Source organism: Cervus canadensis, chromosome 21 (genome assembly GCF_019320065.1).
Source record: "Cervus canadensis isolate Bull #8, Minnesota chromosome 21, ASM1932006v1, whole genome shotgun sequence".
NCBI lineage: Eukaryota > Metazoa > Chordata > Mammalia > Artiodactyla > Cervidae > Cervus > Cervus canadensis.
This window is the reverse complement of record NC_057406.1, coordinates 14,220,750-14,292,838: the sequence shown is the minus strand read 5'-3', so window position 1 is coordinate 14,292,838 and position 72,089 is coordinate 14,220,750. Positions and strand designations below refer to the sequence as shown.

Sequence of the window (72,089 nt, the reverse complement as noted above, 5' to 3'; positions counted from 1 at the left end):
TTCTATTTTAAAATAATATACCAACAGTACATAAGGGTTAGGAAAGAGAGAGAAACACCCAGAATCCCACCTCCATCTAAACAAAGCACTGGAGGGTGTCCCCCCTCTGTAGCGGATGAGCGTTTTTAACCAGAGGCTCAGCGGATGAAGGATGCTAATCCAATCAGGATTGTAGGAGGAGGGTGGAGTGCTTAGGTTGCCCGAGAAAAATCAAAGCACAAAATAGCCTAGTTGGGAAGAAGCACATTGAAGGAGGTTTGGAAAAACCCACTATCGTCCCATCTGTTTAGGATGTAACACGATAAGAAGTCTCTCCCGCCTCTCATACACACTCTTGTTGGCCTCCTCCCTCTTCTCTAACGCAAGTCCTTCCTCCTTTTTCTCCACCCTGCCCTGTCAAGGTTGTATGTTGCCTGGCCCAGAGCATGCATTTGTGTACACCCTGGGGAAGCCAGTCCCCCCACTGCCGCTGCTGCCAAGAAAGCAGAAACCCCAGTGAAGACCACTTTACAGAACAGCCCTGGTGAGAGTTGAGCCTTCCCTCGGGCAGGACGCAGGAGAACACCTTACAGAAGTCTCTTCCACCCAAGATGAAGATTTGGCCACCATTGGTCTATTTAGGTCATTATAAACAACTTTTCAGAGTAACCAAACCAACTGTAATCATAACCCGAAGGGAAGTCGAGAGATCTATGCTCATTAAATCCACCAAGACAACCACATCCGATACTTGAATCCAAAAACATGTTTCACACAGTATCAAGTCGGGTGTTTCCCAAGTCTTTCCTCCAGTTCTGAATGCAGATATGAATGGGCTGAGCTTAGATCCATGAAGGAAAATCCACTGAACTTAGATCAGTGGAGGAAAAGATGCCCCGCCCCCTCCTTGCCCACAGGTCCGACCATCCTCAGCCTGAACAAAACCCCAGACTCACACGTGCACATTTTCTTCCTTCTTCCCGCCTCCATCCCAGTCTCTTCTGCCCACCAGACTGGTTCCACAAACTCTGAAGGACAACAAGCCAGGAAGGAAATTCAGAACACTCGCGCCCACCCAGGAGGTGTGTCCGATGCCTGGTGTGTGGTGTCACACAGACAGGGACCCGGTGCCCCAGCCCCCACCTGGAACAAAGCCAGTCGCCCCCAATACGTGGGGATGGCTATTTCAGACAGGTGCCAACACGGAGCAAGTGCACTTTATCCTCTCTTTCTCCCTCAGCCTTCCTCTCTCCCTCTAAACCAAAATGCCATCTGACTTTTTACTCTGACAACAGAGACTGCCAGTGTGTGAGTACAACATATGCTCAAAAATCCCTGTGGACGTAGAGAAGGATTAAGGAACCTGGTAAGATTTCAATAAATAAAATCCCACAATGGAGCTCTCCAGAGCTGAAAAGGGGATATCATATTTGATTCAGCTTTCCATGGATTCGTGTCTTCAAACACTGCTCTCATACATACCGCCCCTATCTCCCATCGGCACCTCTGAGTCTATTTGTATCTGCATGTTCCCGCTCAGAGAACATCACAGCTCTCACGCTCTCCAAGATGCTCAAGAGACACCGGTCAGTCATCTCGGCTGATTCCTGACTCATTCAGTCACAGTGTTTTTCATGGGACCAGGAAAAAGGGATGGAAGAAAGGGAGTGAGGAAGGAGGAAGGGAAGGAAGGAAGGAAGAGGAAGGGAAGAAGGGAGGGAGGGAAGGAAGGGAAGGAAGGTTCTTTCTTCTCCTCCTCCCCCAATCCACCTATAAACTGTCTTGACTTTAAACCACTTTCTAGTATTGGTCCTTTTCAGTTCAGTTCAGTTGCTCAGTCGTGTTGACTCTTTATGACCCCATAGATTGCAACACACCAGGCTTCCCTGTCCATCACCAGCTGCCGGAGCTTGCTCAAACTCATGTCTCCATCGAGTTGGTGATGCCATCCAACCATCCCCTCCTCTGTCGTCCCCCTCTTCTCCTGCCTTCAGTCTTTCCCAGCATCATTTGTCTTTTTAGGCTGTGGCTTCTTAGAGGCAGTGATTGTGGATCTAGGGTTGTTGTTGTTTACTCAGTCATGTTCGACGCTTTGCAATCCCATAGACTGTAGCCCACCAGGCTCCTCTGTCCATGGGATTTCCCAGGCAAGAATACTGGAGTGGGTTGCCATTTCCCTCTCCAGGGGATCTTCCCAACCCAGGGATCGAACCTGAGCCTCCTGCATTGGCAGACAGATTCTTTACCACTGAGCCACCAGGGAAACCTGTGGGACTAGAGACTCTGGTCTAAACCCCCACTTTCCAGGTGAGGAAAAATCTTACAGGGCAGAGCCCGACCACCCAAGGTCACTGCTAATGTGTCCCCCTGCCAGCGCCGATATTCCTCCCACATCACCCCTTAACTCCCACTTTCCCCATCACCTCAGTGCATCCTCATCTTGGTTAATGAATTCACAGCTAACTGCAGAAGGGCGGACACTACCTGACCAGCACTGCAGTGAGAACTGGAGGCCCCAGGGAAGGAGCTGCATCTCCATGACGTGTCTTAAATGCTCCTGAACATCTGGGCTGCGAGGCTCAAAAGACAAGATTGCAAAACTTCTCGCTTATGCGCAGGCACCGCAGTAAATAGGAAACCTGGGTTAATCCACTTTTTGAAAGTTTCCTGAAGGCATATTTGGTATTTTGATCAAGGAATCAGCTGACTATCAGATAAATATATAAAATATTCTGGAATTAAGGCACCTGGTCACTCTGACAGCTCAGAGATCAGGGGAAGATGAGGTCCCCAGCGGGGGAAGATGGTTTGCCAGGCCGGTCCTCTGCTCCTAGAGGGCCTGACTGATCCGTGATGAGAAAGGCACTCCACAGTCCCAAGTAAAGCCCATGGAGCTGCAGAGGGCGGTACAGCCACATTTCCCTTCACCGTCCTTGCCCTGATCACTGCAAGGTGCTCTCCCAACGACCAGCTTTGTAGGAAGCTCCTGTTATGAAGCGCCGAGGAAATACAATGAGCTGAGTGATGAGCCAGGCTGACAGACTACAAACACGATCAACTGGGAAAAACTCGCTCAGCTGGCCACTTGCTTCCCAATGACCTATCCACGCATCTCTCTCCGGAGATCACTGGATGCAGAGAAGTTCATTAGAAGCCACGACTGTAAAGGCTCACAGCCACGGAGTCCAACCAGGGGGCTGGACTTGCAAGTCACAGTGTTTTTTATCCATCCGTTTACTCCAGCCCTATGCATGCACGCTAAGTGACTTCAGTTGTGCCCAACTTTTTGCCACCCTATGGAGCCCGCCAGGCTCCTCTGTGCATGGGATTCTCCAGGCAAGAATACTGGAGTGGGCTGCCATTCCCTTCTCCAGGGGAACCTGGGTCTCCAGCATTGCAGGTGGGTTCTTTACCCTCTTAGCCACCAGGTGGGGACACAAGATCTTAGTGAAAAAGAAAGACTTCACCTTCTCTTTTCATATGGTAATAAAAACAGTAAATATTCAGAAGCCAGTTGCTATAGGTTTTTGACCTTGACCTTTTGGGTTTTGACGATAAAGTGCAACATAAGCTAAGAGTTGGCTTATGTGTTCTGTCGAGGTTCTCCAGTTGACTTCCACAAGTCAATGTCAACACCCTGTCTGCCTTTCCGTCTCTGCAAAGCCTATTGTGAGAGAAGCAGGACATGAAAGGCCAAGGGTGGACGTGAACGACCAGCATCTAACAAAGTCTCTCCAAAGCTGCCTTGGGAAAAGTTTCCCAGTGTTTCTCTCAATCTCTTCCATTAATACCATTTGGAGAAAAAAATACCTGTGGCAGCTCAGCAGGTAGATGCCCCAACCAGTGTAGGACAACACGTTCATTTCAAAACTGCTGTCAAACACAATAGATCATGTTGTCTTCGGAAAACAAACTCAGATGTTACTCTTTGGCTTACAATCTTCTAGTGGTTTCCTGTATTACTCGAAGTAAAAGCCAAAGTCCTTACAATGACCTACAGTCCCAACATAATCTGGCTTCTTTGCTGTTCTCTGAACAAATCTGCCTCAGGCCCTTTGCACTTGCTGTTACCTCTGTCTGGAATACTCAACCCCAGATACCTACACGGATCACTGCCTCATTGTTAGATCTTCATCTAAATATCACCATCTCAGTGTGATGAGAAGCTTTTCCTGGCTTCTCTACTTAGAATCCCCTGAAGTTCCTTTTTGTCCTCTGCCTTCTTACTGGGGCTTCCTAGGTGGTGCTAGTGGTAATGAACCCACCTGCCAATGTAGGAGACCTAAGAGCCTTGGGTTTGATCCCTGGGTTGAGAAGATCCCTTGGAGGAGGGAATGGCAACCCACTCCAGTATTCTCACCTGGAGAATCCCATGGACAGAGGAGCCTGGAGGGCTAGAGTCCATGGGGTCACAAAGAGTCAGACACAATGGAAGCAACTGAGCACATATGCCTTCTTACTGTTCTTTATAGACTGTCTATATATTTTAGTTATTTGCTGCTAACTGTCCATGTCATCCCACTAAAATAGAAGCTCTCTGATGGCAGAGTTTTTTTTTTTTTTTGCCTGTACCATTCACTGCAGGATCCTCAGCATTTAGAACAGCCACAGAGTAAATACATCTCAGTGGAATGAATGAATGTCTTTTCTCGTCTATGCCTGGCCACAGCAAGTCACGTGTGGTCGTGTTTTTGCCTGGGGTCCAGAGCCTTCTGTGGATTCTTTCTACCAGCCTTTTTAGAATATTCCGCCATCTGCTGTGTCTGCAGCAGGTCTCACGAGTGATTGAAAGTTTGAGAGCTGAATATGCTCCGTCAATCTGATTTCCTGCCCCCACACAAGCTCTAACTCTTCCCAATTTAGCAAGTCCCGTTCTATAGAGAATCTAATTATAGGAGAGTGTAACAAAAGCAGTTTTGTGTTGAAAGAGCATTCACGTGTGCCCTCCAGAGAGGTATTCAAACTTATATGACAGACAGGGATAGTCTAGAATGCGCGAAAGACAGTTGGGTTTCAGCGGAGCATCACTAAATTGAGCAAGGAGCTAATCAAGCCGCTTTAGTTGAGAAGAAGGCAAGCAGTATGTCTTCTTAAAACAAAGAGACATTTTTCAGGATGCATCAGGAAAGTGGGTCCTCATTCATGGATTCATTTATTCATCGAAAGATATCATTTAACATCTTTCATAGCATGGGCATTGTGGAGAGTCTATGGAAAGATAGCTCTTGAGGGACTTCCCTGGCAGTCCAGTGGTTAAACTCTGCATTCCCCATGCAGGGAGTGCAGGTTCAATCACTGGTGGGATAACTAAGGTCACACATGCTGTGTAGCAAAAAAACAAAAAGATAGCTCATGATTTATAAGAAGAGACAGGCTTGTAAACAGATAAATTACCCGTCAAAGTCATAAGGGCTACTGCAGAAATACGAGAAGGAGCTAAGTCTGCTTAGGCGAGTCAAAAAGCTTTCATGAAGGAAGGGACATTGGAGGAGTCTTGAAGGACAACTAAGAATTGTCCAGATGAAGAAGCAGCTCAGAATGGCAAGAACCCACACAGAGACACTGCTCATGATGTAGAAAGACATGAGGCTGCTGAGGACCATGCTGAAGTTGTAGTTTCGGGGTCTGGTGAACTGCACTTCAGAAATGAAGACAGTCAGGAATGGAAGAAGGACAAGAAATGAGTTGCCCTCTGAATTCCTCCATTTTGAAATAAGGGCTTAAGGAAAGAGGTGGATAGAAACGTCCCCTTCTCACCCTAATGTCTAGCTCTGAGAAAAGTGGAGAAACCAGACTGAGTGGGCAAGAGTGGATGAGAAGAAATCATCAACTCATCTCCCAAGAGCTCTTCTCCTCACCTTCTCAAATTAGATTCATTTGAGTTAACAAATGCCTCTTAGTTTGAAAGCATCCTCTAGGAACTTTAAGTCTCGAAGTCATTGTCACCCAAGCCTGATTGAATGACTCGGTCAATCTAGCTTTCCACAGAGTCAATGTCTGCTATAGAAACAGAGCAGAATCCTATTGTCCTTGTTCCACCATGTCCTCTGCCTGCCTTTTGTCTGTGGAAAAACTTTAGCCAAAGAATAAATTTACTCAGAGAAATGAGAACATGCAGAAACAAAGGAAAACAGAGACCAAATGATAATAGTTTATCATTATCTGCCAAAAGAGACCAAATGATAATAGTTTAGTCATTAAGCATGGGCTTCCCTGGTGGCTCAGATGGTGAAGAATCTGCCTCTGGCACAGGATACCTGAGTCCGATCCCTGGGTAAGGAAGATCCCTTCAAGAAGGGAATGGCTACCCGCTCCAGTATTCTTGCCTGGGAAATCCCATGGACAGAGGAGCCTGGTGGGCTACAGTCCTTGGTGTCACAAAGAATCAGACATGATGGAGAGACTAACACTTTCACTTTAGACATTAAGCATAGTCAGGGACCTCTAGTTCCTTCTCAAGGGCTATAGATAACATTCTGAGCCATATCCTGTGAGCTGTCTTATAGAGACTGAAGCCCCGACTAGGTGGGAGAAGTTAGCTACATGATGACCAAACTAGCCATGACGTCAGTTCAGTTCGGTTCAGTGGCTCAGTCATGTCTGACGATTTGCAACCCCATGAACCGCAGGACGCCAGGCCTCCCTGTCCATCACCAACTCCAAGAATTTACCCAAACTCATGTCCATTGATTTGGTGATGCCATCCAACCATCTCATCCTCTGTCATCCTCTTCTCCTCTTGCCCTCAATCTTTCCCAGCATCAGGGTCTTTTCAAATGAGTCAGCTCTTCTCATCAGGTGGCCAAAGTATTGGAGTTTCAGCTTCAATATCAGTCCTTCCAATGAACACCCAGGACTGATCTCCTTTAGGATGGACTGATTGGATCTCCTTGCAGTCCAAGGGACTCTAAAGAGTCTTCTCCAACACCATAGTTCAAAAGAATCAATTCTTCGGCACTCAACTTTCTTTATAGTCCAACTCTCACATCCATACATGACCACTGGAAAAACCATAGCCTTGACTAGACAGACCTTTGTTGACAAAGTAATGTCTCTGCTTTTTAATATGCTATCTAGGTTGGTCATAACTTTCTTTCCAAGGAGTAAGCGTCTTTTAATTTCATGGCTGCAGTCACCATCTGCAGTGATTTTGGAGCCCAAGAAAATAAAGTCAGCCACTGTTTCCCCATCTATTTGCCATGAAGTGGTGGGACCAGATGCCGTGATCTTAGTTTTCTGAATGTTGAGCTTTAAGCCAACTTTTTCACTCACCTCTTCCACTTTCATCAAGAGGCTCTTTAGTTCTTCACTTTCTGCCATAAGGGTGGTGTCATCTGCATATCTGAGATTATTGATATTTTTCCTGGCAATCTTGATTCCAGCTTGTGTTTCTTCCAGCCCATCATTTCTCATGATGTATTCTGCATATAAGTTAAGTAAGCAGGGTGACAATATACAGCCTTGACATACTCCTTTTCCTATTTGGAGCCAGTCTGTTGTTCCATGTCCAGTTCTAACTGTTGCTTCCTGACCTGCATACAGGTTTCTCAAGAGGCAGGTCAGGTGGTCTGGTATTCTCATCTCTTGAAGAATTTTCCACAGTTTATTGTGATCCACACAGTCAAAGGCTTTGTCGTAGTCAATAAAGCAGAAGTAGATGTTTTTCTGGAACTCTCTTGCTTTTTTGATGATCCAGCAGATATTGGCAATTTGATCTCTGGTTCCTCTGCCTTTTCTAAAACCAGCTTGAACATCTGGAAGTTCACGGTTTATGTATTGCTGAAGCCAGGCTTGGAGAATTTTGAGCATTACTTTACTAGCGTGTGAGATGAGTGCAATTGTGCAGTAGTTTGAGCATTCTTTCAGATTGCCTTTCTTAGGGATTGGAATGAAAACTGATCCTTTCCAGTCCTGTGGCCACTGCTGAGTTTTCCAAATTTGCTGGCATATTGAGTGCAGCACTTTCACAGAATCGTCTTCCAGGATTTGAAATAGCTCAACTGGAATTCCATCACCTCCACTAGCTTTGTTCACAGTGATGCTTCCTAAGGCCCACTTGACTTCAGAGTCCAGGATGTCTGGCTCTAGGTGAGTGTGAGTGATCACACCATCATGATTATCTGGGTCATGAACATCTGTTTTGTACAGTTCTTCTGTGTATTCTTGCCACCTCTTCTTAGTATTTTCTGCTTCTGTTAGGTCCAAACCATTTCTGTCCTTTATTGAGCCCATCTTTGCATGAAATGTTTCCTTGGTGTCTCTAATTTTCTTGAAGAGATCTCTAGTCTTTCTCATTCTATTGTTGAATGGACAGTATGAAAAAGCCATGACATAAGCTGCCATAATTCTAAGAATTGGCCTCAAGGAAATGAGAACTGGAGATGACTGTACCTAAAACAATCAGAATGATGCTGGTCAGACCACCAATGACTGATTTCAAGATGACCATCAGAGCTGACTGTCTTGATTCTGCATGTAGCCCCCTCCCTCAGCCTATAAATGCTCTAGCCCACTGACTGTCAGGGGGTTGCATCAGCCTTGGACAGGAGTCCACCTTCCCTACCGATTGCCAGCATCCAAATAAAGCAAACTTTCATTTCCACCAATCTAACCTCTTTAATGGCTTTTGAGTGGTGAATATCTGCACCTCACTTTCAATTACACTGTGACCTTGGGGATATATTATGGAGTAGGACATGGACCCCATCTTCAGAGCGCCAAGAATGAATGAAATGGAGAATTGAGGAAATCAACATCTTGTCAGAGGAAGGAGAGGATGTTCCAAAACCAGGTCAGGGTGGCTGGGGGGATACTATGCTCATCTGCTACAAGTTGCAGACGTGTGACATCTGAACACTGAGGACACAAGGGAAAGAATAACGCCACTTCCGGATGGTTGGTGAAGGCACATGCCTTTCTCCAACCCCACGTGCCCTCCACTCTCTCTACCCGCTTCTCCCCGCCAAGATTATTCTAAACATTGTCAACCCTTCTGCATCTCCTAATCAATCTCCAGCCCACTGCTGTCTGACCGCCCAGCCATTCCACTGACATTGCTCTCAACCCTGTCACTGTCAGCCCCCTAAGGGAAGAAATCGAAGAAACCGAGTTTTTATCTTACAGACGACCACCTTGCCTGGATGGCTATGCGCCAAGGTTTCTCTACCAGTCCTCCTGAGCCCCTCAGTCTGTTTCAACTAGCAATCAGATGAATTGTACATTGTGAAGCTGACTCTATCGAGGCCCCATTTTAAAACCTTCTTTCTGCTTTGACTCTGGGATGAAACACGACACTGAGGCTTGCCTGGCAAAGCATGCCCCAGTCCTGCCAAGGCCAGCCTCCTATTCTCTCCACTGTCTCTGCACTCCATCCACATGGACTCTCTGCTAGTGCCTAAAATTCAGAGCACTCTCTCTCCTCTGGACCTCCGCACACACTGTTCCCGTGGCCTGCAGAGCCCTTCCTCGATCTTTGCTTAGCTAAGCTTAGCTTGTTCTTCAGAGCTCAGCTTAGAAGTCACTTCTTCCAGGAAGACCTCCTGGGTCTTGAGTCTTAGTTAGGTGCCTCCACTCCGCACTTGAGAGGACCTTGTATTTACTCTACCCCAGAGCTTGTGCCTGATGACCTGTTCCCCCAAGGCTATGATCTCCTTAGGAGTGACAAGTGAGGAGCTCAGGCTTGGAACAGAAGAAGCCTCTGTATTTTCATTATTTTGGTGTCTCCATTAGTCCATTACCATGGTCTGCCACTGCCTGATTCTCACATGACACAGGTATCCCTCGAGTAGGAACGTGATCTCATCACATAAAGAGACAATATAGCAAAATATCCAAGTGGAGGCACTAGGCAGTCTGCCTGGCTAACTAGCTCTGTGACTTTGGGCCACTTACCTACATTTCCTTGGCCTCAGTTTTCTCTTAACAGAATAGAGCTGATAAGAGTGTCCTGATAAGAGCTGATAAGCTGTCTAGGAGTCAGTACAGCAGTGCTGGTAAACGTTTATCAACTGGCTCTTCAAGAAATGAAAGTGAATCTGGAACATTAACCCATTTCCATGGTGAAAATATCCCCACCATCACCAGTTTCAAGCTACCAACATGACACCATCATCCATCCACTGATTATGTAGTTCTTCCATCTTATGGTTAGAACAGATGTAAATAATCCCCAAAACATAAACAAAAAGAAATGTGATAACATAATTAGAAAGCGATCAGTTGTGCATATTACCTTTTAAAATATAACTTCCTTACTTTCAAACTTATGATATATTTTTTTTAAAATAATGGCTCTGTTTTACAACTGGCTCAAAAAAGTCCTGAAAACTTAATAGCTGACTCCCTTGAGTCAGCATCCGTAGGCTCCAGAAAACCCCTGGGTGGGGTGTGTGTGGAAAAGATGGAGGGACAGCTCACAGATTCTCTCCCTGGACCTGGGAGGGCAGGTTCGGTTCATCGTGATACAGAAGAGGAAGATGCTCCTTTGGGCTTCAAGTCTAACTGATGCTGGACCTCAGGGAAGAAGCGATGCTGTGACCCCTATTTGGCTCCAGTCTTTGTGTTCACACCATAGCTACCAAAATCCCTCCAGAGAAGCAAGTGCAAAAGTGTTAGTCGCTCAGTTGTGTCTGACTCTTTGCGATCCCATAGACTGTAGCCTGCCAGGCTCCTGTATCCGTGGGATTTCCCAGGCAAGGATACTGGAGTGGGTTGTCATTCCCTCCTCCAGGGGATCTTCCCAACCCAGGGATCGAACCCAGCTCTCCTGCATTGCAAGCAGATTCTTTACCATCTGATCCACCAGGGAAGCTCCTGGAGAAGCAAACGGGACCTCGAACCTTGGCCCTAATGATTGCAAATCAGCAGCAAACAGAACAGCAGCTGTCTGAAGCCTACCAGTCCATGTTATGCATCATGTCTTATTATTTTAACATATCTTTATGGTATTAGTCAATGTTTACTATCTATCAAACATATGAATCCAGTTTGATCATTTCTTACAATGATTAATTCATCGGTGGCTTCACGTTTGTGAGCACATGTGATATTTCATCTATTGAAGTTCTATCCTTATGTGTGTGTTTGCGGTCAGTCGCCCAGGCAAGTCTGACTCTCTGCGTCGCTATGGACCTAGGCTCCTCTGTCCATGGAATTTTCCAGGCAAGAATACTGGAGCAGGTTGCTATTTCCTACTCCAGGGGATCTTCCCCACCCAGGGATCAAACCCAAGTCTCTTACATCTCCTACATGGGCAGGCAGATTCTTTACTACTAGCGCCACCGGGGAAGCCCTATCCTTATACTCTAAGAGAAATAGAATTTCTTGGTTCAGAGAGTTTGGGAAAGAGTTACCTCCTTGGGCTTTAAGAATTAACTTTTTTATTCAAGGCTAACCACCTAACCAGGAACACTACATCTCATGGGGGTTTATCTACCTTTACAGTAGTCTCATTTTATTTTTATTTTTTAACTTATTTTTAAATTAATTTATTTGGAGGCTAATTACTTTACAATATTGTAGTGGTTTTTGCCATACACTGACATGAAACGGCCGTGGGTGTACCTGTGTCCCCCACTGAACCCCCTCCTGCCTCCCTCCCCATCCTGTCCCTCAGGGTTTCAGTGTACTGGCTTTGAGTGCCCTGTCTCATCCATCGAACTTGGACTGGTGATCTATTTCATATGTGGTAATATAAGTGAAGATGAACTAAATGCTTCTTGATGGAAGTGAAAGAGGAGAGTGGAAAAGTTGGCTTAAAGCGCAACATTCAGAAAACTAAGATCATGGCATCTGGTCCCATCACTTCATGGGAAATAGATGGGGAGACAGTGGAAGCAGTGTCAGACTTTAATTTTTTGGGCTCCAAAATCACTGCAGATGGTGACTGCAGCCATGAAATTAAAAGACGCTTACTCCTTGGAAAGAAAGTTATGACCAACCTAGACAGCATATTAAAAAGCAGAGACATTACTTTGTCAACAAAGGTCTGTCTAGTCAGGGCTATGGTTTTTCCAGTGGTCATGTATGGATGTGAGAGTTGGACTGTGAAGAAAGCTGAGCGCCGGAAAATTGATGCGTTTGAACTGTGGTGTTGGAGAAGACTCTTGAGAGTCCCTTGGACTGCAAGGAGATCCAATCAGTCCATCCTAAAGGAGATCAGTCCTGGGTGTTCATTGGAAGGACTGATGCTGAAGCTGAAACTCCAGTACTTTGGCCACCTGATGCGAAGAGCTGACTCATCGGAAAAGACCTCGATGCTGGGAAAGATTTAGGGCAGGAGGAGACAGGGACGACAGAGGATCAGATGGTTGGATGGCATCACCGACTCAATGGACATGAGTTTGAGTAAACTCCGGGAGCTGGTGATGGACAGGGAGGTCTGGCGTGCTGCGATTCATGGGGTCGCAAAGAGTCGGACACGATTGAGCAACTGAACTGAACTGAATATACATGTTTCAATGCTATTCTCTCAAATCATCCCACCCTTGCCTTCTCCCACAGAGTCCAAAAGTCTGTTCTTTATATCTGTGTCTCTTTTGTTGTCTTGCATATAGGGTCATCGTTACTACTTTCTAAATTCCATATATATGCATTAATATACTGTATTGGTGCTTTTCTTTCTGACTTACTTCACTCTGTATAATAGGCTCCAGTTTTATCCACCTCATTAGAACTGATTCAAATGTATTCTTTTTAATGGTTGAGTAATATTCCATGGTGTATATGTACCACAGTTTTCTTATCCATTTGTCTGCTGATGGGCATCTAGGTTGCTTCCATGTCCTGGCTATTATAAACAGTGCTGTGATGAACATTGGGGTACACATGTCTCTTTCAGATCTGGTTTCCTAGATGTGTATGCCCAGCAGTGGGATCGCTGGGTCATATGGCAGTTCTATTTCCAGTTTTTTAAGGAATCTTCACACTGTTCTCCATAGTGGCTGTACTAGTTTGCCTTCCCACCAACAGTGTAAGAGGGTTCCCTTTTCTCCACATCCTCTCCAGCATTTATTGTTTGTAGACTTTTGGATAGCAGCCATTCCTACCGGTGTGAGATGGTACCTCACTGTGGTTTTGATTTGCATTTTTCTGATAATGAGTGATGTTGAGCATTTTTTCATGTGTTTGTTAGCCATCTGTATGTCTTCTTTGGAGAAAAGTCTGTTTAGTTATTTGGCCCATTTTTTTATTGGGTTGTTTATTTTTCTGGTATTGAGCTGCATGAGCTGCTTGTATAGTTTTTAGGTTAATTGTTTGTCAGTTGCTTTGTTTGCTATTATTTTCTCCCATTCTGAAGGCTGTCTTTTCACCTTGCTTATAGTTTCCTTCACTGTGCAAAAGCTTTTAAGTTTAATTAGGTCCCATTTGTTTATTTTTGCTTTTATTTCCATTACTCAGGGAGGGGGGCATAGAGGATCCTACTGTGATTTATGTCAGAGGGTGTTTTGCCTATGTTTTCCTCTAGGAGTTTTATAGTTTCTGGTCTTACATTTAGATCTTTAATCCATTTTGAGTTTATTTTCATGTAGGTGTTAGAAAGTGTTCTAGTTTCACTCTTTTACAGGTGGTTGACCAGTTTCCCCAGCACCACTTGCTTTTTTTAATTGAAGTATAATTGACTTACAATGTTGTATTAATTTCCGCTCTACAGCAGTGATTCAGTTACATATATATATGTATTCTTTTTCATATTATTTTCCATTATAGTTTATCACAAGATATTGATTACAGTTCCCTGTGCTAGATCGTAAGACCTTGTTTTTCCATCCTATGTATAATAGTTTACATCTGCTAATTCCAAATTCCTAATCCCATTCTCCCCTACTCTTTCTTCCCCTTGGCAACCACCAGCCTGTTGTCTGTGATGCTGTTTCTTTTTTATTATTATTATTTTTGTTGGGGTGTAGTTGATTTACAATGTTGTGTTAGTTTCAGCTGTACGGCAAAATGAATCAGTTATACATATACATGTATCCACTCTTTCAGACTCTGTTCCCATACAGGCCATTACAGAGCATTGAGTAGAGTTCCCTGTGCTATACACAAGGTTCTTATCAGCTAGCTCTTTCATATATGGAAGTGTGTATATGTCAACCCCAGTCTCCCAGATTGTCATACTGAGTGAAGTCAGACAGGGAAAGACGAATATCATATGATATCGCCTATATGTGGAATCTTAAAAAATGGTACAAATACTTGTTTACAAAACAGAAATAGAGCCACAGATGTACAAAACCAACTTGTGGTTTACCAGGAAGGGGGTGGCGGTGGAAGAATAAATGGTGAGTCTGTTTCTGTTTCATAGATAAGTTCATTTGTATCATATCTTAGATTCTACATATAGGTGATCTCACAGGGTATGTCTTCACTTTAAATGTTGAAATCTACCCCTGTTTGAAATGGTCCACAGCCCACTTCCCGATCACACAGAATGGACAGCCAGAGAGTCAGACCAAAAGGGGAACTTTTTAAATTGCACAGCAGAATGCTGACCTTGCCAACAATTTGTCTATGGCTGATGCATCTGGTAACCTTTTCTACAAAGAAAGCTGGATTTTCTGTATAGTTGGCACTCAGATAATAAACTATCCAGATCCTATCAAAAACCTGCAGGAGACCATTCATCTTTGAGACAGATAATATCAGGAACACAGTAACAGCTTATCCCCTTTCTCTGAGCTCTATCACTGTATCCAGTTAAACTACCATAATCCCCAAAGAAAAACAAAAATCTATGTTCTCCTTTATTTTGCTAAAATAGAAAGGCCTTCAAAGTTCCAAATGAATGTGTCTTCAGTTTTATCTGAAGGTCAATTAAATGATGGTTTTATGAAATAAAGATTCCACAGTTGTGAAAACACTGATGAAAGATGGGAAAAATGTTGATGGGCATAAAAATCAGAGAGTCAACTGTTCTTAGAGTTTAGCCTAAGAGAAGAGATGAAATCAAAGCAGGGCATTAACTTAGGGCTTAGTTTAGTAGATGATGAAAGCCACATGACTCATTACATTTTCTTTCTCTCCTCGGCTCTCAGGGATCTCAAAGGTAAGGTTTGTGCTCATCTGAAATACAGACCTTCACCTCTGACTTTCTTATACAACTCTCTTAGTTACATGGCTTTTTCACCTGTGGTTTTATGGTCCTGTTGTTGCAAATGTAATTTTTGTTGTATACGTCTCCATATTATTTTTGGAAGAAGCCCAAGTATGAGTAAGTAATAAAGTAATAGACGCAGCTCATTAGGTTCGGCTTCCTCACCTCAGTGCGACATCTCAGTGCTCAGAGATCACCGTGTCTGTAAGTACAAGCAAAACTCCTTCTACGAAGCATCGCTAAATGTCCATATCATCACTGTTAAAAGAAGCCGTCAGTTTCTGCTTCTTCAGACTAATGGGAAAAGGAGTACAAAACCTGCACAAGAATTTCAAAAGTTTCATTAAAATACCCGTTTCAAGCTTCCTTCTCCAAACATTGCAAAAAGTGCCCACAAATAACATTTGATCCAATCCCCCCATTTTCCTCCCCTTCCCCCAGTCATAAAGAAGCAGGTGGTCTGAATAATCACAGAGTGAAGAGTCAGCCTTTGGTAACACAACGCCAGTTGTGCTTTGAGACCCTAAGACTGTATTGTTGCTGCAGTTCAGTTGCTAAGTCATGTCCAACTCTTTGTGACCTCATGGACTGCAGCACGCCAAGCTTCCCTGTCCTTCACTGTCTCCTGGAATTTGCTCAAATTCATGTCCATTGAGTCGGTGATGCCGCCAACCATCTCATCCTCTGCCGCTAAGACTCCTCATAAGAAGGATCCTGCTTGGCTTTGTTTCCCCTGCACGGCATCTGCAGAGCTGGAAAACACCTGGAGATCCAGACTGGGAAACTGAAGCCCAGAGAAAGGAAGTACCTGACGCAGGGTCACACCACTGTTGGTGGCAAAGCCAGCAATAGACCCCAGACATGCAGAGTGCCACCTGATTTTTTTCCACTGAACCTGCTCACTCCACAAAGACCAAGTCTCTACACTTTCTCCCTGGTATTTTTATTCTGAAGCAAAAAGAAGAAATAGAATTATATTCACGTTTACATTCTTGTTAACCATTCAGTTCAGTTCAGTCACTCAGTCGTGTCCGATTCTTTGCAACCCCATGGACTGTAGCATGCCAGGCTTCCCCGTCCATTACCAACTCCCAGAGCTTGCTCAAATTCATGTCCATCAAGTTGGTGATACCATCCAACCATCTCATCCTCTGTTGTTCCCCTTCTCCTCCTGCCTTCAATCTTTCCCAGCATCAGGGTCTTTTCAAATGAGTCAGTTCTTTGCATCAAGTGGCCAAAGTATTGGAGTTTCAGCTTCAGCATCAGTTCTTTCTATGAAGTTTCAGGACTGATAATCAGTTGACTGGTTGGATCTCCTTGCAGTCCAAGGGACTCTAAAGAGTCTTCTCCAACACCACAGTTCAAAAGCATCAATTCTTCGGTGCTCAGCTTTCTTTATAGTCCAACTCTCACATCTATATATGACTACTGGAAAAACCATAGCTTTGACTAGATGGACTTTTGTTGGCAAAGTAATATCTCTGCATTTTAATATGCTCTCTAGGTTGGTCATAGCTTTTCTTCCAAGGAGCAAACATCTTTTAATTTCATGGCTGCACTGCATCTTTTAATTTCATCTGCATTGATTTGGAAGCCCCCAAAAATAAAGTCTTTCACTGTTACCATTATTTCCCCATCTATTTACCATGAAGTGATGGGACCAGATGCCATGATCTTAGTTTTCTGAATGTTGAGTTTTAAGCCAACTTTTTCACTCTCCTCTTTCACTTTCATCAAGAGGCTCTTTAGTTCTTCTTCACTTTCTGCCATAAGGGTGGTGTCATCTGCATAGCTGAGGTTATTGATATTTCTCCCAGCAAACTTTATTCCAGCTTGTGCTTCATCCAGCCTGGCATTTTGCATGATGTACTCTGCATATAAGTTAAATAATCAGGGTGACAATATACAGCCTTGACATGCTCCTTTCCCAATTTGGAGCCAGGATTAACCATTATCCTTGGTTTAAATACCAAAACCGTAAAAACAACAGTAAAATGATATAAAACACCAAAATGGGACTTATACAGCTATTATGGAATGTTAAGCACTATGGATATCCCGCAATACTACAATGTAAGAATGAAAGAGAAATGCAGAGAATTAGAGTCCAGTGATTTGAAGAAAGAAGACAAAACTGCCTGTGTGTTTAAAATGCCCTTTCAAGTTTTAGATGGATGCTTTAAGCACTAGGTAAATTTAGAAGCACATGTGCCCAAATCCATTCTAACTCCAGCATCCCCTCTGGCATCTTCCATCAGAGATGCAGGAGCTAGCAGCTCCCAGGAGATGAGGCTGGTGGAAAGATGTGTGGACAGGTCAGGGGGTGTGCATGTGTTAGTCACTCAGTCATGTCCGACTCTTTGCGACCCCCATGGACTGTAGCCTGTCAGGCTCCTCTGTCCAAGGGGATTCTCCAGGCAAGAATACTGGAGTGGGTTGTTATGCCCTGTTCCAGGGGATCTTCCCAACCCAGGGATTGAACCCAGGTCTCCTGCATTGCAGGCAGATTCTTTGCCAACTGAGCCACCAGGAAAGCCTGGTGGTTCAGTTGGGAACAGAGTAAACGTGAAGTAAGAGGACAAAATGTTCTATTTTTTAAAAGTGAAACAGATTGATACTGTTTAGACCCATATTAGTTTTTTTCTTTTTTTAATTGAAGTATAGTTGATTTACAATGTGTTATTTTCAGGTACACTATATACACACTATATATATATATATAGCTTCCCGGGTGGCTCAGTGGTAAAGAATCCACCTGCTAAAGCAAGAGACTACGGTTGGTTCCCTGGATTGGGAAGATCCCCTGGAGAAGGCGATGGCAATACACTCCAGTACTTTTGCCTGGAGAATCCCATGGACAGAGGAGCCTATTGGACTATGGTCCATGGGGTCACAAATAGTCAGACACGACTGGGCATGCACACAAGATGCCTGAAGACAGCGCGCAGTTTGGGTTATTATAACTCACAAGAGGTAGATAACAGATCACAGGTAGGAAAAAGGACGACCTGGCCTGAGAAAACATTGATGTTGCTTCCTGGATTCCTAATTGGCCCTAATCCAGTGACTGGCATCTTTAAAGACAAGGGGAGTTTAGATGCAGACACGCAGAGGGAAGACAAGCAGAGAGACCGGAGTCATGCTGTTTCCAGTCTAGGAACGCCCAGGATTGCCAGAAACTGCCAGAATCTGGAAGAGGCAAAGAGCTTTCTGAGAAGGCACAGCCTGGCCATACCTTGATCTCAGACTTTCAGCCTCCAGAACTGTGACAGAATACATTCCTCTTGTTTAAGCCCCCTGCCCCCTACCCCCAAATAAGGCTGCTTTAAGGCCCAGTTTATGCCTCACCCTCCTGCCCCCAGCAGTCACCCAGACCCTCCCATCAAAGCCTAAGCACACCTCTTGGTCTCCTCTGCCGAGGGTGAGCTCACTCCATCTTATTGTCAGTGGCCGAGTCTATCTCACTACACTGAACTCTGGGCATCCTTATTTTTTTTAATTCTTGGAGTCTGAATATTAAGTCAGATAAAAATCCAGTCCCGAGAAAGGACCTAGAGAATTTGCTCTTCATCCAACATTTGGGAGTCAAGGGCAACTGTGAGCCTATTTTTGAGGCACAAGGAAAGGAGTAAGGGTGTACATTTCTGTAAGTGTCTCTACATATCTTGTGAGTTGACAAAAAAACTGTTGACATGTCTTTGGCAGTTTAACTGGCTACACTCGCCACTTTCTTGGCATCTGGCTCCTATGTCAACGTTCTGCATACTATCTATTTCTTCCCTGGAAATAATCACTAAAAAAAAAAAAAAAATCAGACCCCAAGTTTTTGTACTTTTGCTTCATCAAACCCCTTCCTTCTCACCAAATTCCACTTCCACTGCACAAAGTCTCTCCCACTGTCTCCAGTACAGCTGAAAAGTGCAGGGCTCTGCTGTCCTGGTGAACGGACTGCAAGCTGGCTGGGATGTAAGCGCTGCCACATGGATTAGAAACAGTGGAGAGGATTGTAAACAAAGGGAAATGATAAATGGTTGTGTTGCAAGTGGGTGGGAGGTGTTTAGTGGGGTGTTTTGTGCATTGGTGATGGGCCCAGTTTCCCTGACTCTCTTTATTAATGATGAGGTGGGAGGGGAACCACTAACAGCACGTTCATTAAAGGCAGGAGGATGCTAACTTGGGAGGTGTTGCAAACACCATAGAGGACAAGGCAGCAGCTTACGATGGGGGGTGGGGGTGGTTGGCAATCTCAGCAAAGGAGAGAAGGTCAGGGTTCCACTGATGACCAGGGAACCGGTTCACCTGGGAGAGAGACCACCTGATTCTCAACAGGGCATTCACCTGAGTCATCCACTTAGGAAAAAAAAAAAATATATATATATATATATAACTCCAATGTTTCTATAGTTTTTGGAGTACGGGTGAGCTTTGGGCTGGTTGAGTCCTGGAAGCATGAAAAGAGTTAACCTGCTTTCACAAGCTGTGAAAAATCAAAAGACCTAAATGGAAAAGTCCGTACAACCCCTGGACTTGAGTGAGAGCAGAAAGACGAAAGGCAGTCCCCCCTGCACTATGAATAGTCAGAGAGTCTGACTTCTCAGAAAGAGAATATTTCAACCCTGTCGGGCCTTCTGGTTTCTAGTCTTAAGGCTGCCATTAATTCAGTGTCATTTTTAGAAGGTTCTCTTCCTTTTCTGGGCTTGTCTCGCTATCTTTTCCAGAAAGGACTCCCTGTTTCCTTCTCTCGCCTAGAGATGCTTAAAACAGGGCGGTTACAACCCCCTTATGTCATGTGGAATTTAACGTTATCGAGGCGAAAAATTCATCAGGAAGACCTTGATGGGCCATGTGAAGAAGTCTGCTTCCTGCCCACAGGAATAACAGATGGAGAACTATTTACCCTGTTTTCCAAAGTCAAATGGTAAATCTGGAAGGATAAAATAGAGCTAAAGACTTTGGAACATTAAGCCCCTTGAAGAAAGCTGTTGCATAAATAATATATTATAAGCACTTAAAAATCTTACCTGCTTGCAAAATTTTCTTGCGTTCTCTCAGACACATCCAACATAGCAAAGTACTACTTCCTGTCTCATTCATTCAGTATTTATTGAACACTGACGGTGTACCATACATGAATCCTGCCCCCTGAGGAATTCAGTGTACTAGGGGCAACAGGGGAAAATCAGAATTAAAATGTGTTTTTCAAAGTAGTATGGGGATACGGCAGTGCTAATGTCAAGTGGGAGGGCAAGGCAATATCAAGCATGGGGCAGCCATGCAAAGGTGTAATGACTTAAAAATAAACATAACAGGCTGTCCAGTGGTTGAGAATCCACCTTCCAATCCAAGGGGCGTGGGTTCAATCTCTGGTCAGGGAACTAAGATCCCACACACCTCATGGACAAAAAACCAAAACATAAAACAGAAACAATACTGTAACAAATTCAATAAAGACCTTAAATCAGTCCACATCAAAAAAAATCTTTTAAAAATATATCATTAATGCAATCTCTAGAAATGGCGAGTAGTCCTGTGAGGTTACAAGTCAGGATGCAAAAGTGAAGTGGCATAAAATGATACAAAGAATGAAAATTTCCTGAGTTTCAGTTATTTTGGAGAAAAGAGGGGAAGTTCATTCCTTTCAGGGGAGTTTCCCTGGGTTGGATTTTAAGGTCCTTCATTCCTGTGATAAGGAATTTGTTTTATATAATAGGGAAGCATTAATATTTTTAAATTAGAGAATAAAGATGCCAAACATCTGAAAAAGCAAACCAGTCTTGTATGTTTGCTAAAATTCTTATTTAGTCAAAGCCTGACTTGATTTCCTTTATGCCCAAGTGCTTGGACTGATCAAATGATGCATGATATACTAAAAGAACATTTTGAATTTTTAATATTACAACATACAGGACTGGTAAAATAGACCATCGTGTACATTCTGTACCAGGAAGACCTCAACAAACTTGCTTTTTAAATAAATTTTGGTATGTTACAAAATGTCTCCATTTTTTAAAACAAATGTCTTTCAGATTGTCTTAATTAAATGTTTATCACATCACCCTAAACAATCGCTGTGTCCCTGTAACAGGATGACTTCAAATGGGCACATGGATAAAAGACATTCATTGCTCTTTACACCTTTTTCCTAAGCATGCATCAGATCACTAAGTGATCATCAGATCACTGCTATCTTCATAGCAGTTGAGAACACGACTAAATCCTATGTAGAGAATTGGGATTCCTGAGTCTGAGTCGTCTACCACTCAGCTCTCTGACCTTGAGCAGTTGGACATTACTCTGTTTTCTTCATCAATAGAACTAAGTATGTAATACATTGACATTGGGGTTTCCCTGATGGTTCAGTGGTAAAAAAGAAACCCACCTACCAACACAGGAGATGTGGGTTCAACCCCTGGGTTGGGAAGATCTCCTGGAGAAGAAAGTGGCAACCCACTCCAGTATTCTTGCCTGGGAAATCCCACTGACAGAGGAGCCTGGTGGGCTATATAGTCCATGGGGCCAAAAAGAGTCAGACATGACTGAGTGACTAAGCAATAAACATTAGTGTAACAGTAAAGAACTGGATTTGCAACCCAATAACTACCAAGTTCTTTGAGGCCCACAACACAGAAAAGACAGTGGGCCAGGCAGGGAGGCTGTGGAGGTGAGTCAAACATGAAAGAGGTGAAATAAATAGATGAGTTTAAAGGTTCAGGTGAACGCTGAGATTCTATGATCCCGTGACATGTATCCAGAGCTTTATTACTGCCTGATCTTGTTATCATCAGCTTACAGGCAAGGTCCACATAACAGTGCCAGCTTCTCTTGACCTAAGGTTCTCTATGCTGCAATGGGAATGAAGATTCATCTCTTTATATTTCAAACATACACTCAAAAGGCCAGCTATGAAAGCAATGAGGTACACCAACACAGCAACAAAGTAAATGCTTTCTGAGTCCAGAGTTGACTTCTGAATAAAAAACCCAAACCCAAACAAAACAAAATCCATCTTTCTGACTGTGACAGTAGTTCTGCGATGCCACCTCTGAGATAAGAAATATTGCTCAAGAATTTCCCTGGTGGTCCAGTGGTTAAGATTCTGTGCTTCCAATACAGGGGACTAGGGTTTGATCCCTGGTCAGGAAACTAAGATCCCATGTGTTGTTTGGCACAGCTAAAAATATATATATAGAGAGAGAGAAGGAAGGGAAGAAGGAAGGGAGGGGAATATTATAGCCAAGAAAGAAAAGAAACATTGCCCAAGATGCAACCAGCCCCCAGGGGGCTGCCCCTGTCCTGTGACTGCAGAGTGAGTGTGTGCACGTCAGTTGTCTCCAACCCTGCATGTGTGTGCATGCGTGCTCAGTCGTGTCTGACTCTTTGTGACCCCATGGACTGTAGCCCACAAGGCTCCTCTGTCCATGGGATTCTTCAGGCAAGAATACTGGAGTGGATTGTCATTTCCTTCTCCAGGGGATCGTCCCAAGCCGGGGATCAAACTCACATCTCCTGCATTAGCAGGCAGATTCTTTGCCACTGAGCCACTGGAAAGACCTTAGAAAACCCTACAGCTAGGACCAACTTCCTTTCTTCTCTCTTGAGCAGCTAGCATCCAAGAAACTTTCAATGTATAGTAACTAGAAATATTTTGGGTCTCAGATATTGTCGAGACTTTTTTTTTTGGTCTATTACAGCTCTGCTTTGAAGTTTATTTTCACCAAACTGCCTTAGTCAACATGGATTTCCATGTCTCACACTATTGCACTCAAGATCCTAACAAAATGTAACTTAAATTTGTGCCTGTGTACTAAGTCACTTCAGTTGTGTCCAACTCTTTGCGACCCTATGGACTGTAGCTTGCCAGGGTTCTCTGTCCGTGGGATTCTCCAGGCAAGAATACTGGAGTGGGTTTCCTCTTCTAGAGGATCTTCCCGACCCAGAAATCAAAACAGGTCTCCTGTGTCTCCTGCACTGGCAGGCAGGTTCTTTACTATTAGCACCACCTGGAAAGCCCAACCAACTCCAGCCAATGCAAACCCAGATCCTTCGACATGTTCGGGATCTCCCTTGGAGTTTGTGTTCAAGATCCCAGTTTTTATGTGACCTGAGAAAAATAAAATATATAAGCAACCATGTATATAAGAGCTCCCCTGTTATTCTATCCATAAGTGTGGATGCATGGACATTTTAAGTGGAAGCTGTGCTGTTCAGAATAGTCATCCCGGATAAGCAGGGCTTGGTAATGATGAAGTCCAGGGTAAGGTTTGCTCCCTACAGGAATCTGTGCATTTTGCATAAAGGAAAATGATCATCACCTGTTCCTCTTACACCTCCTTACTCGTATATGGTGTTAGTCACAAGGGAGTTCAGCAAGAGGGCAGGTAACTCAGAGCCTCACAGCCCTGCAAATATCCTTCTGAGCATGGATCAGTAGAGTCTTGGCTGCTCAGTCCCTCAGTTATTTCCAATTCTTTGTGACCTCATGGAATGTAGCCTGCCAGCCTCCTCTGTCCATGGGATTTCCCAGGCAAGAATACTGGAGTGGGCTGCCATTTCCTCCTCCAGGCAATCTTCCCGACCCTGGGACTGAACCCATATCCTCCACACTGCCACTCGGATTCTTTACCACTAAGCCAGTAGAGTCTTAGGGAGGTGCAAATACTGTTATTTGCAAAATCTAATCTATCCCTGGACTTCCCTGGTGACTCAGATGGTAAAAAATCCAAGGGCAATATGGGAGGCCTGAGTTCAATTTCTAGGTTGGGAAGCTCCCCTGGAGGAGGGCATGGCAACCCACTCCAGTATTCCTGCCTGGAGAATCCCATGGACGGAGGAGCCTGGTGGGCTACAGTCCACGGGGTCGCAAAGCAACTAAGCACAATCTATCTCTAAATTCCTTATGTCTATTGAGTTCGCTACTTTCTTCACCAGAGAACACAGAGATGTTAATGACCTCATCATTTACAGTCCTTTAGATTTTGTTATCTTTGAGAGAAAGGAATCCATCTGGGGAGACTTGATCATTTTCCTAGAAGAATGGGATGACAGCTATGATGTTTCTAGTGCCAGAAAAAAATTGACTTTTCTGTTCCAACTCAGCTTTTCCCATTAGGCTACTTTTCTAGAAGAATCTGATCTGAAATATGGTTATACTTTTTTTTTAATTGGTGGCTAGAAATTTTTAATGTAAAAAGTAAGAATAAAAAGTAAGTAAAATAGCAAAGACACTGCAAAAGGGACACCCAGACTCACATAGACAGTATTCAAAATCTAAAATCTAGATTTCTGATGCAATTGTGATTCAATACGACAGAACAACACAGATTTGGAGAGTCATAATTGTTCTCCCAAGAGTTTCAGATCTAGTGTGGACCAGACCTGTTTCTGGTGCAACAAGTTGGCGTACGGGCATGCCAATTTGTTTCAGTCACGTCTGACTCTTTGTGACCCTGTGGACTATAGCCTGCATCCAGTCTCCTCTGTCCATGGGATTCCCCAGGCAAGAATACTGGAGTGGGTCACCATGCCTTCCTCCAGAGCATCTTCCCGACCCAGGGATCGAACCCGGGTCTCATGTCTCCTGCATCGGCAATAGGGTTCTTCAGCATGAGTGCCACCTGGGAAGCCCTGCAACAAGCTGGACTTTTTAGCAAATGTAAATTTCCTGCTAGCAGGTTCGAGACATGGAGTCATAAGAATTACCATTAATCACATAGCCTACAGGTTTTTCTTTTTTTTTAAATTCAGATCCAAGTGCAACGCCGCCCAAACAATTAGTTTCTCTGAGATCCATATTCAGATGAAAAATCTAAGGAATCCTGTTGTTTCTGGACTCAAAGCCAAGCTCCCTCTCTTAACAAGCATGCAGGTGTACGAATTCCATGTCGAGGAGCTCTAAACCGGCCACAAAAACACTTAGGGGCAGGGTGATAGTGCCACAAGGTCTGAGAGTTTCCTTTTAAAAACCCCCTTCCCACCAGCTCCCTTCCAGGCACATCTTTATCATCTGTGTGACACATCCAGAGGAAGCGCTAATGTCATTCAGATGCATTAAGCTGCACAAGCGGTTTGGTGCATTTCACTGGGACCTCAAAGCATCAACACCCCCGAGGTGTGCAGCCAAAGCAAGGAGCAGTCCACGTCGATACCATCCGACCCTGCGCTCTGAACACACATTACAAAGGCGCGCAATTACCCAGCCCATGCCATTAGGCAGCATCCCCCAGCCCTCCTGATTAATAATTGAACTCGATCCATACAGGAGAGCTCAGGCCAGTCTGGAAGATGCCTGCTAGCATGCATTAGGAAGGAGCATCTCCAGGGGCCTCCGAGCACTCTGTCCATTTAACAAGTCAATCTATCAGCTGCTGTCAACTTGTGATCATTAGAAACTGACGATCCCCCTTAAAATGTTCCTCTGCTCTACTGTTCGTCTTTCTCCCTCTGAGAGCCTCCCTTCTGGCCACAGGCGAGCTGATTACCCCCCACCTCTTGTAGTGATGTAACAACTAAGCCCACTTTGTGCCTGTTGCTGCCGTGCTTCTTCGCTCATTCACGTCCCACTCTTTGCAACCCACGGACTGCAGCCCACCAGGCTCCTGTGTCCATGGGATTGTCCAGGCAAGAATACTGGAGTGTGTTGCCAGGTCCTTCTCCAGGGGATCTTCCCGACTCAGGAATAGAACCCATGTCTCCTGTGTCTCCTGCATTGGCAGGTGGATTCTTTACCTGCTGAGCCATTGGGGAAGTCCCCCCAGCTCTTCATGCCTAGAGCACTCTTTTCCCCAGCTCCCAGGAGAGCACTCAGCCATCAGCCCTCTGGGAATTGCCTCTCTGATGAAGAGAGTCACCTCAGCCAAGGTCACATTCCTTCCCAGGGCAGCCTCATCCACAGATGGGCCCACAAGAACGTGTCAAGCCCTGGTTCCCAGGCTTCAACCCAGGACAGCTCTGAAGGGCCAGCCCAGCCTCAGAGCATCCTGCAGGCATGGCTGGGCTTCTGTCATGCCTTAGATACAGCATGACTTCTCCCCATTCATCCCTGTCTCCCTTTAGGTATAACAGAGATCACACTCCCCAACACCTTCTTGCACATCTTCTCCATCTCAGACATCTCAATGGACTCAACCTACAACTGGAAAGAAATATCTATACCTCACCTGCCACCCCAAGAAGCTGTCGTAAGAGTCAAATAGAATAACATATGACAAAGTTCCTTATAGATTGCAAAGGACATAAAAGAACACTTACTACACTTCCCCTTTAACTAAGACACCATAGAATTGTGTGGTATTTGTACATGGAATAAATAAAAGTGCACATTTAGAGTTTACATAAAGCTAGAAGGTTCAAGCTCACTAAGGCTGGAGTTGAAATAATACTGACACTGTATACACCTTTCATGTGTTACTATATCACTTACAATTTCATTCATTTATGACTAGTCTTCTATCTTCCAAATTTGATAAGTGTTGCCAGGCCTGGTGGGGGGTAAAACACCCCTCTCCAAAAAGTATCAAAATACTTTGGCATTTTCGAGCCAGCTAAATAGCATCACTGAGATAGACCGTCTTGTTGTCACCTGTATTTATAAATCCACACACAAAGACTTAAGTGTAGTGAAGACTCATGCCCTGGGCCCACAAACCCAAATTCTTCAAATCCAAGGCCATAACCTAAAACTTTCAGCCTAGTGTTCCACCGAGGAATGTCACTTCCTCAGCTCACCACTCGACAGAAAATACAGACTTTTTGAATTTAACATAGCAGGAAATGGCCCAGGCAGGAAGAGACCAGTGTCTGGCGATGACCACATCTCTAGCCCTACAGGGGATTTCCTGGTAGCTCAGGTGGTGAGGAATCTGCCTGCAATGTGGGAGACCTGGGTTCGATCCCTAGGTTGGGAAGATTCCCTGGAGAAGGTAACAGCTACCCACTGCAGTATTCTGGCCTGGAGAATTCCATGAACTATACAGTCTAGGGGGTTGCAAAGAGTCGGACACAACTGAGTGCCTTTCACTTTCACTAGCCCTACAGGGAACCACATGTATACTATCCACCCCAGGCCACTGCCCATCCCTGAGCTCCTGAGCTGTGCCCGGAGTGATAGAGTGTAAACCCAGGCAGCAAAGCATCAGGGCCACCCTCCCTGCTCTCACTGGGGTAAACACCCAGAGCCCAAAGGAAAATATCATGGGAACTTCAACTCCCGCTGTTTGTTTTTTGCATTACTTTTTTTCCTTTTATTTAAATGGAAGTTCTTTAACTGCAAAATGGAAAACCTTATTATGATATCTTTATGATTTTTTTTTTTTTGCTTAATTACAAGAGAATGATGACAAATGTTTAGAATCAATTGAAAGGGGCTTCCCTATTTGAACTGAAACATACCTGCCCTATAGCACAGGTGACACCTGCAGATTCATGGACAGGTAGATGAGCAGAGGTCAGAGCATAGAGGTGGCTGTGTACATGTGTGTTTTTGTGTGTGTACACACATATGTGTGAGCTGGGGTCAGGGAAAGGCATCTTATTGGTGATACAGATAGCAGGGCCCCCAAATAATGTACAGACTTTCAATAGCATAAGCAAGAGACAAAATATACCCGACATATGATTTCCAATTCCATAGGTCTTTCCAGCAGCACTTGTTTTTATAGAGTCCTATTTCTCCATCTTCAAGTTAAGTGCCTGGTCCCCTTTCCCCCTTTTAATCTTGAAAGGTGCACACACTGAAGAGCCAATAAAACACCTTTTAATGCTCTCAAAGAAATACCCGAATGTGTCCAATCATCAATCCAAGAGATGACGCTCCATCATATCAAACCCCAGATGGTCCAAGAATATGAACAACAATTTTCCACCTAAATTAACTGCTGACATCTGACCATTCCAGGAAACAGGGATATATGTGGGAAATGTACTAATCTGGTCTCGAGCAGAACAGATGAAAAAAAAAAATGCATTTTCTGGAAGTGTCCAGGCTTCAGGTCTTGGGAGGGAACTCAATTATCAATGAGTTACTCTAACAAAAATCACAATCCCTGTCAGAGGAAACCACAATAAAGATTCTTCCCCAGAGAATGGATCCATGTCTGTGTATGGCTGAGTCCATTCTCTGTTCACCTGAAACCATCACAACATCGTTCATCAGCTATACTCCAATGCAAAATAAAAAGTTAAAAAAATTAAAAACAGAATGTCTACAATTTAAAAAAAAAATTCTTCCCCAAAGGAGAAAGCAACCAGAACAACAATTTTTGTTAAGAATCTCAACTACTATGTCTACCGAACTGGGGGGTTGATGTCTGTACAATGAGAATTAAATGTCAGCCTAGCCAGAGAGTTTGGGAATTGCTATAACAGCCTGAGAAATTTAGAATTTCCATTCACAGAGTGATTGTATTACACATGAATGGTGGAAATGACACCTAAAATAAAATCATCAGGTGTAAAGGAAACACATTTAAATGAAACATGGCTGCCTTTGCTCATTTTACAAGACTTTGTCTTTTAAAAATCATTTTGAATCATTTTCCCTTTAATTTAATATGTAGGTTTGGGACCTACAGACATGCTATTCTTTAGTTTTGAACCCTAGAGTTCTGAGAATTCTCAAGACCCTATCCTAAAGGTATGTAGTGAATTTCTACTCTTCTCTGTAAGACTCTGAATAAACTGTGATAACAAAAACTCTCTCTTACTGAACACCAGCAAACTTCCTGGATAATTTAGTGCAGAGTCCAATGCCATTTCCAACACAGCTTGGCTGAATGTTGAGCTCATTAAATTGACCTATGAGACGATTTATATGGCTTTTTAAAAAGAGCATAATAGTCCATCACATTAACTTATGAGCCATTATTTCAGTTACCATAATAACCATGGTTAATTAATGTGTGACTAAGACACTGTGTATTGTACAGTAGATGAGCCGAGGTCTCTGATCTTTTCACTATCAGCCTGTTTGCTGATCATCCATCTTAAAACTACAGACCTGAAAGTTATCCTAAGCCAGACTTCTCCTTCAGACAGCTAAAACACCTTTGTTCTCTGTTTACCCATTATGCTTTCGCTGCAAACCCTTGAGAATGATAAATTCAAGTAGTTGACTTCTTCATGCTAACCAATCTCCTTTCTCTCATCCCATGGCATCACTGCCTTGAAACACAGCCCTGAGGTACTGCTTGGAATTTCTTGCAGTGGACAAACATTTTTCTTGCCACATGTTATTCATTAGGGCTTCCCTTGTGGCTCAGACAGTAAAGAATCCTCCCACAGTGCAGGAGACCTGGGTTCAATCCCTGGGTCGGGAAGATCTCCTGGAGAAGGGAATGGCAACTCACTCCAGTATTCTTGCCTGGGAAATCTCATGGACAGAGGAGCCTGGTGGGCTACAGTCCAGGGGGTTACAAAGAGTAGGATGCTACTGAGTGATTAAACACACAGCACAAAGTTACATTACTCTGTTTTTTTTAATTACTAGCATTGTGATAAGTGATGTTTAGAGTACTGATCTTTATCCATTGAAGATAAACTGCCAACAAATGTGAACTTCATCCTACAGCAACTATAAGGAAAGCTCTTCCATCTTAACTAGAAACATCTTTCAATGAATAAACCAATCTCCTGTGATCTTTCAAAAACTGAACTGGCTGTCCCTTCTTCCAGGACTAACATATATGCAAAGTTCTCTAAGATTAAAAAGTTTTGCCTGTTAATGAAGAGAAAACACTTAGTAGGGAGAATCTTAGTCCCAGAGAGATTCTCTTGGAAATTCACTTAAAATTACTCCCTTTCTGAAACAGTGAATTAATGATACTGTACACAATGAAAAAAAAATCACTGTAGGGATAATTAAAGTATCTTGGATTTCTGAACACCCTGAACTCAAGAGTTGAAGAATAACCATTTTTAATAGAAGTTGGATTTGGCCCTGAGCTCAAAACTTAAATTATCCTAAGCTTAAGCACCTACTCAACCATCATTCTCTGATTTCAATTCTGAAAAAAAATACATTTGAACTGGAATTAGTTTCTCTAGAAATGTTCCTAAAATGCATTTAATGCTCAGCACTTCAAACAAGGGAGAACACACTGTTACAGCAAATGAGCAAACGTGAACAGGCCATGTCAAATCTATTTTTAAAAAACCATAAGTGGTTAGAGAACTCAACCCAGGTCCTGAATGTTACTCTTTAGAAAAATGTTTCATTAACCAAAGGTTCTCACAGATACTCAACTCCGTTACTAAATTACAATGAAACAGATAAAGTCCTACTGTTATTTAAATCACAGCTCCTTTATGAAATCAGTGTTATGAAGAAAAACTGGATTACTGTAGAGATACTATAACTTATAAACTTTCATAAGCTTCTTCATAGAAGGTGCTAGTCCAGAAAAGTCTGTATTGACTCATTTATGCTCATGAGGGTTATTTCTAGCAAGTGAAGTTAAGAATAAGTTTTAATATTTATATAACGTCTCTGCAACAAGCATATGAGAAAACTCTGCAAACAACATCTTGCTTTATTTCTCAATATTCACAGGTGGAAAGGAAAAAATCAAATGATGCAATATTTTGCACAAGGGGGAAATGAGGCAAATAGGAGAGATGTAAATTATTAAAGATGCCTTCTGGTCCCTCAAGTTATCCATGGTGGTTTACTCCTGATACTTGGAGTCTGAAGAGGTAAAACAGTATTAGGTCACAGGCAGGGAGAAACGAAACTAGAAATAGGGGCTCAGTATTCCATCAGGCTGCTGCCTACCTGGTGTTACATGTAGGATGTACTGAAGTGTGTTAGTCACTCAGTCATGTCTGACTCTTCTCAACCCCATGGACTGTAGTCTGCCAGGCTCCTCTATACATGGGAATCTCCAGGCAAGAATACTGGAGTGGGTAGCCATTCCCTTCTCCAGGTGATCTTCCTGACCCCGGGACTGATCCTGGGTTTCCTGCATTGCAGGCAGATTCTTTACCATCTGAGCGACCAGGGAAGCCGGATGTACTGAAAATGCATACCAAAAACATCTCTGCCTCAAGTCTCCAAATTCCACTATCCTACTGTTTCTTTTAATCGAGCATCTGAGCCCCTGGATTCTTCCTTTAAAGTACACTTCCTCTCCCTGCACCTCCTCTCATCATGTTAATTAATAACATGCCTACTCATTTCTCACATTTATAGAATACATTGAAATTTACCAAATGTGTTAACCTGTATTATCTCATTTAATCCAGCAGTCCTATGTGGTGTTACATTTCCATTTTAGACATGAGCAATTTAAAGACTCAAAGAACTCATGTCCCTATGCATAGTTCACTGCTTGCTCCTTAATGTGCGACATTCCGCATTCCAGCTTTCCTCAGCGAATAACCACTCAGAGTTCCTACTACGTGCCAGACACCAGCCAGCGGGTCATGAGTAAACCTAGGCCCAGTGCTTAGTCACTCAGTCGTGTCTGACTCTGTGACGCCATGGACTGTAGCCCACCAGGCTCCTCTGTCCATGGGATTTCCCAGGCAAGAATACTGGAGTGGGTTGCCATTTCCTTCTTCCCGACCCAGGGATCGAACTAGTGTCTCCAGTGCCTCCTGCATTGCAGGTGGATTCTTTACCCACCGAGCCATCAGGGAAGCCCCATAAAACCTAGGCCATCTCCCTCCATCCTGTGACCCTAGGCATGCCCCTTCTCTGTAAAACATGTGTAGCAATATCATCCCTACCTAATTCACCAAGTCGAGTAAAGCAAGGTGATTAACATGGAAGGGATTGCTAGTAGCTGCTGACTAGGAATGAGAGTATCAGATTGCCTTTAACTTGATGAATGCTGAGGGCTGCTGAAGGTTCTGCAGGGCTCATGATAGAGGGCCTCCTATTAAGGGGCGAGGGAGGACAGAGAAAGAGCAAACCTCCTTCCAGACATAATGAGATCAAAGGCGCCCGCTGGGTACATGATGTCTGGATGCCAAACTGCCTGGGGACAGGGGGCTCCACAGTGTATCAGAACAAAGTCTAAGGTGAGGCAGATGTGGCGCTAGTAGTAAAGAATCCATCTGCCAATGCAGGAGACCTAAGAGACATGGGTTCCATCCCTGGGTTGGGAAGATCCCTGGAGAAAGAAATGGCAACCTGCTCCAGTATTCTTGCCTAGAAAATCCCATGGACAGAGGAGCCTGGTAGGATACAGTCCCTGGAGTCACAAAAAGTCAGGCATGACAGAGCTCACACACACACACACAAAGGTTCTAGCCAGGGTTCAGGAAACTCCCACATTTAATGGGTTTAGAATCCACACCTACAGGAAACAAAGGGTAACACATATTTGAACCCTCATACTTCATCAACTCAAAGATTCCTTTCTTTTTTCAAATTGATTGAAATACAGTTGATATGGTCATCTAAGCCCAAAGGCCTCCCTATCCTGGGAACAATTAAATCATACCAGAGATAACCCACCTAATAACACTAGAAAATTAGGCTGGGTGTCTTAGGAAAACTGCCAATGTACCATTTCTCTTAAAGACAGTGATTGCTATGGAACAGATTGGGTCGGAAGACCAGAAATATACTGGCTGGCACCTAACAGGACTCAATGGCTTTGTGGGTCCAATTTATGGCCCTGGCTTCTGCCAGGATGGCTAGGAAGATGTACTTTAGGATTCCCTCGGGCTCAAGCTCAGTTACATACAAACTTAGACATGACTCCAGCAAATTTACCATCAATATGAGCCCAAAGGACCAAGAGAAAAAAAAAATTTTTTTATTTAAAAAAAGAAATAGTTTACTTACAATATTACATTAGTTTCAAGTGTAGGACATAGTGATTTGATATTGATTCCTTCTGTATTGTTTACATTATTTCATCTCTAAAATTGAGATGCATCAATGCAATGGCAGGTCATAATTGTCAATGTTCCCTCTGGCTTGCAAATATTAATACATCAAACATCTTAAAATCAATGGTGTATTAGATTCAATTAGTTGAATACAATTCTTCAATTATCTGTTTTTTTTTTCCCAACTATCTGTTTTTAAGTTGGTTCAAAGGACTACTTTCCAGTTCTGCATCATGACCATGCCATCTTATCTGCTTTGTTGTTGTTAAGTGGCTAAGTTGTGTCCGACCCTTGCAACTCCATGGACTGTAGCATGCCAGGCTTCCCTGTTCTTCACCATCTCTGGGAGTTTGCTCAAACTCACGTCCATTGAGTCAGTGATGCCATCCAACCACCTCACCCTCTGTTGCCCCCTTCTCTTCCTATTCTCAATCTTGCCCAGCATCGGGATCTTTTCCAGTGAGTTGGCTCTTCCCATCAGGTGGCCAAAGTATTGGAGCTTCAGCTTCAGTATCAGTCTTCTGGTTAGGATTTTGCAATGGGACACACTCTGCCCAGCCCCAGGGGGGCTCACCTTACCTCCAGTCTAGACTGAGGGCAGGAAGCATCAGCCAGCTTCCCTCCCCAGCGCCACAGTGGTTGGGCTCACATTGCATCAGCCCTCTGCTGTTTGGCCTCCCTTAAAACTGACCTGATGCCATTTTGAAGCTCTATAGACAATAAATTTCAGCCACAGCCCTGCCCTTGCAGCTACCTGGATCTGTCTGCCTCTGCTTCAGGAAGACCATTCCAAGGTTTAGCTTTGTGAAACACTTAGAGCTGTGAATGCTCATTCACCCACTGCCACTGATGTGGTTTCAGATCTTTCTTACCTTTCTCTGTCGAGCTCAGCATTGCCTGTTTTCCAACCACAACAGAAAAATGACGGGCAGCTTGTCCAGCCTCATGATCTACTTTCAGTAGCCACCTCTACAGCAAAAGCAAGATCCATCTCTCAGTCTTACAATATGAACCAAGCATGATGCAATGCAGTTCTAAGAAGCTGCAGCAGCCACCCCAGGCATTCGGCACATAGCAGACCCTGTCATAAGGCACACTACGCTGTTTTCTGTGACAGCAAAGAGCTTTGTATAAAATATGATATTCACAAGGAAGAAAAGAGAACTTTTAAATCTCAGGAAGAAAATGTACCAATGAGTCATAAAAAACATACCAAAAATAACCCCCCTGAGGTCTTCTCTGGTGGTCCAGTGGTTGAGAATCCACCTGCCAACGCAGGAAACGGGTTCAATCCCTGGTCTGAGAAGATTCCACATGCCATGGGGCAACTAACCCCATGCACCACAACTACCGAGCCTGTACCCTAGGGCTGGTGAGCTGCAACCACTGAAACGCATGGCCTAGAGTCCGGGCTCCGCAGCAAGAGAAGCCCCACTGCCATAAGAAGCCCTCACACCCCAACTAGAGGGCAGAGCCCCTGCTGTCCACAACTACAGAAAGTCCACACACAGCAACAAAGACCCAGCGCAGCCCCAAATAAATAAACAAACAATAAAACAAGAGGAAGAAAGAGTTATAGAACTATAGGGAAAAGCATATGTAAAGCACAACCAGGAATCACTGTGTCTTCCCCCCATCAAAATCACATCTAACAGCACAGTGCAACTATCAAGGTGTCAAAGACAAATTGAAGCTCGCCAAGGACACTTGCCATCTGTCTCTGCGGAGACGGAACCCTTCGCTACTGCAGCTGTTGACTGCCCTGAAGGGAGGTCAGGATGGAGAGTGAGGCACTCGGTGCTCCGGGGAACCTGGCAGGACAGGTCTTTAGGTAGTTAGATATTTTCAGGAACAGATTTTAGGATCCCAATCCTTGCATCTCCTCACATCTAGAAAAGCACTAAATCCCTTCATGATGACATCAGTTCCCCCCCGTGATTAGCAGAAAAACCTTTTGTGAAGTAAGTGCTTGACTGCAATGAACTCCCTTCACCAAAATCTTATATATTCACCTTCCCCCACTGCCTCTTTGGAGCAGTCTCTCAGAGCTATCTGAGGTGCTGTCTCCCAGGCTGCAGTCCTCATTTTGCCTCAAGTAAAACAACTTGCAACTCTCATGTTGTACATCCTTTTAGTCGACAAAGGTATTGGGTGTCAGACCACAGTGCTATTACACACACACATACACACACTACTATCCTTCCTGAAAAGCTTGGGCTGTGGATGAAGAATACAGTTTCACATCAAAAACAATTTAGGCAAATCTAATCAATTGCTTTAGTCCCTGGGGCCTCATTTTTTTTTTTTTTTCTTTCCGCTGTTTGCACAAATCAAATTCTGACAGCCTCTCCTTGGGATCCTACCTGAGACCCAATGGTGAATTTATTGTCAAAATTCAACTCCAGTGCATTCCCTTGTACAGAAGATAACAATCCATGAATTTCCAAGAAAATGAAAGTGAAAGTCACACAGTCGTGTCTGACACTTTGCAATCCCGTGGACTATAGCCTGCCAGGCTCCTCTGTCCATAGGATTCTCCAGGCAAGAGTACTGGAGTGGGTTGCCATTCCCTTCTCCAAGGGATCTTCCCAACACAGGGATTGAACCCAGGTCTCCTACATTGCAGGCAGATTCCTTACCAACTGAGCTACTTGGGAAGCCCTCCAAGAAAATGAGGTAACTTCAATTGTATGTTGGATTCATCATGTTATTTCAAGAGAACCCCACAAGACAGAGCTCCCGAAACCCAGTTACACAAGAAACAAAGAACCAGCCGAGACATTCCTTGATAAGATCCTTAAAAATTATCTTTAATTGATGCCAAATATGAACAGATCATAAAGTGACAGAAGCAAGTAAAATTGCATAGATGGATACTATGCGCTTCAATTAGGTTCTCGATTCATAACATTCAGTGTCCTCTACCCAACCTATGAGACAATTAGGGCAGGGGAAACGCACAGTAGGTGAAAATGAGACACGTCATTAACTCAAGGTGTCCGCAACTAGCGAACACAAAGAAATGAAATGCGCTTTTTCAAGCTTAAGTGGTTTGTTGTCCTGATGGTGCACTTCAAATTAAGACGACTCTGTTGGGATTTTTAACCTTGGTAAGACTTTAAGATTAGAGGTATGTCATATAGAGCCCATGCTTTCTACTTATAGCTGCTGATGACACGGTTCTAAACAGTGCAGGAAAGAGAAGAAAGGTGTGTTTGTAGGTTTTAGAAAGGAGACAGCTTTAACCTGGAATACCTCACAAGGGGGTTTGTGTTTCATTTTGCTTTCTTTCCTCACACCATTTCTTCTTCTCTGATTTGGATGCAAAATTTTTCTCTCCTCCTTGAAGTCCCATGTCATAAAAAAATTAACTCCTACTTAGCCCCTATGAAAATCACTGCAACTAGGGCTAATCTCCCTAAAGCTAAGAGTCCTGAGGGCTCCCCTCACATACACCTGGACTCCCCAAGAAAGCCCAGGGTCCTTTAGCCTGAGCAGAGAGACCGGCATGTGATCCCCAGACTTCTAAACTTGACATCTCTACCCTGAATGAGTTCGTACAGTGACCCAAGGTAACGGGAACAGTTGTGGGTAACAACTCAGCTCCTGTTCGCGTCTTTACAAAAAGGATAAGTAACGTACATTCTTCTAAGGATTACCTGAGTCGTGCTGGACATAGTCGCGTATACCCTGAAATTCCATGTATAAATACGAGCACTAATACATCACATGGTGATGAGGGGTCACCTCCGGAGGTGCCCCTTCACTTGGGTTGTGTCAGGTTTAAAAATTTGTGTGTGTCTTCTGAAAATGAACAGAAATATCAAAAGACTTCACCCTTTCTTGGAAAAGTGGAAAGATAAAACGGCTGTTTTGCTGTTGGCATTCTAACAATTGTGTCCTCTTGATGGTTATCACTCACCAGTCCTCCCGGCTCCCAGGAGGAAGCTGTGGCTGGGAGAAAATGGGAATTCTTTTTCTCTTTTTGTTCAATCTCATCTGCCAAACAAGGAACTCAGTTTTCAAAAAGCATGTGTTTTGAGGTCTCCTCTATTAAATGGGAGAGTTAGGAAACCATTCCCACTGGCTCTTCAGAGGTTAACTCATTTGAAAGATCGGTAACTATACACAACATGAAGAAGGCCCTTAACGGACTAAGCCAAATTTCTACTTTAAGAAATCTAGGCCTCACTCACCATCCACATGCACTATCTTTTATGTCTTCTCAAGTGAGTCCAGACTCCACTGGGGAATCCGACCAACACAGAATTTCATTTCAGAGAAATGACTACAGTCCATTGGCCATAGTCCAGGAGAAGAATCTGCTATTGGTTGATTTGATTTTGCCAGGCTAACCCACTAACACAGCTCCCAATGAACTGTTTTAACTGATAATTAGAATTCGACTCCTCCAGTGGGTAGGGAGGGAGGGCTGTGGGCACAGACAGGGGCAGGGAAAGAGGAGGTGCAAAAAACACAGCTTTCCAGGCTACTCTCTGTCTTTGAATCTGAGGAAACGGATGTCTTTGGTCTCTCTCATTCAGATCACTCGAGCTGAGTTAATCACTTCGGAGATTCTGGGCTGCCTAACAGCTCCAGGGGTGACCCAACCCTTCCCCGGCTGCCCTATGAAACTAGGGCCTCAATTCACCGGAAGAGCTGAGCTATGGCTATGAGCAGGTCACCAGTCTTCCCCCTTCTGGAGAAAACCAGTATTCAAGACATGAGCCATGAAAGCTCAAGACCTAGGAAGGGGACAAAAAGCTTAAAAAAAAAAAAACCAACCAAACAAACAAACAAAAAAAACCCGATAAGATAAACCTAAGGGAAGAAACTGAAAAGATAGTCACTCCGTAATAGGCAGTTTTGTTAAGTGCACCTTCAGGTCCACAAGAAACACTTCAGCTCATCCCTGTGCAAAGGGGAAGAGCTGGGTCAAACTTTGCATGCTGATGCGACACAGACAAGCCCTGTCCTCCGTCTTACTCACTTGGTTTTGATGAGCTACATACAGATGAAAAAAGCAGCATTCGTTTTCCCCAAACCACCCACACTCCTACCGGCAGCTCCTCCCGTCCCGGGGGGACAGGTCCCCTGCACGCACCACTGTTCTCTGTAACACGTGCAGAAGGACCCAGCCCGGGCAGCGTGTGGCTCTGAGAGGCGGACCCCACGGCCAAAGCGCATCTTTTCAGTCCTGGTCCCATTTTCTCATTTTCTGTCCCATCCCCCACAGTACCGGGCAGATTATTGCTGTTGACAGAGTGTAGCATTTCAAGTTGGGGGTAGGGGAGGTGGGTCCTAGACCTCAAAGTCTAAATAAAAAGATCAAGATAAGCCCCGGGAGATGTGGACGAGGTTGGCATTTTTTTTTCCCAGTGGGAGATTTAGAAGCAGGTAAGAGGAAAAGCCAGGATGAGTCAAGTTTCAAGGAAACACCCCGGGGAGGGTGGGTGCCCTAGGGTCGGATGCCATGCAGTTCTTGGCCTCCATCTTCCTTGCTGCGTGCCACGTCCATCTTACAGATTCACAGAAGCCGCACAGGAGAAGAAAACATCCACGTTCTTTTCTTTCACAGAGTCAGCAGGCCTGGGTGTAACTCCAGTTTCTTGGTTTACTGCCTCACTGCTTGTCCTAGGCGGAGGGGAGGGGTGGAGCCACAGGTAGTATTTCCGGAAGCAGCAGCACAGGAATGAAAGGCGTTGGGCGGCAGGCAGCCACATGCTAAGTGCAAAGTGAGGGCCCCCACATCGGGTCGTTCAAAAAGCCATGAGTGCCTCCCCGTCGATGGACGGCTGCTGTCCTCCAGAGGCCCCGGCGGTGAGGCTTTCTGTCAGCTAAGCACAGGGTCCCCACCGTTCTCAGGATGGAGTGTAGGGGGCAACAGAAGTTAGATGTTCAGCCTGCGAGTTGACCGCCAGGTGGGACTCTCATAGGAGCATCCTTGGGAATAGCTGAAGAGGGATGGGCCAGGAGGGAAGGCCGGCAAAAGGTTGCTCTGAACCGGGTGTGCCTACATCCACAGTGATGCCTGCAAAGCTCAGACCATCAGATATGGCAAAGTGCTGTCGCAGACAGAGGGGAGGACGGAAATATGCCAGGACGCTAGGGTGGACCCGAGGAAGTCTTGTTTGTCCAGAGGGACCCCTGGTGGGAAACAAATTCCCCACGAGTTTATATTGGCTTCTGGTGGAAAAGAGGAAGAAAACCAGTTTACGGTGCATGTCCAGTTGGAAGATGGGTCTTGGGCCCCAGTTTCCATCCCACGTCAGGCTGCCAAGGGGACTGAGTCCAGTGGATGGTCAGAGGGCATCTTCGCAGGTCTGTGCCGTACGAGGTGCAGGATGGCGTGGTGTCCCCACAGTGGGGAGTGAGACAGCCAGAGTGGCAAAAGGAAAAGCAAAATCTCTGTGCCCCCACCCTCCCTCCCTCCCTTTCTGTTACATAACTTCTCAGCTGCGTTAATGGAGGCACTTTCTGCAGTTCGCTGTGGGTACAGGATAAAGGCACTAAGCAACTATTAAATCAATTGGTTGAGTTTCTTCAGGGAGCCTCAGAGGGACGGCCGAAGTCCCTACAGACTTCAAATCAGGACTGCCAAAGGAAATCAGCTCGGCTTTGGGTGCATACAATGGAGAAACTTTTTTTTTTTATTTACATCTCAAGAATGCACCAAAAAAACATGCAGTATTGCACCTTTGTTTGTTGGTTTTGCTTGTGTTTGTCTCTAGCTAGAAAGAATACTTGTCCTTAGGTGTTGCTATATATACCTTGATCACTCTGTTTTTCAACTGGGCTTCCCTTGAAGGGATGGGCATATTGGTCCCCTCTCTGCCTAACTCTGCGCAGAAACCTGACATTTCCCTGAGCAAAGGCAGGAAAATTGACTAAGTGCTCCCCACCCCCACCCCCACCCACTATTTCTTTTGGGCCCTTCATCCCACAAACTTATAATTTTTATTATTTTTTTAACGTTTTTACATTAACTGAATCATGCACTAATTAATTCAAGGTACACCTTAATCAAATCGGCCATAATGCTGAATAAGAGAACATGCTTGGAGCTCTGAAAAGTACTGTTCCCAGCTGACTAACATAGGTACTTAAATACAGTACTTTACTGACTAATAAAAAGAGTTAATAAATGAAGGAGTGCACTTTTGGTGAATGCAAATGAAGAAGAATCTATTTGTAGAAGAATCGATTCCTAAGTAAGCTTATCCCCTATTGTCTGAGTTAACGTTCTCAGCATGCGATTATAAAATAAATTAGGATCAGATTCAAACATGCTTACACTTAGTTCCATTTGTGCTCTCTTGCAACAAGGAGGCTAAGGTTTTACATCCAGTTCTGGAGGATGGGGGTCAGGGTGCAGGACTTGTGAGAAAAGACCCTTTGGGTGTGTCTGCAGTTGAGAATCTTAGCAGCACTGCAGATGGATCAATGAATTGCATTCAGTTAACACTGTTTCTTAGAGAAGAGTTTGAATCAGAAAAGAATGGGGGCAGAGGGAAAAATCCCTACAGAACCAGGACCAGTATCAGATTTCTAAGGTGCTTGGTGAACCAGTCTTAAGTAATTTTTTTTTTTTTTCACCTTGGAATATGCAGTTCGGTGGATCAAAATAAAAACATCTGTTCATTGCCCATTTTGGCTGGTGTATCATGTTACATACAATACATCTGATGCACTGTCTTAAATATGTTGTGCAGTTTGCCAAGATTTCATATTAGAGTCCCATGCAAATTTTCATTTGATATTTCTAAGCGATCCTCTGATTCTCAGTCACATGAAAAAAAAAGTTAAAGAAGCCAGCAAGAATTAAAAAATGGGAAGCACGTGATTCTTATTTTACCTTGCCTAGTTCGTGGACTGAGTGATTTTAAACCAGTTTTAGAAAATACACTTTCTTTTCCCACTTTTTTAATAAAATGAAAATAATTGTTTTTTTCCATGGCTCCTGAAATCTTCGGGTTTTCCACCCCCAACATTGGCAATGCCCAACACTGGCAATGCAACAATGCATCGACAGTTCAATGGAACGTCCAAAGCTTACTTAGTAAAGTATCTACAGAGAGTGACTTTGGTCACTCGGGGTTTGGTTTGATTTTTGGGGTTTGTTTTTTTTTTTTTAAGTCTTTCAAGCTGCTAAGTGGGGGCTTTTTAAAGTTTCTTTGCTTGGCTTTTTAAACATCAGTCAGTAGCTTGCTCTTATTAACACAGTTTTGGTTAGCTGTGGCACAATGGCCAGTCCTGATATTGGTCTGTCTAAAGTGGCCTATGCTATTATTCATATCCTCTTCGATCTCCATGTATTCAGATTTGCTGAGAGTGGACGAGCTGCGCCGACTGAGGTCACTGTCAGAGGCTAAGTTAGGGGCGCTAACATGGAGCAACTGAGCCTGCTCTTCCCCCTCAGTTTCTCGGTGGTAGAAATAGTTGAAATTGGACACAATGACAGGTACGGGCAGGGCAATTGTCAGCACACCAGCGATGGCACACAAGGAGCCCACGATCTTGCCTCCAATTGTCACAGGGTACATGTCACCGTATCCTACGGTGGTCATGGACACCACCGCCCACCAGAAAGCATCAGGGATACTGGAAAAGTGCGACTCAGCTTCTTCCGCCTCGGCAAAGTACACTGCGCTAGAGAACAGTATGACCCCGATGAAGAGGAAAAAGATGAGCAGCCCTAGCTCCCTCATACTAGCCTTGAGGGTCTGGCCCAGGATCTGCAAGCCCTTAGAGTGGCGGGAGAGTTTGAAGATCCTAAATACCCTTACCAACCTGATGACCCTGAGGATGGCCAGCGAGGTGGCCTGCTCACCCTTCTGGTTCCCCTCCTGCTCTGCTATCTCGGTGCCCAGGGTGATGAAATAAGGGATGATGGCCACGATGTCGATGAAGTTCATGATGTTTTTGAAGAAGTCCGTCTTGCTGGGGCAGGCGAAGAAGCGCACCACCAGCTCGAAGGAGAACCAGATGATGCACAGCGTCTCAACGATGAAGAAGGGGTCCGTGAAGATGTTGGCGTTGTAAACCACCGTGGTGTTGTCCAGGCGGTGGACGGCGCCCGGGAAGTCCTTCTCGTCCTTCAGCTCGGGCAGCGTCTCCAGGCAGAAAATGACGATGGAGATGAGGATGACCATGACGGAGACGATGGCGATGACCCGCGCAGGCCCCGAGCTCTCCGGGTACTCGAAGAGCAGCCACACCTGGCGCTGGTACTCCTTCTCTGGCAAGGGCCGTTCCTCCTCCTTGATGAAGCCCTCGTCCTCGCGGAACTTCTCCATGGCCTCCTCGCCCAGCTCGTAAAACTTGATCTCCTCGGAGAACATGTCCAGCGGCACGTTGACTGGCCGGCGCAGCCGGCCCCCAGACTGGTAGTAGTAGAGGATGGCGTCGAAGCTGGGCCGGTTGCGGTCGAAGAAGTACTCGTTCCTGAGCGGGTCAAAGTAGCGCATGCGTTTCTTAGGGTTGCCCAGCAGCGTGTTGGGGAACTGCGCCAGCGTCTTGAGCTGCGTCTCGAAGCGCAGCCCGGAGATGTTGATGACCACGCGCTCGCAGCATTCGTGGTCGTCGTGCTCGGCCGGCCGCGGGTAGCTGCCGTCTTGGGGGTGGCCTGGGGCGGCCGAAGCCTCGTCCACGTTCTCTCCGGACATCACCGTCATGGTGGAGGTGGTGGGGGGCGGAGACGGTGGCGGGAGGCGGGAGGCGGGGGACCAGGCCGGGGCGGGGAGGGGAGGGGCGAGGGAGGTGGAATGGGTGGCGAACCCGCGCGCCCTCCCCACCGGCGCTCCAGGGGCGGGGCTTTCGAGCCGGCAGGTGGAGATTGTCAGCCACTTGGCTCCTGGAGGCCCGCCCCTCCACCCCGCCTGCTCCTCAGTTTGGAATCCCTCTCGCCTGCCGCCCCGGTGCAGCTTTTCCGGGCGGGAAGGGGAGAGTTGGTGTGTCTTCCTGCTCCGAGGTGCCTTAACGCAGCGCCGTCCTAGCGGACCGGGCCATGGCTTCGGGGTCACCCCGGCCTCCCCTCCCCTCCGCGAGCCTTCCTAGGACCCGGTGCGGAGCCGGCTCAGCCGACCCCCTCGCCCGCCACCCCTTCTGCTTCTCCTTGGCTCTTCCCCCCTCCTAGCCCTCTTCGCCCGCCGCCTTCTAAGCTCCCACCGGGGCCATCGATGGACGCTGCAGAAAAATAGAAAGTGATACGGGGCAGAAGATCAGGAAGCGTTCACATGGGACGGACCCACAGACACGGAAGAGCACAGACCTCTAGCTTTTTTTTTTTTTCCAGAAAGCACAAGACTTTGGCTAGGGTTGTCACAGACACGCAGACAGACACACGCAGACACCCGAGATCCAAGTTTGGGGCTCTTCCACCCCACTTTCCCCTATGCAATGCCCGACCGCCAATGTGTTTACAACTCGGTTAAACTAGAGATCAGAAAAGCGCCGAGAGACGCTGCGGGGAGCTCCGGATCCAGGCAGCATCTCCGCACCCCCACCCCCCAGCTTCTCCCACCCGTCGCCCCGAGCCCCGCTTCTGCAGCCCCGAGCTGGGGAGCCCCCCTACCTGGCCGGCCGACTTGGCGCAGGGGAGGTGCTGAGTCGGCGGAGAGCCCGAGTGGGAATGCGGCAGGTCGGCTTTGCGGTACCCGGGCGCGAGCCGCGGCCGCCGCAGCATCCGAGGGGCGCCGGGGCCAGCGCGCCACCCTCGCCCCTGGTCCGGCTTTCTTCAGTCGGCCAGTTGCTTTACTGGGCAGCTACGGCGGAAATGTCCATTCCCTACCCCCATGCTCACCCGTGGCCGGCAGCCTGGAGACGCCACTGTGTCTCTTTCTCTCTGTGTGTGCGGGGAGTTCCGGAGGCTGCGGAGCGGAAGAGCAAAATGCCACCCTCTCCGGAGCTCCGAAGCGAATGACGATACGGAGCGCTTTCGCCCCCTCCCAGCACCGTGGGAGCCCTTGATTCGATCCCGAAGGCGAGTGAGCTAGGGGCTGGATCTACATGGCTCGCGGGTCTCCCCCTCCGCCTCCAGCACACCCCCGCGCGCGGACCTCGGCGAGGCTACGCTGAGCTCTGGGAGCCGTTCGCAGCTCCGAGTGGGGCAGGGTGCGTGCGGCGCGGGTCCCCTCGGTCCATTTCTGGGCGCTGCTAGATCAGCAGAAACCTGAGAAAGCGCCCGGAATGCGGAGCAGCGATTGGCCCACCGGGGCGTGGGCTGGGGAGGGCGGGGGAGGGCGGTAGCGAGGAGGTAGATGGAAAACAGGAGGGGGTGGCTTGGCAGAGGGTGGGGGGTGGCTGTCATTCAGTTCCCACCCTTGCCAGCACTGCTTTTTCCTTCTCCGGCCCCGAAAAGCCGACCACCAGTTCTCCTCCCCTTCTGGTCCACAGCCCCGCACGCGCACATTCCTCGGCCGCGACCTTCCCCGGGAATTTCACATTGGAAATGCTCAGGTCCGACGCAATGCAGACGGTTGTGTTCCTGGCACAACTCCTCGGATGGGCGTGCGTTTGTGCAGCCCCGCGGTGATCCGCGTCTCGCCGCGCTGTCCGGCCCCTCCCGCAGGGGGTGGGGGGTGCTCTCTGCAGGCCCGGCCCGGCCCGTCCCCGCCGGCCTCGGGGGGAAGATGCGGACTTGGGCTCTGCAGTTGGGGAAATCACTCGGGTTTGATCTCGGTCGCGCTGCTGAGAGGCGGTGGTGCTAAGAGCGTGTCCCTCTTTGACCTACGACGGGAGTTGAAGTTTGCTGGCCATCAGACTATTCTGAAATACCGAGAATGTGACTTAGGGGAAACCAAAGGCTTCTTGGGTTTACGGGCTTGTCTGCCAACTTGGTGCTTATTGGAATGAATCCGAGAAGCGAGTCTCTTGCCCACCTCCCACCCACGTCTGCCTTCCCGAAGCCTCTTTTCCCGACCTAGGGCGTTCTCAGGGCCACTTTGCAAGGCTGGCCACTTCTCGGGGAAAGGGTCCGCCCAGAGGCGCTGGGGAAGAGCGGGAGCCGGGGGCGTGCGCGAGGCGCTCGGAGTGCGGCTCCAGCTGCGCCCCCAAAGGCGCTGCTGCGCTTGGGCGCCTGCAGCGCGAGAGGAGGCAGCCAGCAGCTAGAGCACTTCAGTTGCTGCCGGGTCTCCAAGGAGGCTGCGAGCGCCCGGAGTCGCCGCCGATTGGCTCCGCGGCTGCCTAGGGACCACCCGTTCGCACCGCCGCCACCGCGCTGCCTCCAGCCTACACACCTCCCGCCTACACCACCCACCCCTTTAATCAGAGCCAAAGATTGCATTCTCCCCGCTCTATTGTGGCTAGTGAGAGAGGCAGGGGCCTCTGCCGGTTTACCCAGGCGGTGCAGCAATCCTGGGGACCAAACTAGTTAAGCTCCCCACCCACCAACTCCAGCTTTCCTTTCAGAGAAAATAAGTATTGTTCTTTCCACTCCCCCGGAGGAGGGTATCCCAGCTTTTCTTTTACAAACAATGAGGTTCTGTTAAACCCCTCCTTTCCAAATTAAGCGCTGCTCTTTCCCCACCTTCCAAACACTCACTCCTGTATCCGACCAAGTCTGCAGTTCCTTTCCTTTCCACCTTATTGCATAATTATTGAGAAAAAAAAAAAAAAAAACACGAAGCTCTGCATTGAAATATTGTGTGGCTCAGATGGTAAAGAATCTGCCTTCAGTGTGGGAAGACCCTAGTTTGATCCCTGGGTGGGGAAGATCCCCTGGAGAAGGAACTGGCAACGCATTCCAGTATTCTTACCTGGAGAATCCCTTGGACAGAGGAGCCTGGCCGGCTACAGTCCATGGGGTCGCAAAGAGTTGGACAGGACTGAGCGATCAACACACACACACACACACACACACACACACACACACACACCTATTTTAGTTGCAGCAGCTATGGTTGCTAGTACTGTTACAGCCCTATCTGAGAGCAAATACCCTACTACTAGACCTGATAAACATTTTCTGACCATCTCCTAGCAATAAGGGGCTTCCTACCTTGATCCTCTATCTCTCTTAACCTGTAGCACCCCCGCCTTCTCCTTTTAAAGTTTCTAAGACTGTCATCTCCCCAGCTTCCTGTGGATGTACTAGCACTGATTCAACATTGGGAGGTTTACTTATTAGAAGAGATTTACAGACTGGAGGAGGTCCCAGATTTCTAAATCCAGGGTTTATAAGGGGGCGCAATAAGATCAGGAAGTCTTCAATGTCCCTGGCAGATGTCTTTAGAACTGGTCTGGACCTCCAAGGAATTGGAAGAAAGTTGCTGAGCTAGGAACTCACTGGATGCAACCTTGCCATCGGTAAGGGTTTGAAGATGTTAATTTATTCAACAATTTGCTTAGCTCTAGCTTTGTGTCTTCCCTTGTGGCTCAAACAGTGAAAAATCTGCCTGCAGTGCAGGAGAGCTGGGTTCGATCCCTGGGTAGGGAAGATCCCCTGGAGGAGGGCATGGCAACCCACTCCGGTATTCTTGCCTGGAGAATCCCCATGGACAGAGGAGCCTGGTGGGCTACAGTCCACAGGGTCACAAAGAGTAGGGCACAGCTGAGCAATTAAGCAAGCCCAGAACAGCTATGTGTCAGCCAAGTTCTAGCACTGAAGACGTGGTAATAACTAAGACATGAGGTCCCAGACCTCTCAGCGTTCACATTCTTGTGGAAGAGACAATCAACAAACAAACCACTGTATATATGAACGGCATTTTTAACATCCATTCATCCATCCACGGGCACTTAGGCTATTTCCTTGTCTTAACTATTTAAATAGTGCTGCGATGAACATAGAAGTGGTGTATTTTTCAAATTATATATAGTTTTGTCTAGATATATAAGATGGAATACTACTCAGCCAGGTAAAAGAAAGAAATAATGCCATTTACAGGAACATGGACAAACCTAGAGATTATCATACTAACCGAAGTAAGTCAGAAAGAGAAAAACAAATATGATATCACTTATATGCAGAATCTAAAATGTGACAGACAGGAAGTTATCTATGAAACAGAAACAGACACACGGACATAGAGAACAGACTTGTGGTTGCCATGGGGAGGGATGAATTGGGAGTTTGGGATGAGCAGATGCAAACAATTATATATAGGATGGATAAACAACAAGGTCCTACTCCATAGCACAGGGAGCTATATTCAATATCCTGTAATAAACCATAATGGAAAAGAATATGAAAAACTACCTATATGTATATGTATATATAACCGAATCATTTTGCCGTACACCAGAGACTAACACAACATTGTTATAGTTACACAACTATACCTCAATAAAATGAATTTTAAAAAGACAAATAAACCCTGTTAGGTAAAAAAAAAAATTTAAGAGGATAGAAAGTGACAAATATAGGTGTGCATGGATAAGAAGTGTCTCTCTGCAGAGGTAACATTTGAACAAAGAACTTCAAGAACTGAGAGGATAGAGAACAGGAAGATCAGAAGGATGGATGTGAGAGTCAATGCAAAGATTCTAAGGCAAGGACAAGCACAGCATATTTGGGAAACAAAAGAGGACTAGAAAGAAATGACCAAGGAAAAGTGTGGGAGAAACTAGGTCAGAAAAGCAGGCAGGGACCTGCTCATGCAGAGCCTCTTAAGCCACTCTAAGAATATTTCATTTTATTTTGAGCACAATGGGAGGGTATTGGAGGACTTGGATCCATGAAGTAACATAATATGATTTGACTTTTTTTTTTTTTGGCCACACTGCACAACTGTGGGATCTTAGTTCCCTGACCAGCATATGAACCTGGGCCCTTGGTAGTGAAAGCGCAGAATTCACTGGACCACCAGGGAATTCCATTTTTAAAGGTTATTCTGGGGGCTCAGGCGGTAAAGAATCTACCTGCAATGAGGGAGACCCAGGTTCGATCCCTAAGTCAGGAAGATCCCCTGGAGAAGGAAACAGCAACCCACTCCTGTATTCTTGCCTGGGAAATCCCATGGACAGAGGAGCCTGGCGGGCTACAGTCCGTGGGATCACAAAGAGTCAGACACGACTGAATGACTTTCACTTTCAGGAGCAAGGCATAAGGTTGGAGGTTACTGAGCAGCACCAAGCAAGATGGCTTACACAGGGAAAAGAGTGGTAGGAATGGGATTACATTTTGGAAACAGAGATAGCAGGAATCCGGATATGAAGAAACAGTTCAAGAACATCTTCTAGGTCTGTAACCTTAGTAACCAGGTGGATGGTGATGTCATTTCCTGGAGGAGTGAATTGGACAGCACTTGTCCCACCAGAATGAGCACTTGTCCCACCAGAAAACCTGGTGTGTTGTAGTTATGACTGCCTTGGGCCATGGAGGCTTTTCCTCAGAGTCTCCCCGCCTCACCATTCTTCCTTTCCTGTGGCCACTTGCCCTGCCTCAGCGGCTGCTGGGTCAGCCAGATATGTGCCGGCAGCAGAATTCTGCCCAGTGAGGTTGACCACACAACGATGCATGGAATCTGGAGTGCTCAAGATGGCAAAAAGGTCCAGGTGACCAACAAGCCACGTGGAGATACTGACTCGATGGACCAGTCGGAGTTGCCCTGTAGGAGACTTGAGATAGGATGAAGCTGGAGGTAAATGCCCTCTCTCTTTATTCTTTTCAAGGACTAGCTGCATCTCTTCGTGGCTCCTGAAGCAGTGGTGAGCTTGGTAACTTGCCACATTGTACTTGCAGTGTATCCTTCCCTCTTCCCTTACGCTCACTGCTCAGGGACCGTGCCTTTCATTAAAGCCGAGATCCTATCTCTGGTTCTGTTTTCTAGGCAGAGCGAGTCCAGACTTCAGTTTGAGACATGTTAGGTTGGAGCTATCTGTTAAATATCCAGTGCAGATGATGAATGAGAAGTCAGGCATACGAGTGAGTCTAGAGTTCAAAGAAGATTGCCTAGACCTGAATTTCTCAACCTTGGCACTTGGTCTGGCTACTCTGTGGTTGTGGAGGGTGCTTTCGTTTTGTTGTTCTGTGCATTTTTGGAGGTTCAACAGCATTCCCGGCTTTTCCCTGCCAGCTGCCAGCAGCACCTGCTCCCAGTCATGACAACCAATAACGTCTCCAGGCATCGCCACATGTCCCCTGGGGGGCAAAATCACCTCCACTGGGAACCAGGGGTAGATGGTAGTTAAAGTCAGAGCCCTGGACTAGCATCCTTGGACATGAAGGCAGAAAGAAGAGCCAGTGTTCTGAGACAGCATCCCAGGATATTCTAATTCTTAAAGGTCAATCAAAGAAGAAAGTGAGGGAGACAGAGAAACGGTGACTGGTGAGGTAAGCAAACCAGCAGTGTGTGTGGTTCATGAAAGCAAATGAGTACAGTGTCTTTCATGGGAGACAAAAAGAGAGACAGATAAGACAGCAACTCAGCAACAACAGCAACAGTGTTTTTTGGTTTTTAACTTTTTATATTGGAGTATAGCCGATTAACAATGTTGTGACAGTTTCAAGTGGACAGCGAAGGGACTCACCCATATATATATACACACATGTATCCATTCTCCCCCAAACTCCCCTCCCATCCAGGCTGCCACATAACTGAGCAGAGTTCCCTGTGTTATACAGTGGGTCCTTGTTGGTTATCCATTTTAAATAGAGCAGTGTAAGTACAGTGTTTTGAGAAAGAGAGAAAAATTATTTTTTTGAACATTGCTGATAGAATGAGGAAATTAGAATTAACTACCAGATTTAGACAAAACTGAGATAGAAAGAAACTGAGAGAGAAGAACTGATGACAGTGGGTAAAATCAGATCTTGAAATTTTGGGGTCAACAGGGGGGAAATGGAGCTGAAGCTTCCATCAAGCAAGGGTGACAAGACTTTTGTTTTTTTAAGATGAGAGCTATTACAATATGTTTGTATGCTGATGGGGATGATTCAGTAGAAAGGGAAAAATTGTTGATGCAGTAGAAAGAGAAACATTGGAGCAATGTTTGTGAGAAGGCAAAAGGAGAATGGGATGTGAGATCCAAATGAAGAGATTGGCTTTGGAAAAGGACAGCAAATCCATAGACAGTGAGGTGAGAGCAGAGTTCAGACTTAAGTAGTTTAGTGGATGTGGCTGGGGAGTTTGTGGACATTCACTTTATGCAATCAGAAGCAATTTTCTCAGTTAAAAAGGGGCGCAAAGGCATCAGCTGAAAGTGAGGGTAAGAAGGAGGTCTCGGAAGTAGGAGGGGAAAAATGTGAAATAACCACCCAGGGGGAAAAGAAGGTGAAAGGATCAGGAACCATAGCAGGATTGCCTGGCAGTATCATGGGCTCCCTTTTGGTGAGGGACCATCCATTTCAGTGATTGTTTAAGATAAATTTGGAAGTGAGTCAGGATAGAATTAGTTCTGATGACTGTTTATGGGAAATGTGAAACTAGTTCTAAATATAGCCTCCTTCTTAGCATTGGTTTCTTAAGTGTTATGTAGTGGCTAGACAAGATGTGGCAAGAAAAGAACTGGTCTTACCAGGCTAGAAAATATCCATGTGTACTCACCTTAGATCCTGCCGAGGGCAGTGTTACAAGATGGGGAATGAGTGGGGGTCTGAGGTATAATCATAAAAGGTAACATAGAATTACCTGGAGGCACAAAGGGAACTTCAAGCTCCTCCAAGGATGTGAGATGACAGAGCGGTATGGATGACCACATTAGCCAGGGGTCCTCTTGTTGGGACTTGTGATCCAGCTCATCTGTAGATATGGGGCTTCCCTGGTAGCTCAGATGGGGGCTCTGACTGTGATGCCAGAGACTTGGGTTCAATCCCTGGGTCGGGAGGAAAGATCCCCTGGAGGAGGGCATGGCAACCCACTCCAGTATTCTTGCCTGGAGAATCCCATGGACAGAGGAACCTGGAGGGCTACAGTCCATGGGGTCGCAAAGAGTCAGAATGACTGAGTGACTAACACTTTCATTTTATCTGTAGATGGGCTCCAGGGGTCTGTGAACCTCTGAAATTGCTTGCACACTTTTGTGTATGTCAATAATCTTGTTTCTGAGCACCAAGTCTGTAAGTGATCTTTATCAAAATCTCAAAGGAAGATTCCACTGGGACTGTTAAAAGCCTATATTTTTAAATCATGGATAAGTTCTAAATCAATGATTCTGATCATGAACAAGTCACTGCATTGTTTTACATCTTCATCTCCTTATTTGTAAAATCTCTATTATCATAGGCAGTGAGCATAAAAGACAAATTGAGTACTGAACAGGGCCTGACAGAGTTAAACTTCATAAAATGTCAAGGAAAAAAATGACCAGGAAGATTAGGAATCATTGCATTAGATCTCTAAGAAACATTCGCCCAGGATAAAGCAGTCCCTAAATAATTGAGAATCAGAGAAAAGAATGAATGTACTACCTACTGTCAAGAATTCTTACAGCCAGGACTTCCCTGGTGGTCCAGTCATTAAGAATCTGCCTTCCAATGTGGGGGATGCGTGTTCAATCCCTGGTCAGGGAACTAAGATCACACAGGCCAAAGGGCAAGCTAAGCCCTTGCCCTTCAACTAAGAGTCTATGTGCCACAAAGAGAGAGCCTAGCCCACATGTGCCCCAAAAAAGACCCAGCGGAGTCACAGTTTAAAAAAATAATAATGTTAATCCTTTTAGCCAACTTCAGTATTCAACCACAGCAGGGTAATGGGTGCTACACTTTTCTCCCACCATGAACAACTAAAAAACTGGATAGACTACGTGAGGCAGCAATGGGCAAGAGTCAGCGCAGCACTGAGATCTCTTATGCCCAAGTGCATGAGTTCATGCTCAGTCGTGTCCAATTCTTTCCAACTCCAAGGACAGTAGGTTGCCAGGCTCCTCGGTCCGTGGGATTTCCCAGGCAAGGATACTGGAGTGGGTTGCTATTTCCTTCCCCAGGGGATCTTCTCAACCCAGGGATTGAACCCAAATCTCCTGCATTGCAGGCGGATTCTTTGCCACTGAGCCATCATAAAAGGGAAACAAATGAGGTGAGCTCTGTCACAGGCTGGCTTTTTGCCTGGAGGTACTTTCCAGAAGTATGCAGGGAGAAGGGACCCGAGCAGAGCCTGGAAATCTCACTGAGTTGTGGAGACAGAGGCTGGAGTCTGGTGAAGGCGAAGTGGCTGCAAGTTATGAGACAAAGCACTGAAGAGGAAGGAGCAATGCCGTGAAGAAGTACCAGAAGTCTTCACAGGGTTCCCTTGAATCTATGAGTGAACACCAAAGTAGATGTGGGTAGGTAGGGTGAAGGGGCTTCCCAGGTGGCTCAGCTGTAAAGAATTTGCCTGCAATGCAGGAGCTGCAGGAGGCCCGGGTTTGATCCCTGGGTCTGGAAGATCCCCTAGAGGAGGAAATGGCAACCTACCTCATCATTCCTGCCTGGAGAATTCCATGGACAGAGGAACCTGGTGGGCTATGGTCCATAGGGTGGCAAAGGGTCAGCACAGGACTGAGGCTACTTAGCACCTACGCACAGGTGGTGAGGCTCCAGGGGGGCTGGGTTGTTTTAACATCCAAACTTCAGTCAATGCAACTCACTCCACCAGCAGAATCACAGGAGATGCTCAATAGATGCAGAAAAGCTATTTGACAAAAGTCAACACCCAACCATGATGAAAACAAAACAGAAAAACAAAAGTTTGGCCCACTAGAAATAGAAGGAACTTCCTTAAAATAAAAAAGAGCATCTACCAAAAATCTACAACAACCATCACACTCAACGGTAAAAATGTTGAACACTTTCCAGGATTGGAACCAGGCAGCACTGTGTCCTCTAACCACCTCCACTGAACGTGTGTCAGAGGTCCTCGTTGTTGTTTTAGTCATGTCCAACTCTTGTGTGCCATTGACTGTAGCCCACCAGGCTCCTCTGTCCATGGGATTTCCCAGTGAGAATACTGGAGTGGGTTGCCATTCCCTTCTCCAGGGGATCTTCCTGACCCGGGGATTGAACCCACATTTCAGGCTTTGGCAGGCAGAGTCTTTACCACTTAGCCACCTAGTTGGTGAAAAAAAAGCACTAAAATGAAGTAAAAGGCATACAGATTGGAAAGAAAGAAATAAAATTGTTCTCATTCATAGACAACATGATTCTGTATATGGAAAATCCTACAGATTCTACAAGAAAATCTGCTAGAAATAGTAAGTGAATTTGCTGAAGGAAACAAGGTGAATATATAAAAATCAGTACACTCTACCACCTACAACATCAAAAAACATAAAATGCTTAAATATTAACGTAACAGAATGTTACATATAAGAGCTACACTTGGAAAACTATAGAACATTGCTGAGAGAAATGCTGAAAGACCTAAATAAATGGAAAGATATAACATAATCATGGACTGGAAGACACAGTATTGTTATGATGTCAATTCTCCCCAAACACAACCTCAGTCAAAATGCCGGCAGTCCTGTGCACAGAAATGGGTTCTAAAATAAAACTGATTCTAAAACATATGAAAACACAGAGACCTAGAATAAAAGAAGTCTAAAACAGAACTATGATAATAATATTTTTTAAAGTAAAAAACAAAAAAATAAGAACTATGTTGTAGGACTTAAACAACCTTATTTTAAGACCTACTATAAAGCTGCAATTACTAAAGTAGACAGTACAATATTCGTGTAAAAAGGGACATGCAGATCCTTGGAACAGAACAGAGAGTCTAGAAATAGATCCATATTTATATGATCAATTGATTTTCAACAAGATAATTAAGATGCAGAAAAGAGTGTTCTCAACAAGGGGAGCCAGAATAATTGAATATCCATAAACCTTCACACATATCTCACACTTACAGTTTCTACGAAAAAAAGCTATTAGAATGAATACTTTTCATTTTTTACTTTTCAGTAGTTTAAAAACTACTCAAAGTGAATCGAAGACCTAAATATGAAAGCTAAACTATTTAGCTTCTAAAAGAAAATGCAGAATAAAATCTTTAAAATTCAGAACAAAGACATAAACTGCTAAAAAATGTGAGACATTGAATTTCATAAAAATTAAAAATGTCTGTTCTTCAAAAGACACTGTTAGAAAAATGAAAATGCAAGCAGGGAGAAAATGTTCACAGTATAAAGATAGGACACAGGACTTGTATTCAGACATGTCAGTAACTCTTACAACTCACTAACAAGACAACATAATGGAAAATAGACCAAAGATTTGAATGGACACTTCACAGAAAGAACACATTCTTTATCATTCTATTTATATGAACGTCTAGAATGAACAAAGGCAGATCAGTGGTTTCCTGGTACCAGAGAAGTTCAGAGGAACAAAGGTGCATGAGGAAAATTTTAGGTGAAGGGAAAGTTCTATATCTTGATTTTGGTGGTGATTGCATAACGCATGGTCAAAACTGTACACTTAAAATGCGTACACTTTATTATGTGTAAATTATACCAAAATTAAATTTATCTGAAAAAATACCTTGTTGTTGGGACTTCCCAGGTGGTTCAGTGGTGAAGACTCCACACTACCAATGCAAGGGAACGGAGTTCAATCCCTGGTCAGGGAACTAGATCCCACATGCTGTAACTAAGATGCAGTGCAGTCTAATAAAGAAACCAATAAATATTTTTTTAATTGTTGTCAAATAAATCATGTTGATGCACCTTGAGCTGACAGAAGAAGGTTAGAAATGTTAGTTGCTTTTTTTTTTTCCTAGAGCTTAAACCTGTGATGGTTTCTTTCTTTCTTTCTTTCTTTTTTTTAAATAGATTTATTTATTTTGGGCTGTCCTGGGTGTTCGTTGCTGGGAGTGGGCTCTCTCTAGTTGCAGCAAGTGGGGCCACTCTTTGTTGTGGTGCACAGGCTTCTCATTGCAGTGGCCTCCCCCGTTGTAAGCACTTGGACTTCAGTAGCTGCAGAATCCGGGCTCCTTGTTTGTGGCTCATGGGGCCTGGTTGCTCCTCAGCATGGGGGATCTTCCCAGACCAGGGATCAAAGCCATGACCCCTGCACTGGCAGGCAGATTCTCAACCACTAGACCACCAGGGAAGCCCCCGTGACGATTTTTCAAACTACTCTGAGTTATCCTCGAAAGGAGGAATCTCGTCGTAGGAATAAGCAGAGGAATTTCCCATCTTCCTAGGACTATTTGGACGGGTTCACAACTTGGAGAAGAGGATTTAACATTAGAAATTCAGCATTTACAAAGTCACTATTGAGCACCTATTGATGGCCTCAGTCATTGTGTAATGTATCAGAGACCAAGATGGACTCCCTGCCTTCAGTGAGGCCCTATTCTCTTTGTGGAGACAAAGACATAAACAGGCAATTACCATACTAGATGAAAAATGCTTTAATGGGACAGGCAGAGGTACGGGATCTTCCTGACCCAGGGATCGAACCCAGGTCTCCCGCATTGCAGGCAGATGCTTTAACCTCTGAGCCAGCAGGGAAGCCCCTCAGTAGAGAAGAGTGGCCCAAAGCCAGCCTGGGGAGATCAAGAAGAACTCCCAGGAGAAATGACAAGGTAACAAATCAGATGAATCCTAAAAGATGAATAGGAGATGTGGCTATAGAAGTGTCTTCTGGGCCAAAGTCAGCAATATGCTTTACTTGAAGGTTCTAGATGTACAAGGGACTTGACAGCATACCTAGAAACAAAACTTGGGTGAGCAGACCTGGAGGATTGAGTATAGGAAGCTGAGTGGCAAGAAAATAAGGCCAGAGAAGTTGCCAGAAGCCAGGTCAAAAAGCCCCTTGCTGGTCACCATGGTGGACCCTGCTGATTTCCTTCTGAGCTTCCAATCTTCTCTTTTGCTCCCCACTGCCCCTGCCAACAGGACCCCCTTGTTCATAGCCTGAGAGGAAACCCACTGCTCCAGGGTATCTCATCAGGAATCAGCCTGTGACCCATCCTTAACCCAAGGGATGGGAGGGGAAGCCTTCTGGAGGGCTTCAGGGAAAGGTTCCCTCAGTGGTAGGAAGGAGCCACAGAAAGACCTTTTCTTCACCCTCCATATATCATGTCTGATGCTGTTATTGCTGTTTACTCACTAAGCTGCATCTGACTCTTTGTGACCCCATAGACTGCAGAACACCAGGCTCCTCTGTCATCCACTATTTCCCAGAGTTCATTTAAATTCATGTCCATTGAGTCAGTGATGCTATCTAACCATCTCATCCTCTCATGTCTGATGAGTCATCGGTATATGCATCTTGCTACCAGTGTGAATGATGAAGCCAACACTGAAGATGTCACAGCAAATAGGGGGAAAACCTGGATCCTGGTGAGCTGCTGAATCAAGCAGCTGTGAAGCTTTCTGTCATGGAAATTCTTGTTTTAAAATTCAGTAATCTTCTCATGGTTAAGTGAGTTTGAGCTGAGCTTGCTCATTAAATCTTATTAAAGGATTTATCGTTAAGGATTTTAAACAGACTTGTAAATTATCATGGCTAATATTTGGATAAATAATTTAGATGTAGGGGCTTGTATCAGTTAGAACTCTTCGTGATTATAGTAGACACTTGACTCCAAATGACTTAAACAAAAAAGGGGGAGTTCCAAATTGTTGGTTGCTCAGTCATGTCTGACTCTTTGCAACCTCATGGACTATAGCCCACCAGGCTCCTTTGTCCATGGGGATTCTCCAGGCAAGAATACTGGAGTGGTTTGTCATGCCCTGTTTCAGGGGATCTTACCAACCCAAGGATCGAACCCAGGTCTCCCACATTGCAGGCAGATTCTTTAATGTCTAAGCCACAAGGGAAGCCCATGAATGCTGGAGCGGGTAGCCATGCCCTTTTCCAGGGGATCTTCCTGACTCAGGAATCAAACCAGGGTCTCCTGCATTGCAGGTGAATTCTTTACCAGCTGAGCTACCAGGGAAGCCCTCCATTTCTCATAATCAATCATAAATACAATCAAAGTCCAGTGACTGGGATGAGTATTTCTTATTTGTTTACCCCCAAATCACCTTCCAATCTAGCCAGACTCCATCTCAGATGGAAACCAAGAAAGAAGTCCTTTCTCTCCTAGGTGCCCTGTTTCTTCTTTGCTCCTTTCAGGGTCCTGCCTTTCCTCCAGGACAGAGAGGAGAAACCATTTCATCCCTTGTGTCTGAGCCTGGAGGAACCCAGGCTTACGCCTGGCCCAGCAGGGTGATGGTGGATCCTTCTGCAAGGATGCCCCAGAGAACAGCCACGACCTGGCTCATGTTGGTCACCTCTCATTGTCACCCGAATGTGATATTTTTGGGAAAGTCTCCTCCCCATCAGAAATAAGGGTGGGAAAAATGTAGGGATGGAAAGGGCCCTTATAGAAGGACCACAAGAAAGCATCAAAGGCCTGGCTAAGATCAGAAACCAAGAACTGGAAGAAATGCCAGTGTGTCTGCTTGTGTGATATTTTTTCTCCAAAAAGTTTCAGCATCCCAGATGTTGAATAGAAAAGGAGGTTGGCAGTGTTGTGTTGTTGTTGTTTTTTTTAAAAAAGCTGTTAAAATGATGGGTTTGTCTATAAGGTACAAATAGATTAGGGTGTTGGAACACAGATTATAATTCCTAACCCAAAATACATATACTGGAAGTGTTTACATCTCAAAACAGTCTGTGTTGAGTACATCACCCAAAGGCATAGAGTTTCGAGGCTTCTACTACCCAATTTTCTCCATTTTGCGGCAGACCCAGAAATGTTCTGTAAATTTTCCCTGCTCTAAGGATTCACTAAACCCTGTAGCTTAATGTATCTCAGGCACAAGAAATAATATTAAGGAAAGATTGTTGGAAAGACGTACAATGGAGATTCACTGCCTAGCTTGACAGCCACTAGCTACCTGTGGCTGTTCACATCTAAATGAATTAAAGTGAGAGCTAATTTGCAGGCTCCTCCATCCACTCGCCACGTGTTAAGTGAGTAACAGTCACGCATGGCTGGTGATCACTATACTGGGCAGAGCAGAGGCTCTATTGGGCAGAACTGAAGAAGGTCCTATTCGGCAACGCTGCCTTAGTGCTCTGATCTTTGGGTCATTCCAGGCACACAGTAAGGGCAATATGGTTTGGGTCACTTGTATAATTGCTCTTATGCCTTTCGCTTGCAAGGAGGAACATTATCAGAAAAAGTCCCATAATTCACGGTGGTAACTATCGTCGGAACTCTGTGAAAGACACTATCCACCAGGGTACACAGTGTCTTTTATGAAGGTCCCTGGAAGAAATCTGAATCTCAGTGTCAGAGTGATCTCTGCTTCTCTTCAACGTGGATTGTTTTCATCTTGCAGTTATTGGGCTTTGTAAAGCGGGTTCATTGGCCTTATTGTCTTCAGGCAGACTTTACAACCTGTGTGTGTCGTGTGTGTCTCCTGCCTGATTTTTCTTCACGATTGATTTTAAACGTTGGGGTTGAATTCTTTTAAAAACTACCTAAGTCCTTCCTGTCATAGCAGTAGAATATAAATGAACAGACATGATATACATACATATACACGTGTGCGTGTACAATAACTTTCAAGTCACCACTCAGATACGTGTCCTTGGCATCAGAACAGTAGTCAGAACCCAGCCACCAAGTGCTGTAATTCATCACTTCGGGGTCATTCTCAGCCACAGTACCCTGAACTGTCACTTTGGGGTCAGTAACAGATAACCAAGTCATAACTGAGGTGTTAGTGTCGTGTGACAAATATTCAAAGCTAAGTTAGAATCTGAGGCTTCTGAGTGTGTTAGTCATTCAGCTGTGTCCGACTCTTTGTGACCCCATGATCTGTAGCCCACCAGGCCCCTCTGCCCACGGAGTTTTCCAGGCAAGAATCCTGGAGTGGGTTACCATTTCCTCCTCCAGGGAATCTTCCCGACCCAGGGACTGAACCCGGGCCTCCTGCATTGCAAGCAGATTCTTTACCATCTGAGCCATCAGGCTTGTCCTACTCGATATAAAAGTGTTACTACCATTAATAGACTGGGCTAAAGTCTGGCCTGCATCGTGGCAACTCAACTGGTTTCCACTGCAGTTTTATGTGTATATATATATATTTGTATATATTTAAATATTTTCTCACGCACATCTTTTTGCAGAGTTGTGCCGGCTCTTCGTTACTACATGGGCTTTTTCTCTAGTTGTGGCGACTGGGGAATGTTCTCTAGTAGCGGTTCTCAGGCTTCTCACTGTGGTGACTTCTCTTGGTGCAAAGCACAGACTCTAGGGCATGCAGCCTCAGTGGTTTTGACACACAGGCTTAGCTGCTCTGCGGCGTGTAGAATCTTCCTGGGCCAAGGATTGAATCCGTGCCTCCTGCATTGGCAGGAGGATTCTTTACCACTGAGCCACCAGGGAAGCCCTAAATACATATCTTTAATCCTGATCACATAGAAGCCTTTGCTCTGACTTCATACTATGGAGCATCTGACATGCTACTCTCACTGATAACATGACATACATCTCCCTCCCACACCCTACTAAGCCACAAATACATACTCTGCTTAATTGTCCAGCCTACAGATGGGGAGGGATGCATAGAAGAACTGAATTCAGAATTTCCAAGACAATTTTGCTTGTTCTCATAAGAAAAAAGCTTTGGACTTTTTCCCCTTTTATTTTGCATATCAATTAACTCTCTACAAACAGCATACTTACTAGGTTCATGTTATTTCATGGTGGAAAAGGCAGAAATGGCAATCTCCACACCTTTGATACATGTATAATCTTCTTTGTTGACAAGGCAAGATGTTTGTGAGTGTAAAAGGACAGCTTCCAAAGGCAGTCAAGAGAGCAGTGGGAGCTCATGTGTTCTAGAATGGGGCGGAAAGACAGGGGCCCATCCGACAGCCACTGGGCAGTTGGTGGGAGCCGTGATGTTTGGAGGATCAGCAGAGGGGAAGGCAAGGGGGCAGATCACGAAGGAGGCAAGACCAGAGGCAAGACACAGTTATGGCAACGCACAGACCTTTCAGGGGACGAGGCACAGCTGGGTCTGGCAGTAACACACTCAGGAAGAAATGCTCAGAGCTGGTGGAGTGACAAGGCGAGCTGGCACCGGGCAGGGGCAGGCCATGCAGAGGACTGCAAAGCCCCTGCACACGCAGGAGCTCACCCGTGACAACCGAATACCGTCAATACCGTACCAATTATCTGTAGCCTCAGAAGAAAAAACAAAAGCCAGTTTTCAGCCAGTGTTCAGTGATAGAGTGAAAGGAGGTGGGTTCCTGATGGCAATTATTATCCAACATGTGATAATGAATTGTTTTAAATTTTATCTTTAAAATGCCTTTAAAGTTGTTGTTTAGTCGCTAAGTTGTGCCCAAATTCTTTGTAACCTCATGGCCTATAGCCCGCCAGGCTCCTCAGACTATGGAATTTCCCAGCAAGAATACTGGAGTGGGTTGCCATTTCCTTCTCCAGGGGATCTTCCTGATCCAGGGATGTCTCTTTCATTGGCAGGCAGATTATTTACCACTGAGCCACCTGGGAAGCCCACCTTTAAAATATCAAACATTTGAAATAATCTTTAAAGTACCACATTTTATGCTTTTCAAAGTTCTTTCCTGTGCATCATTTTTAAATCCTCAGACAAACCCTCGAAGGTCAGGAGACCAAAGGTTTACTATCCTAATATGATAAAGACACTGAGCAAGAAGAACAGAGGCCTGACTCCTGCATGTCCACATGGGCATCAGTGAACCAAGACAGCAAACACAGGTGCCCACCTCCCAGTTCACTGCCAGCCCCTCCACTCCACACTGCCTGAAACTGATGCTACTTCATTCTCAGACATTTGCAGCTCAGAGTTCATCGTCACTGACGCAGGGAATTTTCTCTTTAAACACCACATTCTAAGCAACACATTAATTACAGGAGGAGGAGCGTGGGCTATTCAGAACTTTCTGCTTTTGAGGGAAACAGGTGACAAACCTAGACAGCAGATTAAAAAGTAGAGACATCACTTTGCCAACAAAGGTCCAGATAGTCAAAGCTATGGATTTTCCAGTAGTCATGTATAGATGTGAGAGTTGGACCATAAAGAAGACTGAGCACTGAAGATTTGATGCTTTTTAATTGTGGTGCTGGAGAAGATTCTTGAGAGTCCCTTGGACTGCAAGGAGATCAAACCAGTCAATCCTAAAGGAAATCAACCTTGAATATTCACTGGAAGGACTGATGCTGAAGCTGAAGCTCCAATACTTTGGCCACCTGATGGGAAGAGCCAACTCATTGGAAAAGACCCTGATGCTGGGAAAGATGCAAAAGGAGAAGGGGGCAGCGAAAGATGAGATGATTAGATAGCATCACTGACTCAATGGACATGAGTTTGAACAAACTCCAGGAGATAGTAACGGACAGGGGAGCCTGGCGTGCTACAGTCCACTGAGCCACAAAGACTTTGCCACAGAACAACAGCAACAGCAAGGTGATAATTAAGAAAGATGGGTCCCTCCACCTTTCTGGAGTTTCCAGGTCCAAGAGACATGTCTCTTTATCAGACTGGTTTGGATACTATCTTGCTCGAAGATGAAAGGATGAACAGCTTGATGGCCTGGGGGCTTTGTAGGCTGCAATGATGCTGTGGTTCTTTCCTCTAACACTTGGCTTGGATGGCATTGACAGGAGTCCAAGTCTTTTATTTAAAGTGCATCCGAGAGAAATACAGCTGGATGTAAGCAACGTGTACGCGCAGGACAACAGTGTAAATATTTTATAGACTGCAGCACAACAGAATTAAATACTTTTGCTTCAACAAATGAATCTCATCCTCAAAGCCACTGCAAAGAAGCTAACATATGGGGCATGATAATCTTGCAAATAACAGAACACACTGCCATATTCATATAACTCTGCATTTTTCAAAATCCTAGCACCTTCTCAGCGCTATTGGCAGCAACCTTACCTATTGTTCTTAGGAAGAAATCTTTTCTCTTGGCAGTCTGATAGATTATGCAACTCTATTTGAGTAATTAACTAATTGAGTCATATGTGATTTTTAGATCTTCCTGTCTTTACTCTCAGAGTAGCATTCAGCTACTTTCCTTCAGAGCAAAGAACCATTTGGCTGACCTGGTTCTCAAAAGTGCCCGCATTAACACTCTCCCTCTAACCCAGTGCCAACATCCCTTAGAGGTCACTCTCCAGCTCTTACTGCAGCCTTTGACCCTGTGGTGCTCTCACACCTCAGATGTCAGATGTGTCTCAGACTCAGGAACTAGCAGCAAGTTAAGACTGGCCACCACCCACATCCACTCTAATCACTCTTGTTCAGCAGAACCTTGGAAATCCTAGCCAGAGCAATCAGGCAAGAAAAAGAAATAAAAGGCATCCAATCAGAAAGGAAGGGCTTCCCTGATGGCTCAGCAGTAAAGACACTGCCAGCAATGCAGAAGACAAAGGAGACACAGGTTCAATCCTTGGGTCAAGAAGGTCTCCTGGAGGAGGAAATGGCAACTCACTTCAATACCCTTGCCTGGAAAATCCTATGGACAGAGTCCATGGGGTCGAAGAGTCAGACATGATTGAGCACACATGCACACAATCAGAAGGGAAGAAATAAAATGGTCTGTTTGCAGATGACATGATCTTATATATATAAACCCTAGAGACCCCACCAAAGGGAAAAAACTGTTAAACAAATTCAATGTAGTTGTAGGATACAAAATCAACATACAAAAATCAGTTACATTTCCATACATTAACAGCAAACTACCTGAAAAGGAATAAAGAAAACAATCCTTTGCACAATGCCATCAAAACAATAAAATACCTAGGAGGTAAAAGATCTTTACACTGAAAACTCCAAGACACTGACAAAAGAAACTGAAGAACCCACAAATTAATGGAAAGATATACTGTGCTCATGGCCTGGAATAATTTACACTGCTTAAATGTCCACACTACCCACAGTGATCTACAGATTCATGGCAATACCTATAAAATTCCAATGACACTGTTTTATAGAAATGGGGGGAAGAATCCTAAAACTTGCATAGGATCATAAAAGATCCCAAAAAACCCAAGCAATCATGATAAAGAAGAACCTGGAAGCCTCACATTTCCTGATTTAGAACTATATTACAAAGCTATCATCATCAAAACAGTATTGTACTGGCATAAAAACAGACAGGTAGATGAATGCAACAGAATCAAGAGCCCAGAAATAAACCAACACATATACAGTGGGACAACAGAGGACGAGATGATTGGATGTCCATCACCGACTTGATGGACATGGGTTTGAGCAGGCTTTGGGAGTTGGTGATGGACAGAGAAGCCTGGTGTGCTGCAGTCCATGGGGTTGCAAAGAGTCAGACATGAATGAGTGACTGAACTGAACTGAACTGAACTGATATACAGTCAACTAATATTTGACAGGGGAGCCAAAAACACCCAATAGGGAAAAGATAGTTTCTGCAATAAATGGTGCTGGGGAAACTGGATAACCACATGCAAAGTAATGAATCTGGACCCCTACTTCACACCACTTATGAAAACTCATTCAAAATGGATTAAAATCTTAAATGTAACCACATAACTCATAGAAGAAAACACAGGGGAAAGCTCCTTGATATTGAACTTGTTAGCAATTTTTTGGATATGCCAGCAAAAGCAAAAATAAACAAGTGAGATTACATCAAACCCAAAAGTTATGCACAGCAAAAGAAAGGATTACCAAAATGAGAAGGCAACCTGTGGAAAGGGAGAAGGCATTGGCAAGTCATATATCTGATAAGGGATTGATAGCCAAAATATATAAGGAACTCATACACCAATTTTAAAATGGACAAAGAACCTGAATAGACTTTTTTTTTTCAAAGAAAATTTACAAATGGTTAACAATTTCATGAAGAAATGCTCAACAACATCAATCATAAGAAGGATGCAAATCAAAATCACAGGATAACCTCACAGCTGTTAGAATGGTTGTTATCAGAGAGGGAGAAAGAGAATAAGGGCTGGCAAGGATATGAGTAAAAGAGAACACTGCACGCTATTGGTAGGGAGGTAAACTGGGGCAAGCCGCTTCCTCTTCAGGGTCTGTGCAACTTTTCCTGGGTTGGACTTGTGGTCAAGCTTACTTCTCATCCTTTTTACTCTTTAATCTTTTGTATTCCTTTGTATGCTGTATTCCTTTGTATCTTGGCTTATTCGAGGAAAGGACTAGTAAGACTAAGTTCTGACCTCTTTCCCCTTCACCCTTTATATCTGACACAACCGATGCCCTGATGTGCAAAGCTCAAGAATACTCTCAATGTTAGGGCTCTGCTTATCTCTCTGCTTCTCATTTTTTCCTTATATTTTTCCTGGTGTTGATTATTATCTTGTCAGCAATTGTTGCCTTTAAGGATGCTCTTTAAAAATATTGTATCCAACTGCTATATTTTAAAGGGATAAACAACAAAGACCTACTGTATAGCACAGGGAACTCCGCTCAATGTTATGTGGCAGCCTGGATGAAAGGCAAGTTTGGGGGAGAACGGATACGTGTGTGTGTGGCTGAGTCCCTCTGCTGTGCCCATGGAACTATCCCAACATTGTTTGTTATTGACTATACTCCAATACAAAATAAATTTTTTAAAAAATGTTGTAACCAAATTTTTAATTGTATTAATGAAAAGTCTGGTTCAAGTAATATCATATGCCATAAGAATTGGAGTTAATCATTATCTCTTTTCTCATAACTGCCTAAAGAACAGAAAAAATAAATTCTTAAACATCCTTTTAGAAAGGTTTTTATTCCTGAAAATCACTTCTGCAAAGAACATCTCTCTCAATGGAGGAAAGAAGACACTTTGAATGCGACCTTAAAATATCTGTGTGGTTAGTAAGTGTCAGTGAAAGAGGAGAGAGGAAAGAAGAAAGAAAGGTGGGGATAGAGAAAGAAGAGAAAATAAATATAATTAGATATATTCATCTCCTACTTTAAAGTTTGATAGAGGACTTCCCTTGTGGTCCAGTGGTTAAGCATCTCACTCTGCAGGGGATGCAGATTCTCGATCCCTGGTCAGGGAACTAAAATCCGCATGGTGTGGAGCAACGAAGCCTGTGAGCTGCAACTGCTGAACCTGTGTGGCACAGCTAGAGAGTCCATGCAGTGCAAAGAAAGATCCACCTGACACGACATAGATCATACTTGCTACAACTAAGACTTGACCCATAAAAATAAATAAATATTTTTTAAAAGTCTGATAGAGATTGTAGACTAAAACCAAGGCTATCCTGACCTTAGCCATTATTAGCAATGGAAGTGAAATCACCATGTCCCAATAAACAGACCATATCATAACACAATTCTTTCCCAGTACTTTCACTAAGTGTTTGTAACATGCTTTGTTGTTGTTGTTATTTAGTCATTAAGTCTTGTCTGACTCTTTTGCGACTCCATGGACTGCAGCCCTCCAGGCTTCTCTGTCCATGGGATTTCCCAGGCAAGAATACTGGAGGAGTGGGTTGCCATTTCCTTCTTCAGGGGATCTTCCCAACCCAGGGATCAAACTCGAGTCTCCTGCACTGGCAGGCAGATTCTTTACCACTGAGCCCCCAGGGAAGCCCTTGCAACGTGCTTAGGTAAAGCTTATTAAACGTGTTTGCAATTCTAGGACACTGATTCCAATTACAACAATGGAATGCAGGCAAGGTAGATGGAAGAATTTCCTGGAAGTGACTATGGTTAAACCAGGAAATACAAACATTCGGTGGAATCTCCTTCACAGATGGTATTTAAGTCTTCCCATGGTTCTGTGATTCTCTATGTATCTATAATAAAGTCAGCACTCTCTTGCAGAAGGAATGGGAATGGGCAAGATGCCCTTAGAGTTGCACTCAACCTAACGATCCTAGTAATCTAACTCTTTGGAAATCAATGGCTGAACCTCAATTTGGGTCAAAAGGAAATCTTCCTAAGAGGCCATGAGATAGTTTTTAATAGCTCTGGGTAATAGAGAAACCCCTGCCACTGTCCTCAGCTCAAATTTCATTGTCACTAAGGCTGCTGCACAGAAATGGCATTTTAAAGACTCTTAAAATAAGTGCTTATTTGAACAAGTGGCCAAAATCTGCTTACATTCTGAGATTCTCTGAGTTCTTTGAGATTCTGAGTTTATTATAATAACATAATCTCTTTTGCTTCCCTGGTGGCTCAGTGGTAAAGAATCTGCCTGCCAATACAAGAGATGCGATGCAGGTTCAATCCCTGGGTAGGGAAGATCCCTTGGAGAAGGAAATGGCAACCTATTCCAGTATTCTTGCCTGGGAAATGCCATGGATGGAGGAACATGGCGGGCTACAATCCATAAGGTCGTAAAGAGTCAGACACAACTTAGCGACTAAACAACAATAATGACAAATCTCTTTTGCATATTTTTGTTGGTGTTTCCTTTTGACAATATCTTCATCCATCATGACTTGGTCTGCAGAAGTTGGTGGGAAGGATTTTGGCTTTGATCAACGGGTTCTCTCTGCAAAAAGGTCGTAGTTAGCGAAAAGTGTTTTGGGACACCCAGAACATATCCTTTCTCTGGAGACCAGCAGACTTTACCTGCATGTTAGAACTTTACAGTGTTATACATAGTCTTCAAAAAACTTTGGATCTGAGAGACTTTGGAGGAACCTGTAAAATCTGCATTCACCCCAAGACCTTGAGACCTCCTCTACGATTGTTAGCATCTACTGTACAGGTGTCCCCACCTCCCATGGCTCTCTTAACCAAATCTGTCAGGCACACCAAAGTTAGATGGATGTTCCTGGAGAAGTGCTAGGCATATCTTCTTAATTAAGAAGATCTTGGGCCTTGTCTGGGTCCAGGGGCTAGGACTTTGTCTTCCAATGCAGGGATTGTGGGTTTGATCCCCTGTCAGGGAACTAGAATCTCACATGCCTCTCAGTCAAAAACTCAAAACATAAAAAAAAGAAGAGGAAGAAGCAATATTGTAACAAATTCATTAAAGACTTTTAAAAATGATCCACATCAAAAAAATAATCTTTTAAATCTCTTTGTTGGGTATTCCCTGGCAGTCCAGTGGTTGGACTTTACTTCCACTGCAGGAAGCAAGAGTTTGATTCCTGTTTGAGCGACTAAGATGCTTCAAGCTGCACGGCATGGCCAAGAACAACAACAACAAAAAAGATGCCACAGCTCTTTGTTATCTTTCGTTTTATAAGTTCCATCTATCCAATCTTATTCCCCATGTCTACTGCTCAGCCCCACCTGCCACTTCACTTAGGTGGGTTTCCCTAGCCTCCTACCTGCATGCCACGTTCATCATCATTTCTCACCTTAGCTCCTGTGTTTCAAGAGGCATGGGGGCTCATCTAGGATCTCCTTGGTTCCTTCCTTCTCTTCACAGCCCCTCCACCTCCTTCACTGAGTCCCGTCACCCTCTTTATCAGAACCAGCCTTGCCCTCTCTGATTCTTATTTATTGTCCTGACCCAGGACAGTCCAGATTGACCTTGGACAACCTCAGTGTGCAGAAGAATGGGGTAAATATTGACCACAACCTGCCTTCTCTCTTCCATACACATTCCTCAGAGAGAATAACAATAACATCAACTAATAAGTATTTGAAAGATGTCTCTTTATCCTTCCCACTCTCATTTTACTAGTGATGAAAGCAAGCTTCAGGAAAGATAACTTCTTTCCAGTTACTCAGCTGCAGAGTTGAGACTCAAATCCAGAAAAATCTGGTTTCAAGCAACTCCCCTTTAGGATTTGTGATGACAGGAGAGTTTTATTCCCCTTCATCCCTTTTGTTTCCCATCTTTCCAAGATTCTGTAGCAGATAATTTAGTTGTTTAAGAGGCAATGCAGTATAGAAGAAAGAAGCAGGCTTTGGAACCACTCAAACCTGCCTTAGAATGATATCTTCAAGATTTACTAGTGAACTGGCTTTGGGCCAATGGCTTAACCTCTCTGTCCCCTGATTTTTTCATCTCCTAAAATGAGGTTACAATGCCCTAGAACCCAGTGCAAAGTCTGGTATATCATAGAATATGTGTTGATTTATTTTCTCCCTCTTCCTTTCCCTTACTAATTTTCTCTTCTTTCTCTCATTCCCTCCTTTTTAGCATTTTCTTTAACTCTATCACAGATTGATGAAAACATCCGGGGCTATTAGGGGACAACTGGGGAAATTTAAACACTGAATATTTACTAGTATATTAGAAGGATTGTGAATTTTTAGATATAATAATTGTCCTATAATCCTGTTTCTAAGGAGTTGTCTTTTTCTTGAGATTCACACAAAGCATTTATGGATGCAGTGATGTGATGTCTGGGATTGGCTTCCATAAAACCCAGTGAAACTCTGGGATCAGGAGCCAAGAGTGAAGGAATGGGTACCTGGAGATTCAGTATCATTCTCTACTTTCGTGTATGTTTGAACATTTGCAAAATAAAACATTTTCTAAAATGTCCGATGCAGAAGGTTCAAGCCTCAGTGCCGTCCTTATTGTCCCAGCAGAGCCCCCCATTCTCCCCAGTGACATCCTGGGCAGCTTTCTTCTTGCTTCCCCAGTAACCTCTGGGGTTATTCCAGCCTCCGTGCCCGCCAAGCGCCCTGCTGCCTCCTCCCCCACAATTGGCATCTGGACAAATATCTCTTCCTGACCCCAGATGGCATCACAGCTTCCTCAGTCTGATCCTGTCAGCATATTTTTTCCAGGCACCTGATTCCTGGATGTGGCAACAAAGAAAAACCCAACAGAGATGTCTTGGCTGCTCCCCTTTAACAGCCCCCACCCCCGGGAGCAGGTATTTCCCATTCTGACGATGTCAGTCCTCTGAGCTCACTGCTTCCACTGGCTCCCAAATAGCAGCTCAGTAAGAATCTCACAGACTGTGGTCCCTTCTGGCCAGAGCGCTCCTGGGGGATGGAAAGGCACTAGGGTGGGTGGGATAATAATATTACTGATTATTAATGGAAAAGTTGGTACAAATAAGCAATTTTACGGATTTTAAGATTTTCAGTGGAGAATATTTGCTTTACAGTATTGTGTCCATTTCTGCTGTAAAGTGCTTCAGCTGTATGTATCCATGGGTCACTCAGGGCTTTCAGTCCTGTCTGACTGTCTATGACCCTGTGGACTGTAGCCCTCCAGGCTCCTCTGTCCATGGGATGCTCCAGGCAAGCATACTGGAGTGGGTTGCCATGCCCTCCTCCAGGGGATCTTCCTGACCAGGGGTCGAACCCGCATCTCTTAAGTCTCCTGCCTTGGCAGGTGAGTTCTTTACCACCAGGCCACCTGGGAAGCCCATGTAAATGTATATCCCCTCTTTTTTTTTGTTTTTTGGATATCCTTCCTGTTTAGGTCACCACAGAGCACTGAGGAGAGTTCCCTGAGCTATGCAGCAGGTTCTCACTAGCAATCTATTTTATACACAGTATCAACAGTGTATATATATATATCAATCTCAACCTCCCAATTCATCCCACTCCCCTTCCCCCCTCGGTGTCCATAGATTTGTTCTCTTAGTCTGTGTCTATTTCTGCTTCATGAATAAGATCGCCTCTACCAATTTTTTATGGGTTGCATTTTATTGGAAAGCTGACATGAGGAAGGAAAAAGAAAGAAAAAGCAGGCATACACAGAGGTTATTTCCTCTGCTATACAGACTCTTTAGGTTGAGTGTGTGTCACACTCCAGTTTGAATGAAGTAAAGAGATAAAACACTGCGTTATCTGAGTCTTGGTGATTTTATAAGGAACAACTGAAAAAATAAATGAACAGGTAGGTCAGACTAGATCAGCCTGAAGGAATGGACTAGTGATCTCAGTGAGCGGTGTCCAGGTAGAGTTTCATGAATGGACCCTTGCAGGTTTATGGGTGTTTATTTATGAAATAAATTTTCATAAATTTACTGGGTGTGTCGGGGACTGGGGCTTCCCAGACGGCTCAGTGGTAAAGAAGAAGTGAAGTTGCTCAGTCGTGTGTGGCTCTTTGCAATCCCATGGACTGTAGCTTACCAGACTCCTCCATCCATGGAATTTTCCAGGCAAGAGTACTGGAATGGGCTGCCATTTCCTTCTCCAGGGGAACTTCCCAACCCGGGGATTGAACCAGGGTCTCCCACATGGCAGGCAGATGCTTTACCCACTGGGCCATCAGGGAAGCCACCAGTGGTAAAGGATCCACCTGCAATGCAGGAGACACAGGACTTGCAGATTCGATCCCTGGGTCTGGAAGATCCCCTGGAGGAGGGCATGGCAACCCACTCCAGTATTCTTGCCTGGAGAATCCCATGGACCGAGAAGCCTGGCGGGCCACAGGCCATAGGTCACAAAGAGTCAGACACGACTGAATAAGTAAACAACAACAAGCCAGGCAACATGTACCGCTGATAATCATACTAGGGGACCGAGGTGAGACTAAGGATAGTGGCCTGGATGATAAAGGGAGCCCATGTTCTCCTTCCCACCCCAGAGTGACAACCTTTCAGTGGAACAATGTTTCAGTGATGACCTAGTGTGTCTCCAGCACTGGGATGGCCATCACTGTGCTTTCTCATTAATCTAGATGTGATGTTCCTGCTCCAAACTTTCCTCCCTTTTCCCCCCTCCCCTCTCTTCTCCTTTCGTTGTTGTTCAGTTGCTCAGTCATGTCCTACTCTTTGCGACCCCATGGACTGCAGCATGCCAGCCTTCCCTGTCTTTCACTATCTCCAGGAGCTTGCTCAAACTCACGTCCATTGAGTCGGGGATGCCCCGTACCACCATCTCGTTCACTGTCACCCCCTTTTCCTCCTGCCCCCAATCTTTCTCAGCCTCAAGGTCTTTTCTAATGAATCGGATCTTCACAATAGTTGGCCACAGTATTGGAGCTTCAGCCTCAGCATCAGTCCCTCCAATGAATATTCAGGATTGATTTCCTGTAGGATGGACTGGTTGGATCTCCTTGCAGCACAAAGGACTCTCAAGAGCCTTCTCCAACACCACAGTCCAAAGGCATCAATTCTTCAGCACTCTGCCTTCTTTATGGTTCAACTGTCACATCCATACATGACTACTGGAAAAACCATAGTTGGACTAGATGGACCTTTGTTGGCAAAGTAATGTCTCTGCTTTTTAATACACTGTCTAGGTTTGTCATAGCTTCTCTTCTCTAGTTGCCTTGTATTGAGTCCTTCCTCTGGGCCAGGCACTGGGCTGGGCTATGAGGATACAGCAGTGGCCACGACTGTCTATCTGTGGAGCACCATATGCTTGGGTCCACCTTTGTCACGGTTTCCTGTGTGGAATTCCCACTTCCCTCCCTCCTGTTAATCCATCCGCTCTCTTCTTTTACAACTCTGCTCAAAAGCACCCTTCTCTGTGAAGCTTTCCCCTCCCTGCTTCTCCTACCAATTCAGGCCACTCCATTCCCCAGCAGAGCTCTGTCACTTTTGATTACAAGTGGCACAGTTTTCACTTGGAGGCTGAGTAAAAAGAACTCAGACAGGGATTCTTTCAGATTGTTTCCTTTACTCTATTCCTACCTGTCTGTGCGACCTTAGGAAAGGCACTTAAACTTTCTGCATCTCTGTTTCAGCCACTTTAAATCAGGGATGGTAAAAACTGCCTGATTTATATATCAGACTGTGGATGTTAAAACCAACAGAAAAGTACAGAGGACGGGCCACATTCACTGATTCAGTGTTTATGGGGTTTCTACTGAATATCAATCGCTCATCTAGACACTAGATAGGATATAACGCTGTGTGGTCAAAGACATTACACAGTTTGGGAGGAAAACATCAATTCAAAACCATAAAAGGTGCTATGGAAGCTCAGAAGAGGAAGAAAGAAAATTCAGATTGGGGAACTCAGATGTCACAGAAGAGGTGGTGTCTGAGCTGGACCACAAGAAATAGGCTTGACTGAGACATTTGGGGTGACAGATGAAGACAGAAAGACAGTGTTTGTGGCAGGAGCATCACAAGCAAATGGCTGGATATGGCGAGGGGGGGGAGGCATTCTTTCGAGACCCCTAGCAGCACATGGTTTAGTTTGGCTAGAGTGTAAGTGTTTGTACAGAATAGTTATCCAAGATATATCCAGAATTGGGGACTTGCAACATTGTTGAATTCTGGATCCCAGAGCTTAGACTTCATTGAGAAGACCTGTAGAAACCATCAAAATTACTTGAATATGGAGCTTCCCTGATGTGGCTCAGACGGTAAAGAATCTGACTGCAATGCAGGAGACTCAGTTTCAATCCCTGGGTTGGGAAGAAAGTACTCAAATACAGGGAGGTACTTTTGGAGGTTTCCTCCAGCAGCAAAGTAAAGAAAGTGTAGAGCTG

The 72,089-nt window shown here is 44.9% G+C and overlaps 1 protein-coding gene across 2 annotated transcripts; it reads right to left on the bottom strand.

The window, feature by feature from the left end:
• Positions 1 to 39,842: 39,842 nt before the first annotated feature.
• KCNA1 (potassium voltage-gated channel subfamily A member 1) lies at positions 39,843 to 44,293 on the bottom strand. 2 transcript variants are annotated; one of them, XM_043441584.1, is made up of 2 exons: positions 43,482 to 44,293; positions 39,843 to 43,093 (listed from the first exon to the last, which is right to left on the bottom strand). In XM_043441584.1, exon 2 carries the CDS (start codon positions 42,580 to 42,582, stop codon positions 41,095 to 41,097), a length of 1,488 nt encoding a protein of 495 aa, XP_043297519.1. In that variant the 5' UTR covers positions 42,583 to 43,093; positions 43,482 to 44,293; the 3' UTR covers positions 39,843 to 41,094. The 2 variants fall into 2 exon arrangements, with proteins under 2 accessions (XP_043297519.1, XP_043297520.1); XM_043441585.1 differs by having other exon boundaries at positions 43,710 to 44,293.
• Positions 44,294 to 72,089: the final 27,796 nt, after the last annotated feature.

Bases quoted from the DNA above. Each gene is read 5' to 3' on its own strand.
- KCNA1 (XM_043441584.1), bottom strand. From the start codon at position 42,582: ATGACGGTGATGTCCGGAGAGAACGTGGACGAGGCTTCGGCCGCCCCA.